This window comes from Daucus carota, chromosome 3 (assembly GCF_001625215.2).
Source record: "Daucus carota subsp. sativus chromosome 3, DH1 v3.0, whole genome shotgun sequence".
Lineage (NCBI taxonomy): Eukaryota > Viridiplantae > Streptophyta > Magnoliopsida > Apiales > Apiaceae > Daucus > Daucus carota.
Window position 1 is genome coordinate 43,938,571 of NC_030383.2, and position 60,948 is coordinate 43,999,518.

The 60,948-nt window shown below is 34.2% G+C and overlaps 3 protein-coding genes across 23 annotated transcripts; 1 reads left to right on the top strand and 2 right to left on the bottom strand.

Annotated features, from left to right (window-relative positions):
• Nucleotides 1-3,311: 3,311 nt before the first annotated feature.
• On the bottom strand, nt 3,312-10,837 carry LOC108212524 (uncharacterized). Its single transcript, XM_017384249.2, has 15 exons — nt 10,786-10,837; nt 10,588-10,701; nt 10,426-10,503; nt 9,965-10,027; nt 9,788-9,877; nt 9,526-9,615; nt 9,339-9,443; nt 9,150-9,176; nt 8,902-9,063; nt 8,601-8,720; nt 7,543-8,517; nt 6,964-7,413; nt 6,601-6,853; nt 5,483-6,513; nt 3,312-4,951 (listed from the first exon to the last, which is right to left on the bottom strand). The coding sequence occupies exons 1-15, from the start codon at nt 10,835-10,837 to the stop codon at nt 3,312-3,314; spliced, it is 5,250 nt and encodes a 1,749-aa protein (XP_017239738.2).
• Nucleotides 10,838-13,778: 2,941 nt separating this feature from the next.
• On the bottom strand, nt 13,779-17,726 carry LOC108214966 (putative glycosyltransferase 7). Of its 2 annotated transcripts, none has more exons than XM_017387244.2 (3): nt 16,365-17,726; nt 15,827-16,243; nt 13,779-14,050 (listed from the first exon to the last, which is right to left on the bottom strand). In XM_017387244.2, exons 1-2 carry the CDS (start codon nt 17,332-17,334, stop codon nt 15,837-15,839), a joined length of 1,377 nt encoding a protein of 458 aa, XP_017242733.1. In that variant the 5' UTR covers nt 17,335-17,726; the 3' UTR covers nt 13,779-14,050; nt 15,827-15,836. The 2 variants fall into 2 exon arrangements, with proteins under 2 accessions (XP_017242733.1, XP_017242734.1); XM_017387245.2 differs by having other exon boundaries at nt 13,779-14,032; nt 16,365-17,681.
• A 22,588-nt stretch (nt 17,727-40,314) lies between these two features.
• On the top strand, nt 40,315-57,529 carry LOC108214072 (hypothetical protein). 20 transcript variants are annotated; one of them, XM_064088959.1, is made up of 11 exons: nt 40,316-40,497; nt 41,604-41,964; nt 42,601-42,795; nt 42,912-43,067; nt 44,028-44,131; nt 47,241-47,453; nt 48,237-48,374; nt 51,988-52,129; nt 54,853-55,099; nt 55,712-55,882; nt 57,225-57,529. In XM_064088959.1, exons 9-11 carry the CDS (start codon nt 54,880-54,882, stop codon nt 57,278-57,280), a joined length of 447 nt encoding a protein of 148 aa, XP_063945029.1. In that variant the 5' UTR covers nt 40,316-40,497; nt 41,604-41,964; nt 42,601-42,795; nt 42,912-43,067; nt 44,028-44,131; nt 47,241-47,453; nt 48,237-48,374; nt 51,988-52,129; nt 54,853-54,879; the 3' UTR covers nt 57,281-57,529. The 20 variants fall into 20 exon arrangements, with proteins under 20 accessions (XP_063945036.1, XP_063945038.1, XP_063945039.1 ...); XM_064088962.1 differs by having other exon boundaries at nt 40,319-40,497; nt 44,025-44,131; nt 46,175-47,453; nt 54,875-55,099; XM_064088953.1 differs by having other exon boundaries at nt 40,319-40,497; nt 44,025-44,131; nt 54,875-55,099.
• Nucleotides 57,530-60,948: the final 3,419 nt, after the last annotated feature.

Below are 60,948 nucleotides of genomic sequence, written 5' to 3' on the forward strand. Positions count from 1 at the left end.
AAGGAAGAAATAAGAATTGGAAATTCCTTCCTCGTTCCAGTTAAATCAATTTAACAGAATTGTTTAATAAACTGGCGCAAGCAAACCAATATCTTCCTTGTTCCAATTGGCGCAAGGAAGACAATTCCTTCCTTGTTCCAATTGGCGCAAGGAAGAAGGTGGCTGAGTTAAGAATTGGCGCAAGGAGAAATTAAACAGCAAGCTTCTTTCTTGTTCCAATTTTGGCGCAAGGAAGAATTAAATAATAATTCTTTCCTTGTTCCATTCTTGGCGCAAGGAAGCAGAATTGTTTCCTTGTTCCATTTTGGCGCAAGGAGAAATGGCTGGCTGATGAATTTGGAGCAAGGAAGAATTATAATAAATAATTCTTTCCTTGTTCCACTCTTGGCGCAAGGAAGAATTAATATTAATTCCTTCCTTGTTCCAATCTTGGCGCAAGGAAGAATTAATATTAATTCCTTCCTTGTTCCAATCTTGGCGCAAGGAAGAATTAATAATTAATTCCTTCCTTGTTCCAATCTTGGCGCAAGGAGAAATTAAAATTATTAATTCCTTCCTTGTTCCATTCCTTCCTTGTTCTTTTCTAGCTTGCTCCATTTCTTCCTTGTTCCAACTTAGAACAATCTAGCACACTTATATATATACATATATGTTACACATATATACATATAAGTGTTTACTAGTTAATTTGGAGGTCGCTTTGCCTTGACTTGATTAAGTTATTCTTGATTGAATCCTTCGAATCCAATTCACACGTACTGACGTCCTGTGCACTGGTCTGGTTCACGAACGACTAATACAGAATTGATTCTCCGTCTTCTTTTCTTGACAACGTACTTAATCAGTCACACCAGACTTGAGTATTGCTTCAATTTGTTGATTATAAATAACCAACCAAGATATCCTGAAATATCTTGCTTCAGGGGTTGCACTAAAATCTTTCGAGTACTTGGACAACATCTTCATTGCTTCCACAATCTTGAATACTTCAATCTTTATTCTTCACTGAGGCATGAACATATTAATGAACTTCTTCCAGTGAACTTATTCCTTCAAGACTGTAGATGGCTTCTTCAACCTTTGTCTTCGTATCTTCCGATTTCGGTGCAGGCGTAGTGTTATTTACTTGTCCTGTTCTATTGTTGAGTTATCATCCCTATGTAACAGATAGGGTTGTCTTTACATTTAGACTTACACCAACAGCTCCAAAAACCCAACTCCAACCATGCTCAGCTGTTGTCTATAAATTTAGCCAACCTCCTATGGATGGCTAAATTTGTCGAACCTCTACAGGTCTGTAAGAAAATCTATAAGAAGATTGTACATCATTTATTAACATATTGAACTGATATATTCTATTTTAACAATTTAAAATATTAATAACATACTATTTTTAAATTATAGCCAACCAATATAGCCAGTACCATTGAAGCAAAATGTCTTACAGATTCAGCAAATTTTACATAATGTCTTACAGGTCCAATTTAGCCAACAATTATAGCCAACGCCGTTGGAGATGCTCTTACCATGAAACCATTCTCTCGTGTCGCAAAAATTTTAAAATTATTTACACCTCAAGTTGGATTTTAATCCATCCATGTGAATAAATTTTTAGTAGTATGACATTTTTATTATAAAATTTGCACATATCAGTTAAAATTGAAATTATTGTTACTTCCAGAATATAAAATATTTAAGTGTGAGAGTTTATTTTAATTTATACCTCCATGTTTGTTATGTATTGAAAGAGCTGGTCATATTATGAACGTTAGTTATGTTAAAAAAGGTAATGCAACTTACCATTTCATGTAATTTATTTGCGTGCTCTAATTTCACTCAACTTGTTTAATTATGCTTAGTATATCAATATATAACCTGCGTATAACTCTATAATTTCTAATAAAATTGTCCAAATTTTCACGTACATTTACCACGTACAGATTAACTAAATCAATGCAGTTACTGGCCCATTATTACCACGTTGTGGACGATCGTGTGTATCCCCATCACGGTAGTGAGCCTCTATATGTGTGGATAAGCAAAATAATTTAGTAATTCACCCTACAAACACATAAACATTGGCAAAACCTGATACAATGGATCCCAGGGGAACGAAGAGGAAGCATTCCGAGAGTGTGCAGGACGGCCTAGTCGTAGAGCTAACAAAACTAAACAATGATTCTGCCAATCTAAACAGCGACATGAAAGCAGCCAATGAAGACTTTGCAATGATGTGCAAAAGCATGACAGATAGACAGGCAGAGATTCTAACACGCGGATTGTTCCTGGAAGAACAGCATAGGTAGATCAATACTTCTATACTTATCATTAATACAGGTAGTACATGATTCTTTGTTTTTTTTTATGTAGGAGAGTAATTGAGTTACTCAATGGTGGAGAAGACGTTGTGGGAGTTACTTCTACTGGGGATGAGGAAAGAGCACGGACGTCAGGCAACACAGATATAAGAAAGCTAGCCAGGGAATCCGACGAATCTTTGAGGGATCACAGGGTATATAGAGAGATTGAATTACAGGAGCAGGAGAAATTATTCAAGCAGTACAAAAGGATGCTAGAACAAAACATGATTGAGATGAGAGAAAGGGCAGAAATTATTGAAAAACAAAGGCGCTTGCTCTCACCAAAACTAATACAACTCTCAAGGTCTGAGGCCGAGGGATCTCTTCAAAAGTGATCGATTGAAGATAGTGTGCTGATGCAGAGGAGTCACATGTTGTCTCTCTAGTGTGTCTAGTTTTATATTTCATCTGTCATGTCTTTAATATGTCCTGGTATTTTATCTAATTAGAAGATCAAGACCTGCTCTGTTATCTCTACGTAATTCATTGTTAGTAATATGAATTATAAATTATATGCTTTGGTGTTGAAATTATTGACGTTGTGCTAATTAGAATGATAAGTTTTAAAGGTATTCCTGCTTTATTTACATATACAAACTTTGAAATTTTTTATATATAATACTATACAATGTCACAAATGTTTTTTTTTTCTCTTTATATCTTTATTGTTTTTTAATTTTTAGGCATAATCCATCTGCATTGCCTCTCAGAAGTTTATAACCTGGAAAAATACAAAGAAAAAAGCAATTTTAGAATATACCAAAGTGTAGTACTTGTATTAGCAAACAGAGTTTTGGACTATCTGTGTTATTAAGCAGATGGACCGTAGATAGTGGTATAATTTATTACAGAATGATCTGAGTAATATCATGCGTCGGAAATAGCAATTAAAAAGTTGAATGCGACTCAAAACCACGATATTTCAAACATGAGTATCTAAGTTCAAAACTCTCAACCAACAGATGGTATGTTGTAAAAAACTTCGTGAAAAACAACATTAGAGGTCACATCCGACGTCTTCCCCTCATCGTTTATGACCAATATGTGAAGTCCTGCTGAGGAAGTAACCCTGGATATTGCAACGTAAAGCTGTCCATGGCAGAAGACAGGTCTGGGCAAGAATAATCCAACTATATCCATTGATTGACCCTGACTCTTATTTATGGTCATTGCGAAACAAATCTGAATTGGAAATTGCGTTCTCTTGAAATCAAAAGGCCAGGGTGTCTCGGTGGGGATCATTTCAATGCGCGGTATCAGATGCTTTTTACCAGCATGGGAACCGGACATTATTTCACATTCAATAGTGTTCTTCTTGCATCCAGTCACTATCATCCGAGTTCCGTTGCAAAGACCGTTTATCTGGTTTAAGTTCCTCATCAGCATAACCGGAGTACCAACTTTTACCCTCAATTCATGTTTAGGAATGCAAGGCAGGTTCAATGAATTTAGATATTCGATTGGGAACGACTCGTCGAAATCATTCTCTTCCACACCCTGGTCTTCTAATGAGTCCTGACTCAGGTATGTATACGTCTCTCCAGGAAGTTTGTCAAGAATAGCGTAATTTATGTCATCAACAACTGCATTTGTTGGCGTGAGAATGGCACGGGAACTAAAATACTCAGAAGATGAACATCGGTTTGCAAAATCTGGATAGACAACATCAATCAGATCCTGTATTGGTTTGTCCTCGGAGTGAATAACATGCTGCTGTGGTAACCTAAATAATACCTCGGAAACATGCTCCTTGAAGCTAATTGGATCGACCTTCCCATCTCCAACTTTTAACTGCCAGTCACTAAACTCCTTTATAAGTCTGTTTTGCTCTTCTGTGTTGCCAGCATGCAAACGCATATTCCGAAAAAGGAGGAAGACCTTGCAGTGTTCCCACAGGCGAGAATTATTCAGAGAAGCACCAACAATATCGGGTCTCCCTGCCTTGGGGATAACAGGTAAGATTTGACGAAAATCGCCGCCAAACACAACGGTTATGCCTCCAAAAGGTTTTTGAGCTTTTTCCGGGTTAACGGCAGACATTATATCCCGTATGCTGCGGTCCACACACTCAAACGCGTAACGATGCTGCATCGGAGCCTCGTCCCAAATTATTAAATCAGTGCTTTGAAGAAGTTCTGCAATTTCGGTGCCGTGCTTTATTCCAGCTGAAGAGTACTGATCAAGCTTGAGAGGTATGTGGAAGCGAGAGTGAGCGGTCCTCCCACCAGGGAGAAGCGTGGCAGCAATCCCAGAAGATGCCACAGGGAGAACTATCTGGCGGTTGGCACGAAGTGCAGCAATTATCGTCTGCCATAGGAAAGTCTTACCACAACCGCCAGAACCGTGTACAAAGAAAAGACCACCTTCCTTCGTATTAACAGACTTTATGACTGAGTCGTGAACAATCTTCTGCTCTGCATTAAGTTTTTTATGATTAGTCTCGTGTTTTTCCTTCATTTCTTGAACATCATAGGAAGTTTCTTCAGCGATGAGTCGGTTGGAATCAGATGAAATGTAAATTTCTGGTGGGAATGGCATATCAGGGAAGTCTCTCAAACTTTTTCCGATATCGCTAAAGAGCTTCTCGATTTCTGTATGAACAGGAAGAATCGTGAGTAAATATAATCAAAGTGTACTGAGTCACCAACAACTCAATTTATTAAAAAATCCACAAATTACTTAATCTACGCTCATCCTATCTTATAAACCTTCATAACTACCAGTACTTATCCTCTATACATTATTCATTGTAGTTTACAACATGAATCCTCAGACAACAACGCTCCGAGAACATGTGGATGTTGTGTCGTCTGGTTAATCTACAAAAGAGACTGACTACAATTAATTAATATCTCAAATATAAATAATGATGATAACTGGGAGGTCTCAGCGAGACTAAAGTTGTTGGTTTGTACTCTAATTTGCTGATCCTCCAACAGATTCATGTTTAAAACTGCCACTCATTAACTGTATATTTAAACTAACCAATAGAGGTCATATATTGTTAAATAAATAAGGAACAGCTAAGAGGCATAATGAACGACGACACAAATGAACCAAAATAGCTATTTAAAACTAAGTGCGTTTCAGATTATATACATGCTATTAAAAAAGAATATTACCTGAAAGTGCATAATTCTGTAAGTCGGTATCTGTAAGTTCTAGTTCAAAATTACCAGTCACATTACGGCGCTTGACTAAAATGTCTTCGGACATGCACCTCCAGTGACACTTCCATAGGAGATGAGGATCGGCAACAGAACTGTAAGACAGGATGTTCACAAACATCTCCCTAAGCTGATGAGGAAATGATGATTGTGCATTCTCAGACAAAGCATCATGCCACTGTTTATCATTCTGCAACAATCCCAAGGCACCACATGCCTCTTTATATGTATCGTGCAACACTCCATCGATAGTGCGAAGATCCTCAAATTTAGTACATCCCTTTTTCCGTAACAACAACATTCGAAGATAGAGCAGGTCACCAGCAGTCGGATGAACTTCCGATAGCCTGCCAACAACCTCACCTCTCTGCCTATATTTCCACTTGCATTCTTTGGGGAGCCATGTAAAATATGTAGGGAACTCAGCATATGTGTAATTCCTAGCCTCTGGAAGCTTTTGATTTGCTACGAACCAAGCCTCAAGTTTGCTCATTTTTGCATCTGCACGTTTGCAAACATTTTGAAGGGAATCTCCTGTCTTGAAGCTCACATATTTGCTCTCTGGTAGATGAATTGGTAGACGATCAACAGATGGCCATCTTGAATGAATATCAAAACCCAATATCCTCCACGCAGCTTCAGATGCACACACGTATCGACCATCCAAGTAATGTTTAACTTCATCAAATATCTTGGACTTGGAGGCTGCTGATGCAATGTTCGCAGAATTATCATTCTTCCGCTTTAGAAGCATTGTAGCAGTGTCATGGCCTTTTAGGCAATACTTAAATAAGTACTTCAAAGATCGTGAGTTATTGCATATCTCTAGGTTGATGTGACACTGAAAACGAAGCAACAATTCCCTGTTGTAAGGAACAACAAATTTATTATCAAGGATCACACCTTTTCTCAACACAGTCCTTCCAGTGTTGCGACGCCGGTATATGGGAAACCCAGATTCATCAAAACATGTAACTCCATTATACCTGGACCATGACGTAACAAACATTTATATAATACAATGTGATGGTGCACTGGCAATTTATCCATATATGAAAACGTAAAATATATACCTCTTGGGAAAATGACGTCCACATCTGCCATTGACCATGCAAGCGGAATAAGTTGCATCTTTACCGCATGGACCATGGATCATATAATTTTTCACCGCATTGTATCCAATGCTATCCTCGTGCTCATCTGGTATTTCTGCACTCACTAACTTGTCAATTTGCTCCGCAGTCTTAGGCTTATCCCTGTCGTCGAGCCAGATCAACATATGAGCGTGTGGCAGGCCACGTTTTTGAAATTCAATGACGTGCATCACTGCAAATATGAAGAAAACTAAGGTCAGTAAGCAATCATTAGCACAAAGACAAACAGCTATGCATTTCATGTATAGTGGAAAAGGGTATGAATTACTTAACACCCAATACAGCGTCCGAAGAAATGTTTTTTTTTAATGAGATCTATTAGCTGGTCAAGCTTCAATTTAAACACACGTGCAACCACATCTGGAGCATCGGCCACATTCACACCAGGCAGATGTTTCATCATTTCTTGTATCTCAGGCCATTTTGAATTCGTAGTCATTGTTAAGAATAAAGATGGATGGCCAATACTGCGACACAAAGCCAGTGAATCCTTGAAGTACTGCGACATGTATCGTTTGGAACCTGTGAAGGAAGCAGGAAGTATAACACATTTACCAACGTGTGATGGATCATTGTCTCCACGACGTACAGCATCGCGGACAGATGTATAAAGATCAGAACGGATGGTAGTCTGATTTCTCGAAATCCAATCAAGTCTGTACTGTTCCATTGCCGTGAAAGCATCAATAACATATTGCTGCCACAACCTCCCACCAAGGTGCGGCGTCAAACCTGAAATGGAAAACAAACATGTCAACTTAAAATATAAATGAAAGTCACAATCATGGGATGTGTAGAACTCAGTCACACTAAATATGAACATTACATTAGTTGACATTATTCTTTCAGATGTATAACAACCTTCATTAAGACGTATCATGAGCTTAGATGAATAATATTCTTTCATGGAGACATGATCCCTGATTTTTCTTTCACCTTCATGGTCATCAGGATCCTCTATTTGTAATCTCCTCTTCTTAACATTTCTCAGGGGAATTTTAGTGTGGTATCCATCCTCACCAAGTGGAAACAACAGTGGAAATTGGAGCTGCATAAAAAAGGGATCCGTCTCAAACACTCTTTTGAGATGACCTTGTTTGGTATGACAGACAGTATCTCTACAACCAGCCGTGTCTGCACTGGCATTGACTATCAGTCCAGCAACCTCGTTAGACGGGCCAATTATATTTGGACGACCATTCTGGGCCTGTGAAGAGATAAGGATCAACTTGAACTCCGTCTGATCACCATTCCTGTGTTTCTCACGTGCAGATCGGAAGTATCGGACCAGCTTATTCTTTTCATCAAGCATCCTGGTTAAACCTTCAACTATCTCCATGTCCACGTCGTCTGGCTTTGAACCGACTGCTCCAATTCGATTACTATTTTCATTATCGGTGTCATATATATATAGCTGACAGAATTTTGGTTTGGAGCCTTCTTCAGGGATAAGGCTACCAATAAAATGCATATTTTGACCCCTTATTTTAAAGCAAAATGGTGCTCCGCCCCTGTTTATCTTATGATCAACTTTGCCGCCGCTCGAACACATTGCAAACATGCAGTTATAAACCCTTATATTCTGTCGGAAATGAGGTGTTTTCGGACCACCATTAAGCAGAGATGCTAAAGGTTCTGGAGGGTGATCCTCTAGAGGGAGTATAACCTGGCCACTTTTGCAGCACAATGAGAAGGACGGGGGAGCATTCCGATTAGATTTGTTGTTGCGTTCCATATCCCACATTACAGCACGGCATATGGCACATGTAGCATTAGGAGGTCCAATGCTGCAGTAACCCTTCCACATGTCAGGATCATTGGCAGTGTCATCTTGACCTGAATAGTTTGCATTGGTTAGACATTGAAGCTCAATAGTGAAAGCTGCACTCAAACGCTTATACATGGCTGCACAACAGTACCTTGCATATATACATCTTCAATGAAATCAGATTGCTCAAGCGCATCGTCAAATTCTCCCAGGAGATCTTTCGCACCAGAAGTAGACGCACCAGAATGTGGACGGAAAACTCTGCGACAATCTGCTTTAATTTAAGTGATATATTGTTAACAGGGTGTCCATGAATTAAAAACTAACATAAGCTTCCTATAAAAAATGTTTACAGTGATCTAAATATAAGGTTAATCGTGAACGCATAGTTCTTTCTGATTCCTGGTTTAATATAGCTCAAGACCAACATGATTTTGCACCTATAAACATACCATCTCTGCCGATCTTTTCGACGACACACGAAGATATGGTACTTGTCTGAGCATGTCCAACTGTATTCTGGGATGTGTGTGACCTATAAAGCTCGGGTGTTGACTTTGGACCATCACTTGCACCTCCTTGGAATGTGAGCGCACTTTTCGGAGTTGCTGATCCTATATTGTTAGTGCAAACATGCAGATTAACCACCAGAAATACTATACATGCAATGGATTTAAATGGGAAACAGAATTACACAAACCGGGCACATCAGCAGACACTTCATGACCTGCAAACAGCATATTAATAAATGCGGTGAGCCAACTAAAAATCCAAAACCTCACATGCAAATTACACATGAGTGCAAAGGTGAAGAATGATTAATTATTAATTATTTTTTGAGTGCAGAATGATTAACACTGTTAAATGGAAGGTTGTATGTGTTAGTTACAATGTTTAATTGGGGCTGACTCCATGGTGGCATTCTGAGCATCTTGAGCAAGCTTCCGCCTTGCGAGTGTTTTGGCTCCGAGTCCCCTGACTCTCTTCTTTGTTTCTGCAAAGACAAATCGGGAGTCGTTACATCAAGATGAGGAAAAACGTTCATAAACACATGTTACGGCATGCCCGACACATACCCTGATTAATCACTCCAGAAGATCCAATAACCTCATGCAGACTATTAAACAGTTTGTTGACTCCCGGTTCACGACCTCGTTTCTTGACATCTACATGGTATCATATAAACAGTACTCTTTGAATTATACAAAATAGCAAGTTAGATATAAAAGAAAAGTGCATATAAGGCAGCATGGCATGTTACGTCAAAAATGTAAATGCACACTTGACATCATAGCAAGTTATAAATAAAATAAAAAATATACATTACTTTGCACATACCACTTTGGTTTTTGGTCGATGCCGAGAGACCACAACTTTTCCCATCAAGTATCGTTTGGATGCTTGGTCCTCTACATTTACGACTGGAACCTGGCAACACAGGTAAAATCATAGCAAACACAAATCGACGAAAGCACATTCGAGCAAACAATGAGTGCTAATGAGTGGATTTATGACCTGGTTTTTGCTGTGCCGTAGAAACCGGAGTATTCTCTTTATCATTAAGATCTTGGAAATCAACTGTTTACAGATCAAGTGCAGAAATTGTGACAACAAAAAAACATCTGCTGGATAGAATATGACATGCATCTTATTGATGACTTTACCATCGGCAGTTGATTCAACGTGATTCTGACTTGGTACGGCGTTATGATGAATTGGTCTTTTGAAGGTTTGGTTCGTGTCTACAAAAACACATGATTTTAACTACAAAAACAAAAACACATACACCAAAACTCACTTAATCGATATTGAGGCATACCATTATAATCACTTGCTTTGTTGAAGAGACTGTTCGAACCTAAGCTGGATAGTGGAGGCCTTGTTGTTTTTTGCAAATCTAACATCAAACACATGATTGTAATTCCAAAGACAAAAACAACAGACACAGTTTAATCTTTAATAAGACAAACAGGTACCATTACGATCACTTGGTGTGTTGATGAAACTGTTATTGTGAAGGCTTAATAGTGGAGTCCCTGGATTTTCTTGCAAATCTAACATCAAACACATGAATGCAGATACAGAAACAACAACTATTGAAACAAACAAATACCACTCGATCAAGATTGAAACCATACCATGTCCGGCTTTCTGATTCACACCTGAATTAGTATCGCCGCGCTGCTGCATTTTTGCCATTCTATCATGCAAAAAATCATCAAGTGCTGAACCACTTCCACGGCGTTTCCTACCTGAAAATTTAGAATAGTGAATACGCGGACACTTACAATATTGAAAACGTGACATGTATTCTATGAAAGGCATACGGGATGAACCTGCGACATATGAGTTTGGAGGGATACCACCCCCTGATCCATCACTCTTCATCACCAGCCTTCTTGGAGATTGATTGAACACTGCTCCGGCAACTCACGGCTAACTGGAATGAGTTGCTAGCATATCTCGGATTCAAATTTTTGAAAGCAAAGATGTAGGATAAGGCAAGAGAATATGTCAAATAAATCACTGAGTAATTATCCCTAACAATAAGCATAATTACGGAATTCTAATTTGAACTGTGGAAAGTTGGGTAAATGGGTTAACGGGTAAACGGGCATGGGTCTGGCCAAAAGCATGGGTATTTTTAGGACTTTTTTGGAGTGTTCACTAGCATGTATTAAGTATATATGGATTATAGGTTGGGCGAGCGGTTTGTATATTTAAATGGGCTCGTATTGCCAAATACGCACTGTCTAACCCCAGTACAAGAAACTGAGTGAGACTTGAGAGGAGGATATTCATTATTTTCGCAGGTTTTTAATAAATCGTTTCTTTTATGTTTGTTCGTGAGCACACACCAAATACTAAATTATATAAATTTAATATTATTTAATTGATTTTTTATTTTTAATTCGCATGGAAACACTAGACGAACCGTTTAAAAAAGTATAACACTATTTTATATTTTCTTAATTGAATAAAGTTCCATGTAGTCCACATATTTACTGTAGTACCGTAGACCATGTATGTTCTGCAACTATAGAATGACATAAAAACATTGCAAAATGTGTTATTTTGCAGATCATGTTCTATAAACATCATTATTTTGTTAAAAATTTTGACAATCCTAAACATTCTACAAGTTAAATAGAACATATTATTCTGCAAAACATGTCAAGTTTGCAGAACATATTTACATATTACAGAACATATGTGTTCTACTTGTCGAACATAAATGATTTTCAATATTTTTCATGAAATAGTGATATTTATAGAATGTATTTCACAAAATAACAAGTTTCATACATTTTGCAATGTTTTTTATGTCATTCTAAAGTTGCAGAACATACGTGGTCTACGGTACTACAGTAAATATGTGGACTACATGTAACTTAACTCTTTCTTAATTACTCCATCTGTCCCATTTAATTGTATACGTTTCTTTTCAACTGCTCGACACGCATTTCAATGCTCTTATAAAATATAGTTCCGTAACTTATTTTTGAGATTTTCTTTTTCTGAATAAAAATATAACATCCAAACTTTAATTCAGAAAAAGAAAATTTTAAAAATAAATTACACAACTACACTTTACAGGAGCATTAAAGTCCGTGCCGCGTCCCCACCCCCCAATGTAGGGATGGCAAAATAATCCGATCCGACGGATACCCGATCCGAAACCCGAATTTTTGGATATACCGAACCCGAATTTTTGGATTTGGATTTGGATATGGATTTGATTTTTGTACCCGAAATTTTTTGGATTTGGATATGGATATGACCTCTACCGATCCGAAACCCGATCCGAAACCCGAAATCCTATCCGAACCCGATCCGAACCCGAAACCCGAAAAAAACCCGAATATTATATATATATATATTATAAATAATTTAATATGAATGTGTGTGTGTGTCTATATATATAACATATTTATATTTAATTATTTGGATGAATGTAATATAATACTCTCAATATCAATAGACTAGGTTAAAGGAATAAGGGTTTCTATTTCAGACAAATACTTTATTAATAATATATTGTATAAAATATATTGTATATTGGTAATAATGAAAATTAATATGGTTTAAGTTTATATTATTCTAATTTAAACCAATAGAAACCAATCCAATAATCTTAATTTTGAAAAAAAATACTTAATTATCATAGTTCAGACAGGTTTATAATTTTTAATTTTTTTTAAGATATCCGGTTGAAACCCGAATCCGATCCGAAACCCAAAAAAACCCGACGGATTGGATTTGGATTTTACATTTTAATATCCAAACCCGAACCCGATCCGATCCGAAATATAACGGATTGGATATGGATTTCATGAAACCCGACCCGATCCGACCCGATTGCCATCCTTACGGCCCAATGTATACAACTCAGGGGGACGGAGGGAGTAACATCTACTATGTACAATCCCAATATTATAAATTCGTTAAAACTGTTGACATCGATTACTTCCCAGCTCTGAATGACTATCTGAAGTTCTGAACTATGAAGTATTGCAGAAAGAAGGTTCAATCAGGTTCCTTTTAACACTCCTGAGTCCTGTCAAAGAAAAAAAAGATTTTCTTGTTAACACCATCACTTTTGTCCTTTGTCTTTTTTTAAACTCTCACCAAATTCAACAATGTCCTATCAATTGTCAAATAAATATAATAAAAATTAATCTCCTACTGATTTAGGATATCATTTTAATATACCAACTCCAACAATATGTTTTATTATTGTGCTTTATTATTAAAATAGTAATATATTTGAATTATCGTTGGAGGGATCTGAAAAGGAAAGAGGAGAGAGATGTGTTGAAATGAGAGAAAGCTAGTAATATTTTATTGGTAGGAATGATTTAGGGCATGCATACTTGTGCCACAAAAATAAAGCATTTGAGAGATGTGCTATTGTCAAGGCACCACTAGGACATTGTTAGAGCACTAATTTACTTCCAATATCTCAAATTTTGATTTAAGACATCAATTTGAGGCACTCTTGGACTTCTCCTTTATGTCAATCTCCGAAAATGAAAACAAGGGATGCAAATCATACAAAGATACTGTTTGAGCAGTTGCTAATCACAACAATGACACTTGATGGTTTGCCTTAAATATCGGGAACAGCAATTTCACAATAATTTGAGGCCTAGTGTTTAGTTAACCCATTCCCGCAAGAAACTCCCTGTCCATCTGATTAGCATTCAAGTTATCAGTTGACAAGAAACTAGGAGTACTTTTTGTTTGTGTGTCTTCAGTTGTTCCTACCTAACATGTTTAAATCACAATGCTGATGATATATTGATTCCATGAGAGCTTCCCCAGGAGGTTAATTAAACAAAATCTACTTTTATAAATCAGCATAATTCTCTTATACACATAAAACACAGGTAGGACATCAAAACATAGTCATATTATGCTAGGGATGCAAGCCTCTTTTTCGCCCCTTTCAGCAAGTTTCTGATATAGATAGATACATCATTTATGTATATGGAACTTCAAGCCATAGCTTCGGATACACCAGGGATCGCTACTATCTGATAAGTTCCCATATTGCAGTAATATACTTGGGAGTGGATGAACCTGACCAAACAAGGGCACCTGTTACACAAGTAAACGATAAAATATCACGTGATTGATATTGTACATTCTCATGTTATCATGTAGATATACTGAAAAAATGAAGTCCATTGATTGTGTTTAATATCTGCATCTTTAGCAGGAGTGCACATGAAGACAGCAGACAAGGATGATATGTTTGTTGTTGTCAAGGCCTCACTAATTGCAGAGTATCGGTAAAGTGTGCTTACATTTCAGCCTCATTAGAAAGCTACCGACGGGAACGTATTACTACGCATGTTTAGTTTGGCTTATGCAAGATTAATGACAACAAATCAGTCTGAAACAAATTAAAAAAATAGAGTGCATTGATCAAATTCTGTGATACCTAATGCTGCATCAATGAATTAAGATGATGTTTTTTTTAATCAGATATTGAAACATATCATTGCTGTAGTTATGACCCATAACTAAGGAATGTAGATTAAAAGCAGCAGATTAACTGAAAAGGCAATGGAGACCATACTATAGTTATGACAAGTTAGGTAGATATTGAACACTACTACTAAGGAGGGTGTAAATGAGGCATGGTATCAACCACACAAATGAATCTCATGGCCATTACTTTACCAAAGGCAATAACCTGGTGGCCATTCTTGTGTGTAATTATGATTCCATGAAGTCATATTCATGTGCTTGTGTCTGTACAACTTATCACAGGTGTCTAAATTATAAAGGCAAAACAAGACTGTAGTTCTTGAGTGCAAAGAAATTAGAAATGTAGTGGAATCTATGGATGAAAGCTTTTTCTGTAACAAATTAAGTGAAAATTCTCATTATTTATGTGTTACATTTTGATCTTCCCACAAGAAGAATATCTTTTTACAGAAAAGCAGCAAAGTGGAATCCCTCTTTTGCATCAAAAAAACAGAACATAATGAGTGATTCAAGGGCTAGCAATACCAACTATCTAGGGCTTTTACCAAGCTTATTGTAACATTAATTCAAATAGATAAATCTTAATGCAAGTGAAAAGCACCCACTCAACCACATTATGCATCCATAACACAAGAAACATCATCCGTTAATCATGCTAAACAAGAAGAAAGAAAAGCACAAGATACAAAAGTTATATACCCCCGACAAAGTGCAAATACTAAAGCAGGAAAATAAACACAACAAATTGAACAAGCAAAGAATCCGAAGAACAACATATCGCTAATTTTCATCACAGTATCTTAATAATATATATTTAGGCAGAGCACAAAGACAATGCTTCAAGCCATCAATGGTTTAAGAATAAGTAACTCTTTATCGTTAATATTAGACATTAATTCGTGAGACATTATCATTTTGTCCATCATTTGTTAAATATTTTGGCACCCCATTCGGCTTCCATGTTAATCTAACAGCATATACATCACAAATCATCCAAAAACCACCGACATACTTGCTAGATCTAACACAGTCGATATGGAGAACAGGACAATGCCGATTCCATTTCATTAAAAGGTGTTTCTTGTTAGGTCTACTGGAGCCCTGTACTGAAGTGGTCCAAATTTCAGGATATCTTGTAAACAGTTACAACTATTATAACACACTCTTTTACTTTACCAAATGTACACGAACATCCATAAGTTGGAGTAACACTCTAGCTACATTACCAATACCCTCCCTCACTCTTCGATCAATTTTAATATGTAAAATCGACCCGTTTATGGAGGTCCACACTATAGTAATAAATATTTTCGAATTTTCGATATTAAAAACGATTGCCACAGACCATTGCAATTAACTAAAAATTGATAACATATATACCTCTGGATCATCACATGATTTCTGAGGCAGGGTAATCGAACGGCAGCGGAGAAACTTTGGACGAATCCGATAAGCTGTTGTGCACAAACCCGAAATTACGAAGCACTTGATTATCAGCAAAGTTTAGAGCCATTTCCATAGCACCCCAACATGTTTGCCGTGAATACATCATATTGTGGTCCCCGCTGCACGGTTGACACCCCGTGAAATGCGTGATAAACGGCCGTCTCCATCCCTCTCTCCCGTTACCGGCATCTTTCAGATGATCTTCCCACATCTCACCGTAACGCTCACTCACTTTCTCAGCATGTCTACGCCTTAGGCTCCGCGCCCCCTTCTCGATATCATTATACTTCCTTGTCACATTTTCCAGATTCTCAACGATTTCTAGCCAATAGCCCTCAAAATAATATTCACCTGTCAAGATAAAAAAAAAAATTTAGCACCAAAATATATGATAAAAATCCGCATGTGTAAGTATTTAAATTTATGTAACCAAAATCGACAGGAAAAAAGGGGAAAGCTTGGTAATGTTTACCTTCCACATAGATTTTTTTGCCCCAAGTATCTTTCTCATGGAGAAGTAAATAAACCAGACCCGATTGATCATCCGACTCGGGGAAAATCTTGTCTTTGAACGTTGTCCTCAAAGTGGCACCCCATTTTTCATAATTCGGGTTTTGTGGGCCCATACTTGCCCAAACCTCCATGAAATCCAGCGACCACTGACAATTCCTAATGAGGAAAACGCCGGCGTTTAAGCTAGTCCAGCTTTTTTTCTCGTAGATCAACTTAGGCCAGCCATGGACTACAAGGTTATGGTCTTTGTAACGGTTCAGCGGCAGTTTAAAATCCATGTCAGTGATGGCGGCATCTGAGTCGACCCACCAGATCCACTCGGCTTCCGGATGGGCCACCATGGCGGCCCTGACCGCCGGAATCTTGGCCCAAAATGTGAACATTTTAGGCTGGAGTAGAATATTGTTGTAGAAAATGTCGTATCCGTGGATACGACAATAATCTACCTTATTTTTGAAAAACCTTAGAAGTAAATGATCACCCATGGGATTTTTGCACGGGGTGGATTGTGAGCCCGAAATTAACATAATTCTTTCCTTCGCCCCCGCGGCAAAGGAAGGGTGGTGGCTCAGCCATATACTTCTTTTCTCATCCCAGTTTTTAAGCGGTGACCCGACTGTGTACATCAGAGTTGGGTCATCGTAAAAACTTGGGATAAACGAGTCGTGATTTAAGTCGATCCCCTGTGACTTAACCGGCTCGTTTTCTACAGGTTTGATGAAAGTTGGGGGGAAGGTGTTGGGATCAGGGGTGGGGGTAGAGAATGACCAGAGAGCCCAAACGAGCAACAGAGCTACAAGAGAGCAGCCGACATAGACAAAGAAGTCCGAGAAAGATTTAGTGGTCATACGAGAAAAATGTCTGTTGGCCATGAGAGAGGGGGAGGATTGGAACTGAGGAGTGTTGTAGTCAGAAGAAGAAGACACCATTTTATTATTGTTGTTTTTGTTGACTATGTTTGAGTTGGCAGCTTGGTTTGCTTCCGTGTGGAAGAGGAAACGGATACAACAATTGTATGATGCTTGATGAGGGGAGGAGTTTTGGAGGTGTGTTGCTAAAAATAGTGGGAGGCGTTGTAAAGGTTTTTGATGGGAATGGAGAGTTGGAAACTGTTGAAATGAGAAATGATGATACAAATATACATTGAGAGAGATAGAAGAATAGATACAGATACAATGTAAGTAACACAGGAGCTAGGTAGCTCTGTTGTTTCAGCTGAATTTATGGATGGATATAAACAGTGACGTTGGGAAACGTTTACCGTGTGCTCCTGCTTGGACTTTTGTCTATTTGGGGCCTGGGGGAGATAATATATTTTTAAGTTCTGCGGTTTTAAAGTGACAACCGTAAATAGTATAACAAGCTGAGAGAAGGCAAAAGGGGCCGAATGAGTGAGTTTAAAATAAATATTTTTTGCTTAAAATAAAAAAATAAGTAGATGTTAAAAACAAGTTAAGACTTATAAGTGATTAAAGTGTTTGGAAAAATAGTATAAATCATGAAACAAAAGCTAGTATTCTTAGTTTTTTATGAGTAATTCTTGATCTTTTATACAAACAATATCAAATAAATATTTATAACTTATAACTCTAGAAGTCGAGCTTAAAAACCCGGCTAAACACCCACTTGATTGTAATCCTCTATATATTTGTTATGGCATTTGGGTTTTTTTTAGTTTTTATAAAATTATGATTTTAAATATCGTGATAAATTTTAGAGGTGTTGCGCACTCCCTAACTTTCGTTTAAAAATGATATTATACCAATAGTTTGAAAAACTTATATCGCACGCGGCGGCCGTTAATTGGGTGTATAATACCGTTAAAACTTTAACTCTTTTACCCGTTCATTCTTTTTTCACATTATTTAGTTTTTCTCACATGTAGTGCTGTTAATCGATATGGATTATCCGGTGTCTCGGCTTATATCCGACTCGAAAATATGATACATGTCTTAAATCTGTTTTGAAAACGATCCTAATCTGACGAAAAAATTAAGCTCAGATAATATATGATCCCAGATATGAGAATTCCTATACTCACTCAGATCAGGTCTCATATGGTTCATATTCGATTCGAACTCATATACATATTATAGTTTTAATCAATTGCATTATAAGTAAATAGTCATCATTTTATAGAATTTTAATATCTTATTTAAGTTTAAATCTTCATAAATATGATTTATTCAATGTGATAATGCTTATTATCTTCATATATATTTAATAAATTATATACACCTCTACATATAATTGTAACTTTTAATTTAGACTTATTATATTTTATAATATTATGTTTATTTAGACTAAATGATAATTATTGAAATAATTGAAATAATAGTGATATTTAGTGTTAGTGGATCCTATCCGGCTCATATTCAGTGGATTATAAACTACCCGGTTAAAAATAGAAAATATGATACCGGATCATATTAAGTTCAGATCCGGATCTCAGATACCCGAGATCGGTTTATATCCGAATATAATGATCCCGGACCCAAATAAGTTAACGGCGGTTAACGGAGGGGGTGCATATCGTTCTTGGGATGTAAAGTTATGGAGTTTGATTTGTGTTTTCAAAAGTACGGGTACAAAATCGTTTTTGAATGAAAGATAAGGAGTCCGAATTGCAATTACATCTAAAATTTTTTTTTTTGACAAACAAAAGATTTTATTAATACGAAGCACAAAACTAGTGGGGACAAACCTCCGAACTGTCAACTACAATCTGATTGTGAAATAAAGAACGAACTAAACGCATAGTCGTTTTGTTTTCAGATCGCTTAACAAATAGAATATTCATATTCTTTGGTCTAAAAAATATTACAATGATATCTCAAGCAATCCAACCTACATTAGTAATGAAAGTAGTAGTATCGCAATTGACATTCACATAAGCATCATCTGTAGCCTAATGTTCAAAATTATCAGTCAAATCAACTGATCCTGGAGCACCAAACGACCCCAAAACATGAACAATTATTTGTTGTGAAAGGTGAGTTCTTGCGGTATCCACCATCGTTCTGAAATCGATGCGAGTCTTGCCGATCTCCCAAAATACCGTATAATTCCTTTCCAGATTAATAATCGAACGACACATCAAGACACATAAAAATACGAAAACATAACAAACTGACATCTCAAAAAGATGGGCACACACTAACATCCCAAAAAAATGGGCACACAACCTTGATAACAAGGTACTCAAACAAGATTAGATCTTGATTTTATTGAAAAACTAGTAAAATAATAGAGGGGATGAGAGAGCGAAGGAGTTAATTGATGAGAAGATGAAGATATGAAAGACGGAGAAGTTACGGCTGAAATCCTAATACGGGAGTCGACTCTCGAAACGAGAGAAAAAAGAAAACCACATTACATCTAAATTTTACATTAACTTTTGGAGAAACATCGCTTCCAATGTATTTAAAAAAAAATAATAGTGTCTCTATCCCCCTCCAGTGTTACAACGGGATAATGGCTCAACACCGGTTCCTGTAAAGTATTTCACAAGTTATTTTTTTTTCCTAGACTAAATTTTGGTGCTTAATTTTTTAAAAAAATTAAATTTTATTAGTAAATCATAAAATCACATTTTATATATAATCTTAAAAAATGTGATAAATAGTAAAACAATACCGTAAAGAATGAGATGGACGAAGAGATTTTGACCGTTTGAAAGTGACCATCGTAAATAGTATAAGTGCATGTCTATGCTGGTGATAAAATACCTGTACTTAAAAAGTGACTTCCGATATTAAATAAAAATTTCTATTCCAATGAATAGATTAAATAGCACCATAATGTATATTTAACTAAATTTCCAAACATCTTTATTAATGTAATGAGACAAAATTATCAAACCTGTCATTTCTCCCCATTTCCACACTTGCATATTTATGGGGTAATTATAACATCTCCATTTCGTTCTATGTTAAACACCATTTGTTTTTTTCAAATCAAGTTTAGAATCATATTACAGTGTATATTTTTTGATGGTTCCTATATTATAAAATTTGATTTCCTCTAAAATTATGATTTTAGATATCATGATAATTTTACATTAAATATTTGGAGAAACATGACCTCCAATATATTTACAAAAAATAATACTCTGTTTTTTTATATTGTAGATAGGGGGCTCCCCAATCATTTTAAAATTCCTATAAAATTTTATCTTATAAATTGTTTTAAAAAATTTCTTTTGAATGAAATTTTTTTATTTAAATTTAATAAAAAGATAATTTCAAAAAGAGGTTACGAAATTATATTTTATATATATCTAAAAATGTATATGCCTTAAAATATGTGTCAAGTAGTAAAAAAAGGGTAAAAAATAAAAGAAGCAGAGAGATAAATTTTGCAAGATGTTTATGGAAGATATATTTTTATTTTATTTATTCTGTATTCTGGTTTTATATTTTATATTATTTCGAGTCGGTAAAATCACCCGCAGCAACTGCCAACGAGTAGCCACCCAAGTGAGCATAATTGCATAAATCCTCAACTGAGTACAAGTCGGATAAGGTATTATTTTGGCGTTGCTGTTACAACATCAACAGTTTTTTGCACAAAAAACATGTGAAAGTGCGGCATCAACAGTTTTTTACTGAAAAAACATGTGAAAAATTGTTTGATAAACAGAAAAGCAGTATTTCACAACACCAGTTTTTAGCTTAATAGTTGATTTTAAAAAAAGCATGTCCTGTGCTTTTGAAAAAAAGCTGATTTTCAACTTTTGCGGGAAGTTATCATAGATTTTATTATCCAAACTCACTTAAAATATTATTTATTTATATTATAACTCAAAATAAACAAATATAAAAAAATCAAACAATTATATTTCTACAAAACTAAATTTTTTACCAGCATTTTTCTTGACAGCGGAACAATTATTAACTACACTCTTGAACAGACCCTAAATCATGTGATTGTGAAATTTTTGAAGCCACTTTAATCATTAGGTAACTAAAAATTGACCCATACATATATTCTTCATCTTATTTTAGATTTTTGAAACAAATTTGTAGACATTAGAATTTTTTATATGAGCTTGTTATAAATACATTAATTTATATTTCATTATAATCGAGCTAGATAAAGAATTAAATCTATTATTGTTATTATATTATTATGTAAAGATTTTTATGTTGTCCAGAATTTTATAATGTAACGACTATCACATCAAGAGATTTATATCACTAACAATTTTTTTTAATTTTTAAACTCAAACAATGTAATCTATGAAATAATTAACTCTAAAAATTACTATCATATTTTATTTACCAAATAAAAAAGTAGTACACGTTGATATAACATGAAGTACCAAAATTTGAGTAATAATCATCTAATTTTTTTATTTAATAATAATTATTATTATACTATTATGAACGACTTCCTTGTGTAAGGGTAAGTGTAACGTAACTTGTAATAGCGACAACTCAACACTATAATCAAGACATGTAAAATTTATAAGTATAATACATGAATCGACAGATTGAGGAATCAGAATATCCTGATAATCGAGCAAACTGGAGCATTCACAAGATCACCGGAAGAAATTCATTAATATAGTCAGGCTTCAATGAAGAATAAAGTTCATGATATTTCAGGGATCAAGAGTTGTCTACCGATTCAGAATCAAGTGCCAATGACTTTTAGTATCGTCATACTGATTATTTGTAATCAGTATCTGAAGCATTTTTAACTTGGAATGAAATCATCAAGAATATTTATCAAAGATAGTTCAAATTCAGTGTTAGTCATTTGTGAAATCTCCAAATGCACTAAACATCAATACGCATGAATATGTTCATTGTATTTATTGAACGAAGAATTGATTAGGTCAATTGGTACAAGTCAAGTCAAGCGTACAAAATGTTCCAATAATTGACAGCGGCTATTTGAAAAACAAATCAGAAAACGGTGTCAATAATAAATTTATATGTATGTATACATACATACATATATATACACTTTATATATATGGAACCGAGTGTTTGTTTCTTATAATATTTCCAAGTACAAACACCTAATGCCTATATAGCGAATATATGTATGTAGTAGCACCTGGTTAAGGAGATCAGAAAAGTTTTTAAGTGTTAAAATGTCTGGCGTCTCTACACTACACATTCTTTATATATATAGGCCCGAGATGGATTAAGAAACTAAATAGTAACCAAGTCAAAGACACGGCGCCCATATAAAACACATTTCTATATATATATATATAGCTTCATGTATATGTTTATATTGTTTATATCTAAACAATGATAATGTAAAGAAGTATACTAATAAGATGATAATGTAATCAAATAAAAAACCATATAGTTAAAATAAATAATAAATTTAAAAAGTTATTTAAACCTCATACTTGGCAAATGTCAGTGTTTAAAGTCTTTCTCCAGACATCATTTTAGTTTGAAAAAAGTAACACGGAGCAAGTCCTCAAATCAGCGCGGTGATATATTTGTAAGTTGTTACATTTTAAAATCTTTGTCAACATAAAAGTTTTTCATATTAGTACAATGATGATCATTATTAAATAAAAAAAAATTATATGATATGATCCAATTTTGATACTTTTGTATTTGGTAGTTGTGAAGTTAAACTGAAAGAGACTTTTAAGTTTTGATTATTAATAAAGAATATAAATTCAAATATCTTTTTTTCTCTGATTGATTATAGTATAATTTACCCTTTTTTTTAATTATTGCTCAATTGAATCATATATTTGATTCATCCACAAATCTAAACTAGTTTTACCTAAATTAATTTATAAATAATAGAAGCAAACTCAAGCATTCAATCTTGCAATCTGTGCAAGTAATGATTCTTGATTTCTCCATTCGTTTTCTACACCAGACTTCACAATGTCAACAACCAGTCACAACCGGAGACTATTTAGGTTTTATGCATCAATTTGATTTGCGCCAATCTCTCTTTTCCCATTGCCTTCAAACTTGCACTTTGTGAAAATGATGATTCTTGATTTCTCGATTCGTTTTCTCCACCGAACTTCACAATGTCAACTATCATCGGCAATCAGGAACAGTTTAGGTAAGTCCTATGTGAAAAAGGTCATGAGCTAAAGTATTATATTAATATTATATCAAACTATTTTATTTATTGTGCACTAAGTCGAGAGTCTTCGTGGAAACATTGTCTCAACTTTAAGAGTAGAGGCGGGATGTACGTACATTTTACCATCTTTGGACCCTACTCTAAGCGGGATATACCGAGTATGTTTGATTTGGTTCAGCTTAAAGAAAAACCCGAATCATTTTCCGCTCAATCCAATTTTCACAACATTGATTATTTAGGAATGTGCTTAACTTGAAAACTTACTTAAACATGCACCGTGCGTGTTGGTTGAACGTCCGAGACCGAGGGATGCTCAATTTAACCTTTGTGTAGAGAGTTGTGTTTGCTCAGCTGTAAGTCAAACTTTAATTGACCGATCCAAAGTAAACTTATTACTTTGCAGACTTGCAGTTATATATTGGGGCTGTTTGCGTGAGCTTAAAATAAGTGCTTCTTGCTTAGAATAAAAAAGTGGTGTAGAAGTTAGAAGCAAGTTAAGACTTATAAGTGATTAAAGTGTTTGGGAAATAAGCAGAAGCCCTGAAACAAAAACTAGCATTCCTAGCTTTTTATAAGTGCTTCCTGACTTTTTACACAAACGGTACGAAATAAGTGCTTCTAACTTATAAACCAGAAGCCCGGCTTAAAAGCGGGAAACAAACACCCACATTAATTCAATAATTCAATAAACAATGGTACTGTTGTATATCATATTTATCAGGCATTAAAGTCTAATCTGGTTCCCCTTCTATAATATACCCGCGTAACTTATAACTATTGCAAGTGTCTCTGTAAAGACCTCTATACAACTAAAATATATTGTGTCTCTCTAAACACCTCTATATAACTAAAATATATTGTGTTCGGTTGTGTAGAATGAAAAGAGTAAAAATTAAATAAATTTAATGTATAAAATTTTCATTCTTTTGATCATTTCTTTTAATTATTTGAACTTAAAATATAATATTTGAAAGGAATATTTGTTGCACTTATTTATCATAATCTTCATCATAAATCGAGACTACTCATATTTAATCAGTATCGTTTCATAACTCTTTATTCCTCTATATAATTTTTATATAATTTTTCATCAATGTCCTCCTCATTCTATTCCATGTCATTAACAAAACCTAAACTTAAAATGAAATCCTACGAAGGGAGTGAACAAAAAACATGGAGTATCTTGACTCGACCAGAGAAGAGAGAGCTGTGGACTACACAGTGGACCACCCAACCGACATATCTACCCACTGCAGAACTCAAGTATTACAATACATTAAGCTTAGTTATACTTCGATTTTACTCTAATAAAATACTACCAGTACTAATCTGGCCTGTAACAAAGAGCAACGAGGAATCGCATACAGTATCTGTGTTGGTGCAGTCTTTTAATATACTCTACTTACTCCTGGCCCCTACTGCGTAAACAATTATTCTCCAAAAAACAGTACAGAAAACTAGACTATTATAATACAACCAAACCCCATTTCTTCGTTCGCTTTCTTTCAAAACTTGATCACATATAAATATAATACGTTGGTTAGCAAAGTACGTGCTAATTATATGCAAGTATGGATCACAAGTTCGGACAATTCAAATTTTTACATGAATTTAATTAATGTTCATAAAAAGTAATCTTTCCGAAAGGTATCATGTGGCGTGACCACGTACATGAAAGTAGGTAATGCATCACATCATCCTAATGAATAATCATCATGTACTTAGTACTAAAAGTGTGATAAATGAGTTGTCATTAGATTTGGAACAAAAACATGATTATCTATTTGGAACACTAGCTTCTCTCTAATAATGTTAGACATTATTTATGCTCTTAAAGTACATATTTTCATATATTTTGTTTTATATACATTCTTTGTCATAATCCTGCATCATATTCCTGGCTTTATTTAAGCTCATTGAAAGAGGTCTCAAGTGAAAGAATGATAATCTTGTACTAGTACGAACTGTCTGTATAAATGTATTCATTAGAATCAAATATATTTTCCAGAAATACTAGGACACATATTTTAGAAAAGGTAATCTTATATTAGTACAAACTGTCGGTAAAAATATATTCATTAAAATCGAATATTTTTCCGAGACTTACCAGGCTCGTATTTTGAACTAAGACAGTTCTCCAGCGGGTTCGCATTGTTCTATCATATGCTAATAACAGATTCTGTGATGTAAACGAAAGTGGTTGCTCTGAAGCATATATGATGATCTGTTGATCATGCTTGCTGAAAGAGGGGCTCGAGTATAAGAAATATTTTTGTGGGGGCGTTTAGGTGATATTTACTCGTTGGATCCCGTTAGGTCCGACCAAATAAAATACGGGGATTTCCTTATTATTAGTCACATTTAATGTTATGAAAATGCAATCCATATGTTATATCGACTTTATACTGTAAAGTCTGTAATGGTGGATGACACGAAACTCTTTTCGGTTGTTAATTTCATTAACTGGGCATTTTAGGGAGATAAGGGAACGAAGGTTACGTGGGTTGAATCTTGAATGTGAAAACCAGTTTGAAGGAATTAGAAACTGAGAAATGTAATTCAAGTATATTAATGGAAAATTTTATTCCCTCGATACACGTTCGTGGGTTGAATCTTGAATGTGAAAACCAGTTTGAAGGAATTAGAAACTGAGAAATGTAATTCAAGTATATTAATGGAAAATTTTATTCCCTCGATACACGTTCGTGTCAAGCCTCCCTCCTGAGCAAATAAATTACCTACCTCCGAATTCGAGCCTAACTCCGAACCTAACTCCTCCTCATACGAACCTAACTCCTCCTCATACATATAAAAAAAATGTTATTCATAAGATTCGAACCCAAGCCCTCTTCATTACAATTACACCACTCAAACCACTTGAGCTACACAGGCAATTAATCTTTTTATTCAAAAGCATTAAACTCATACATTAAAACTGTTGTATTTATTTTCTTTTCAATATTTATTTATTTGAGTTAAGTTATTATTTCAGGTAAGTCTCATATGTTTTTTACATGATAGATTAATATCCATAAATTAATTACTTATGTAATAAATTTAAATTTGAAAAAGAATTTGAACAATTGGGCTCGAGCCATGTTTCAGACTTCAAAAAATGGATATAATTCATATTTGAATAAAATTGGACGAATTCAAATCTAACTTAATACTTTAAACGATTACCGATACAATATAAAGAAATTTAATTCATGAATGTGAGAAATAAGCACAAAAACTAAGATTTCGGTGAGCATCTTTGGAAGGAAAAATTGATGGAGTTTCAACATGGACTATGTCATATTTTTTTTAATTATAAAAGGTGATTTATAAAGAGATTACAATATTTTGAAGAACATGAAATAAGATAACTGAAAGGATATTTTTATTTAGATTACATTTTATTTTAAACTTATGAATTCAGAATTCGACGTGTAACCAAATCTTTTCGAATTTTTTTTTATAGATATAAGGATAGTGACAAAGACATCAAATTTGGTGTTAGAAAATATGTCTAAATGATGTGATTTTAGTGATATGTGAATTTGAAATATTATAACTTGTGATACAAAGGTGAATTTAGGAAAATTCTATGTTGTTAATCAAAAGTCAACCAAATAATAATAAAACGCGTTCACGAGACCTACAAAAAAGAACTGAGTTATAAATTTTACTTGCTTAAAATAAAATAACACAGAGAAATAAGTTATAGTATATATATATATTAAAGTCTTAAAACTATAATTTTAATATGCCATCCATCAATGTTTAACATACGAGTTAAATAAAATGATTCAAACTATAATTAAATTAATTAATCATTTACAAATTAAACTAATAAAATATAATTAATTCTAAAATGGATAATCCGACGCGATAAGGTGAAAACTAATATCTGATTAAACGGGAATAGAACAAGAATAGTTTTTCATAATCCAGAATATCGAACACCTGATTTGATCTTTAACAACTGAACATGATATACTACATTACTCACCCCTAAGAAATAAGAGTATCAAAATATTTAAAAATGTGAGTTTGCACAAAACAAAAAAAGTAACTATACGAATAATTAAACTAAAAATTTCTTATTTTTATGAACTTCATGGTGCCTAACTAACATCTACTCTATTTTTGCTATTTGAGATCTGGTTTATAACAATTACATGAAAAATCATTAAAAGTCTTAATCAACAAGCTCAGAAAACTAATGATAAAAAATTAAAATTTTATAACAAGACAATATTATAACACGCGGTATCAAAGTAATAATCATCTAATATTTTAAATTAACAAAAAAAAATATATAAGACATTGAAGTACTATATGATTCATATGAAAATTAAAAGGGTAAGCTACATTAAACATGCCGAAATTTTTCGGGTACAATTATAAGGTTAGTAGTTCAATTGATGCTTTTATAATAAAGTAAGATATGGTCTTTTACATACAATATATGTTTCAATTATTATTTATACAAGGTGTGTGCAACATATAATATAAAAGAATGTGTTGATGGTCACTTAACTGTTACACAAACGTACGCTCAAAAAAAGAGAAATAAATATAAAACAACGCGGACGACACATCTTCATCTAATCATGATTTAGGATATCGTAATTCATATATCAAGAACAAGTTTTCATATTGGATAAAATAATTTAATAATTTTCAACAATAAATTACAAATCTTTTTAATGAGGTATAATATATTTAAATTCTAAAAGTTTCAGGATTAATTTCGAATATAATTTTGAACATGCAGATAATATGGTAGTGGCCTCTATATCCTCAAGAATTAGAATATAGAAAAATCAGTTCAAATGTTGTTTTTGATCCATAATTTTTTTTTAAATACAATACATATTATTACTATATATCAATGCTATTAGATTGCAAATGTTACATTTCATATTTACATATTCTGGTTAAAAAAAAAAAGACGTAATAGTTATGCTCGAAATAATATGATGACACACAAATATTATTTAAAACACAACAAAAACTAGAGTCTCGTGCCTCGCACGGGCTTTTATGCTAGTTTAAATGTTATTTTGAAACCTTTTTACATAAAATTTTACACGCAAATAGTTTCGCATAATATTTTAAATATTTGTACTATACTATTAAAGCCGAAACATTGAAAGTTTGTTCGGTCAGTACCTGAGCCGAAATATGGGCCTATCCATATAATTAATTATTCTTTTTAACTTTGGGTCCAAATCTATACCATATTATCAAAACCGAAACATAAAAAATTTGGTACGTCAATATCTGGGCCGAAATACGGATTTATCTATATAACTAATTATTCTTTGTAACTTTGGGCCGAAATACAGGGCTATCTATATAACTAATTATTCTTTTTAACTAAAATGTGTTATCTTTTTTATATATTCTAACTTAAAAAACTCAATTTTCTAAAATAACATTGAGCAAGTTATTACCTTTTTAACTAAAACATGTTATCTTTTTTAAGATTTACTACCCTATTAAAGCCGAAACATTGAAAATTTGGTCGGTGGTACTTGCGCCGAATACAGGCATATCTATATAACTATTTTTTTTTTTTTAACTTTGGGCAGAAATACAAGCCTATCTATATAACTAATCTTTTTAACTAAAATATGTATCTTTTTTATATTTTTTAATTAAAAAAACTCAATCTTCTAAATTAACATCGAGCAATATAGTAAGGGTGATCAGAAAACCGCCCGCACCGCATCAAACCGCACCACAAAACGCGGTTTTTAATTTTCGTGGTGCGGTTGCGGTTTGAATTTTTCACAGACCGCGCGGTACGATGCGGGTTGCGGTTTGACATATTAGTAGTGCGGTGCAAACCGCACCGCACCGCGATATTATAATATATATATATATATATATATATATATATTAGTGATTGTCAAATAAAATTATATTATATACATATATATTTTTTATAATTATGTTATATATATTTATTAAATCTCTTCAAATAATAGTTAACTATTATTTTATCAATCTCGCATTACTATTATACCAAATTTGATGAAATGATTATATTATTATAATATGTCTCTTTGTAGTTAGTACTCATATTTATAATTATATTTACACTTTTGTTTGTGTTTTTTAGTAGTTGTTGTAGTTTTGAAATGATAAATATCATATAAATTCATTACAAGAAAAGATTTTAATTATTATATATTTAAATTTTATTTCGAACTTCAACTAAATATATTTATTCTTAAGCATACAAACCACACAAACCGCACCGCACCACACCGCATTTTTGTGGTGCGGTTTACGTGGTTTTTATGCTAGCGTGGTGCGGTTGCGGTTTGGTTCGCGGTTTTAGCGAAAAACCGCACCGCCCGCACCGCGATCACCCCTACAATATAGTAATAACTTTTTTAACTAAAACATGTTACCTTTTTAAGATTTACTAACTAAAAAAACCGATATTCTACAATTAACACGGGCGACATATATATAAAAATATATTATTATTAATAAATAAATAAATGGTGATATTTGTCGACCAAAATATATTATTTCTAAATACTTAATTGATCTAACTTTAAAAGTAATATTACACATCTATAATATACTATATATTATTGTACTACTAAAACAGAGACATGAAAAGTTCAGTTTGTTGGTCAAGTTTGATAAACAGGTTCATATTCGATCTATGAACCTCCTTAACTTATAACATATTATAATATATATTTTTATTGTCTATTAAACCAAAAACTAAAAATTAGGTTAGTGTTATGGATCAATATTTGAGTTTACGATTCTCTTTAACTTATAATATGTTTTATACTGTACGGGTTATGTTTTATTGTTCTATTTTAAGTATTGTTTCTCTCTTCAGCGCGACTCTATACTATATTATTAATTATTAATAACTAAATATTAAAAGTTTGGTTGGGTTGTTTATATTTGGGTTTATGGGTCTCTTTAAATTATAACATATAAATAAATATAATATATTTTAACATTTTTATTAAAATATATATTTGACTTAGTTCTAAAATAGCTATTTGATGGATTTAATTATTAAGAATTTATTCAACTGTAAAATAAAAGTTTTATTTAATCACATTATTCTATCATAATTTTACTTTCAATAAAATTAGTTAAATCTAAAATATATACGATAAAATAAAAATATTATAACCGCTCGTGCATTGCACGGGTTTTAAGCTAGTATTAAATAAAAGTACTTTTCTAGAAAAACTCGGTTACAAGTTTTATGCGCGTGGCGTGACATTTTTGCACCGGTTAATTATTTATTTTTGTTCGATTCATAACAAATACTACTAGTATATCAAGTGTAACCGTGTAAGTATACGATAAAAATATAGGACAAATTCGATTCAATTTTTCGGGTGCTCGGTTTGGTCACTCTAGAATGCAAGTATACAACAAAAATATGGACTTCTTTGGGTCCAATTTTTACTAGTTTCATGTCACCCAGTCCAATCAGCATATCAGCACCAGTCCACTAGTCCTTATATTTCCACCGACGGCTTACATTAATAATCACACTGACTTCTGACACTGACCTTACTCATGTTCATGGTTGACGCTCCATGATGACTTGCATATCTCAAAATGAGTAAGTGTTGTACCCAGATTTTACGAATGACGATACATGACGAGAAGCATGCAGACATGACAAGAAGGGTTGCAGTTGGCATAAAGCAAGCTGACGTGAACATGTGGTATCGCTGCTTGACATCATCTTGTGATAGCAGGACGGGATGCGAGCACATGAAGGTTGAAGAGCTATTTGAACTCCTGAAGAATAGGTCAAGCTGGATGGATAACTATTGACTTAGTCACCTGCGAGTTTGTTGCACAGGATAGGTCACAACTGCACGTGGAGTAAAAATAGGACATACGGTTGGAGTAGTATCGGTATAAATAGGGCCTCAGATTAGATTAACAGGGCAGAACATTGGTGCTAGCTTTCCTCCACAAGTTGCATCCTGATTCACCACTACTTCCCATTACACTACTTATCTTCAACATACAAACTTCTAACAACACACTTCTACATGCCCACTTCATCTTCAACCCTATATCACTCATATAGCCTCAACCAAGCTTAAGATCATACAAATTAATACACGTACATATACATACATTAACATACGAGTTTTGAGCTTCTTCATCTTCTACCAACTGAGCTTTACATCTTCATCTCCCCAAAATCATTCTGCCGACGGGTGCAACCTGCTGCCGACGGGTGTATATTGCTGACGGACGTGAACTCCTTCTGGAGCCGACGACTGCATTTTCTTTTACTTGTATCTCGTATATTTCATGATTGTAAGCTCATACTTCATCATTATAGTGGAAACTTTGGCTGGGACATTCCCACCCGCGGTTTTTAACCTTTTACAAGGGGTTTTCCGCGTCACCAAAATTGCTTGTGTTCTTGTCTCTTATTTTCTTTTCGATATTTTTTCATTCGATCTTTTAATTATTCATACATTAAAACAATTCTCCATTGTTATAGAAATTAAATAGGCTTGGCTTTTAACCCCGCAAATTTTGGTAAAAACAATTGGCGCCGTCTGTGGGAAACTAGCGAAGCAACGACACGATTTCTATGACAATGGAGGAAGATCTACGCCACGATGATGGCTCCTGACAAGGGGCTGATTCAACGAACACGTCTCTCAACAAAAACAATGTCCATATATCGCCGACGCGTTCAACCTACAACACGTGATAGTTTGAGAAGACGACGGCATGCATGTGTCACATCTGTGAAGAGGTACACAAAGACTCCGAGAGGGTACTAGTCAAGGTTAAACATACCTGAAGTAATCGCAAACGACAATGACATGTACGACGGGAACAAGTTACATTCATCTCATCACGTCTGACGGTAACTAGTAAACAACACGTAATGCGACACGAACAACAAGATATGGATGACGACTATGCAACGAAAAACACCACCACAAGGAGGACATTCATATTATCAACCTTGAGAATTTTAAGTTACAAAAAAAATTGTGAATACAAAAGGCAAACGCCAACAATGAATGACGTGTGAACCAAGGACATGAAATTGAAGAAGATGGACATGAAAATTTTGAATATTACTCTACGGATGAATGAAAGAGAAACATGTCAAAGACATACACATTTCGACGACACGGTTGGTGACAATTCTGGAAATATCCAACTCCAACCTGAGTTGACTACAACCGTTAAAGAGACCAACAACATGACGACAAGAGTCAAAACACATGGGGCTGATATCATATCCAAAATCTTCACCAGTCTAGACATGACGTGATGAACGCGTTCGACATGATGTAAAGGAAGAAGACATGACATGACCAGGAAGGATAAACATAGAAGAAATAGTCAGAAAGAGACTACTTGTTGCGACAAGTCCAAAAAAGTTGATTAAGGTCAGCTTGATGACATGGGACATGACGGTCAACACCATGACGAGAATCATTGACACCTCTAGAAGTGTCCGACGTCTCTAATCTAATTCAACAATATATTACAAATTACAAGTCCTCAGGGGCTCGAACGCGCTACATTTGAAGTTTTATTACATGTAAGTGAACTCATCCTCTTTATTCTCTTAGTCTTAACAATATGATAATAAGTTGATTACGATCTTTACTTGGGCTTATGCTATTTAAATGATATTTCATGCTTCCAATGAATGTTTGCTTGAATGATTCATGATCTAATCATAATGACACATGTGCTTGTTTCTTACATGACTTGCTACTCTACTTGATAGATATGTGTGTTGAAATATGTTATGCAAGTTATTCCAAATTGTCTTCATGTTTAACTGCTTAAAGTTGACGTCTTCATCATGATATTTATTGTGACATGATATTGCATGAGTATATTTTAGATACATATTAATAGACAAGGAGGGCTGATCACCCATCCTACTATGGTTGATCATTATCGAATGATGGTGACGACAACACTACACATTACACAAATAACTTACGACGCCACGAATAATGATGCATTTCAATATTATGTATTTAAACATTACATAATCACAATTACAATTACGAGCTAAGTTTCAAGAGGGAAAGGCCTTTTAACTAGCCTACGAATGCATGCATCGACGTTTGAAAATAAACAAATTTGTCGAATACATCAACGTTTGAAAATTATATATTTGTCGAATACATATACTACATGCATCAACGTCTGAAAATTATATATTCATCGAATATATATATTTGTCGAATACATATACTACGTGCATCAACGTTATAAAAAATAAATTTAACGACTACAATTACGGATATTACAAGTTAAAATACATTGACGTATTTAACATACATGTCGATAAAAACTCCACAAAATCACGCAAGTCACGACCCTTGGTCGGACACATAAATCACAATACACATTTCTACATGTCATCACTTACACGAGTCATGACAGATTGCATTGACGTCTGACGTGGCACGATTTCTACATATCACGTCATGATGACGAGATACACATCATGTCAACAAGTTATATATTACGACGGAAGACATGCTACAAAACACTTTACGTGTTGGTATTCCTATTCATTACATCATGATCACTCCGCATCCAATTTCAAGTCATAGACACATAGGAATATGCAGCTGACAATGACAAGATTATATACAACATCTTACACATGTCAAAAGACATCTACAAGGGGCTTTACACATATAATGCAAAACAACGTCATACAACTTGACATGTTAATATTACGGGGTTGATTTCAACTACATACAAGCCTATAAACAACTAGAGCGAATACAAATGTTCTTATCTTAGAACGCGAAACTGACGACAACAAAGCAGCTACTTGTCGATGTTTTCATCATTAGAAGATCTAGACAACGATGACAACTCGAGATAACATCATATCGACACAAGACAATAGCGAACAAGACAAATCGACATGACATGATCACATGTTGAAAGCGTCAGTATTTTAACATAGCATCGATGTTCCTATCTGCCATGATCTGAGAAAAACGGAGTGTTCTAGAAGTAATTTCATTGGTTGCATGCCTCCACCCAATAAAATTAGGGGCTATTGTTGTACCCAGATTTTACGAATGACGATACATGACGAGAAGCATGCAGACATGACAAGAAGGGTTGCAGTTGGCATAAAGCAAGCTGACGTGAACATGTGGTATCGCTGCTTGACATCATCTTGTGATAGCAGGACGGGATGCGAGCACATGAAGGTTGAAGAGCTATTTGAACTCCTGAAGAATAGGTCAAGCTGGATGGATAACTATTGACTTAGTCACCTGCGAGTTTGTTGCACAGGATAGGCCACAACTGCACGTGGAGTAAAAATAGGACATACGGTTGGAGTAGTATCGGTATAAATAGGGCCTCAGATTAGATTAACAGGGCAGAACATTGGTGCTAGCTTTCCTCCACAAGTTGCATCCTGATTCACCACTACTTCCCATTACACTACTTATCTTCAACATACAAACTTCTAACAACACACTTCTACATGCCCACTTCATCTTCAACCCTATATCACTCATATAGCCTCAACCAAGCTTAAGATCATACAAATTAATACACGTACATATACATACATTAACATACGAGTTTTGAGCTTCTTCATCTTCTACCAACTGAGCTTTACATCTTCATCTCCCCAAAATCATTCTGCCGACGGGTGCAACCTGCTGCCGACGGGTGTATATTGCTGACGGACGTGAACTCCTTCTGGAGCCGACGACTGCATTTTCTTTTACTTGTATCTCGTATATTTCATGATTGTAAGCTCATACTTCATCATTATAGTGGAAACTTTGGCTGGGACATTCCCACCCGCGGTTTTTAACCTTTTACAAGGGGTTTTCCGCGTCACCAAAATTGCTTGTGTTCTTGTCTCTTATTTTCTTTTCGATATTTTTTCATTCGATCTTTTAATTATTCATACATTAAAACAATTCTCCATTGTTATAGAAATTAAATAGGCTTGGCTTTTAACCCCGCAAATTTTGGTAAAAACAGTAAGTAATGGGTCCATCAACTAGCTCAACTGTATAATGTATACTATCATATATATGCATGTTTCTAGTACTATAAGCTTCCACTAATGCAAATATGTAAAAGCTATAATCAGAATGGCTTCTACCGCCATTTGTTTCCTCTGTTTAGTTTGCGGTCAGCCCTTTTGTGGTTTAAGCTTCAATTATGATCCAATCTCCAACTAATAATACTACACAAATATGTCAGAAACAGCAAACTGAATGTCGTTTTGTCTTTTCTCATTTAGTTCTTTTACGAAGACAGAAGCAGCCAAGACAATGCCGGTTCAATTATCCCATGATCAGGGACTACCGAGAGCTTTCGGGCCTCGTGCACAAGTGCTGTTGGATCTGCAATGAGAAACATTCGCTGAAATCATCCCCGCAAACGATTGATGCATGTATAACTTGTAGCGGAAGAGTTGTTACCAAAACTGTGATGCATTATGCTTAGTGCTTACTATACCATCAATGGAAAATTTGAGGATATAGGATATGATGCCCCGTGATTTTACAACTGGCAAGTCTAGTAACAAGCTTAACTTCCGAACTGAGAACTTTATCTGGCTCAGTTCCGATAGTTAAAATTTAGAGTTTGGTGCTTTTCATTGTTGTCCTGAGGAATATATGAAAGAGACAGTGTCACAGCTTACAACTTTGATGGTCAAGTAAATTAATCCAATGAACAAAGTTGGCATGGGTTGTGAATGAATTTATGACATATGAATGAATATGAGAACCACAAACTGATTCTGTAAATGAACAATGCAGCAAAATACAGGGGAACTATGAGGATGTTGGACTAAAGACACGCGAGCCGTATCCATTAGAATATTTTGGATGAATAACGTGCACTAGATATTCAGACACACTGGATTGAGGCCTATTCCTCAAAACAACTTACAACTCCAGTCTACCACTTTCTAAGCAATATTATTACTAATTCTATAAAACCTTGTGACCTTTGTAAAGACACCGATACTCCAAAATTTCCATCATTATCTAATGCTACTATTTTTACGCATAATATACTGATATACATGTCATTTTAATTTTGTTCCTTTGTGGTATATCTGATTGGAAAGTTTCTGATACAACAGGTTTTAAACTCACAGGAATTATCATGTATTTATCTTTTCCTAAAATTTGGCAATCCCCAGACTGTCTGTAAAACTTTTTATCTCTGCAAAGGAGAACAGCAGATGATAGTACTATGTCTGTATGTCATGCATCCTGCTTTCTAATTCAGTGCTGATACATTTGTCATTTCTTTTAAAGTTTTCCCTGAACTTTCTTGTAAGCATAATTTCTTTAATATTGATATTAAACTTTTACTGTCATCTTTTAGACCAATTCATAATCTGCACAGAAAAACCTCTTTATTACTATATAACCCACCTCATAACCACAAAGATCAGCTATTCAGGGAATAAATTGATAGTCCGATCAACCACCAATGTTAGTACTAACTAGATAACTTACTTAACTCCTAAACAAACTTAGCTACTAAGCTTGCAACCAGGATCCAATAATCAACCATCAACCACCTCACCTTGGCCGAAGACAGTACCAGTTACAAGGAGATCTTCAGGAAGATCCCGACCCATATCCCTGTTTAGATGAGTTTGTAAATCACCAAAAGATTTTATAGTTTCTTCAAAACTTATCATACTACGCATTCCGTAGTTGGCCATATATTCAGCAGTTTCGTCTTTCCTTCCTCATATTGATATGCATGTCTTCTGCTGAATTGTGTGATTACATGTGAGAGCGCCTCTTGTACAATAGTGAAGTCTTGGAAATCTATAACATCATAAACCTCACAACTTACGGTTTCCACTTCAACAATCCCATGTTGTATGCATGAATGATACACACTTGAATCCCCCATAGCATACCTTGTTGTTCAGTGAGATTGTGCATTAGGTTTGCAGCACCCCAGAGCATTCTACCATGATGGTCGCGCAGAACCACACCAACCCCATTGTTATGTTCACGTAGAGCCGGTTCATCCTGGTGCACATAATAAACATTTACCTTTATTGTTCCTCTTCTTGGAGCTCTCCATGCAACCTTCATATCCTTGAGACAGTCTAGGGAAAGGAGATTTGAAAATGATATTAAAAGAGTGATTTAGATGGGAGAAATATAAAGATAACATGGTGTTGACAGCGTTAGTAGCTTGTGTAGGCAAGAGTAGCCGTAAGACCATCTCTAAATGGCCGTAAGAGCTTTGACATAAGTTTGTTACTTTGATGAGAATTTGCAACCACCAACTTCTGTAAAGAAGTAAGAGCTTAGGACTATCACTGCAGGTTATATGAATAAGCAATATTTAGGCACAATAGTCTGCAAACTACCCTTTTCTTGACCTGACTTAGCCAAACCATCAGCAGATGCATTTAGCTCAGGGGGAACAAAGTTGATAAAAAAACCGAGCCCACCATTTCTTTTAAGGGTTAATAATCAAGTGAGTCACCAGAGTGGGCTCGATATATCAAGTTGGTCACTGAGCTCAAAACCGTCTCAAATTGGTCACTTAAGTCGGTTATACGTATCTTTAAATATGAGTTTAAGGAGTAAAAATATTATTTATAGAGGTTTACGCATTATTCTTGAATGTTATCACAACTAGGTACAATGTTATGACTTATACTATTTATAATAATATATTTTGATTTTTTCAAGTGTATTTATTATTTATTTTTAATTAAAACAAAGGAATTAAGTATATAATAAAAAATAAATAACAAATAAACTTGATAAGATCTAAATATATTATCATAAATACTAGAAGTCATAACCTTGTATTTAGTTATGGTAACATTCAAAAATAATGTGTAAATCTATATAAATAATACTTTTACTCCTTGAATTCATATTTAAAGATACATGTAACTGACTTAAGTGACCAATTTGAGACGGTTTTGAGTTCAGTGACCAACTTGATATATCGAGTCCACTTTGATGACTCACTTGATTATTAACCCTTTCTTTTAAACCCTTGATCTAGTCTTTAACAGGTAAATAAGAGACTAGTATTCACTCTTATCATGATTAAAGCCTTCATAATTTTTTGAGCTTGTTTCTGTTTTAAGAATACCACCTGGTTCCGTGCCAACCAAATGCTCCAGAGGGAGGCTGCTACCACTAACATCCAAACCTTTTTTGATATAGTACCAGCCATCAGATTTAGTAATCTATTAAGGGAAAAGATCGGATCATCGTTTAAAATTCGTTTTTTTAGCCCACGATGCGCTAACGAACATCCACACCTTATCGCTAAGCTGCATGCCAAGAATAACTGATTTATAGATTCAATATCATCTGCAAACTACAGACATGTAATTTCTGTTTTACTGTTTTCTAGAATTACATCACTAAACAATCTCTCTTTGTTTTCTTTTGTCAGTATTATAGACAGTACTTCCCCCATGATATTAAAAAATTAAGGAGACAACGAATCACTCTGTCGTAATCCTCTAGGGCGAGAGAATTCTGAAGAGGGATAAAACGGATTGCGATGCAGTGTTGCACCTTCAACGAGCGAGAACATGATAGAAATTAGAAACTATCACCGACAGAAAAACCAAACTCTCATGACAAAAGACTAAATAAAACCCAAATAAATTGAAAAAAATAGAATATGTTATGTATATAATACAAGAGAAGTGCATATGATATAAGAGAAGTAATGTTATGTATATGATACAAGAGAATTGCATATAATATAAGAGAATTTTGTAAAGCTAAAGAGGAGTGAATGTGATAATATCAATATATTTCTTGCACCTTCTCAATACATACAAGTGCCTTTATATAGGTCTTAGAATACAAATGAAAGGTTAAGAGTTTCAAATATTAATGGGAGAAAACTAAAAGCCAAACTGCCAAAGGTCTTGGGGAGAAAGCAAAGAGCCAAAAGTCATCCCTAATTTCATTTCATAACAAAATATGAATTAAAAGTAACAAAAATAAGAAAAGATTGGAGATTTCCATCCACGGAAGGTGCTGAAAACCCCTTGGATAATAACACATAACAGGAACTACTACTTCAAGACAAAATTTTAAAATATTTCAGACAAAGACAACTATCCAATATTCTCTTGTTCATAATTTATTTTATTCTATAAATAGATTATGTTTATTTTGATATAAATAATTAACTACAAAATTCATGTTACATTTTTAGAAAGCAAACAAAGAAATCAACATAATATTTTTTATAGTGATAATTGCATATCGCAACCCATTATTTTTGTTCAAAAAATAATTTTATATCCTAATTATAAATTACTCAAATCGGAATCCATTATTTCAACCCGCTAAATCAGCTTCATCCCTAGAGTGATATGTGCATAAAGGCGTGTCGTTAACATTAAAAATCAAGAACCGACTCAACAATAAAGCACAATAAGCGACCACTTAACATACCACAAATATAAGAAGCCCAGAATTTTTAACACACACATTAATATTAATATTTTTTTCATGAAAATAAATAAATAAATGGGTTTAAAATTATTTGAGCTCTTGTATGTAGAGAGTCCTAAGCAACCGCTTATTTTGTTTAATTATTGAGCCGATTTTCGATTTTTAATGTTAACGATATGTATTTATGCATATTTAATAGAAGATGTGCAAATTGATCTCGCAGATTGAAGTAAAGAAATACAATTTAAATTATTCATGATCATAATATAAAATTGTTTTTTTAACAAAAAGGATATAAAATTGTTTCTGATAAAAATAGTAGGGTGTGAATCACACCTGTTTTGGTAATTAGCACTTCCAAAATCCTATGCATTTGTTTATATACTTTATTATAAGTTGATGCATCAAAACAAAATTTGGTCATATTATTGAAACGACAATTGGGCTTCACTTGATCGCGAAAAGATAGGATGTTCTTCCGCAGTTGTTTTTTTTCGCAGGAACAGTTATACTCATGTCTACCTAGATCGCTCAGTGGTATGTCCAATTATTATCTCTGCTTTGTCTGTATCTATATATTTTCTTAATTCATCATTGTAATAACATGTTTGTATCCATCTATTTTGATTCCACGCCAAATCCACGTCTTATACTTGCCAATTTTCGTACCTGTCTTTATTTGCTCCAGTAGATTTAATTTTATAATATATGCATGTATAGTGTTTGTGTATATGTATGTGAAGGCATATTCATTGTGTTTGTGGTTCTATGGTTTGTTTTTGTTGGGGGATGTCCCAGAGTTGATTTAATTGTACTACTTGTTCGGTCCCATCCATTTGTTTGAGCACGTAGGTTAAGAAAAGTTGCGAGGAAGTACAAGAAAAATGGGTCTGTAAAGATGATCAGGCATGCAGAGATAACCAACATAGTTTTATGCCGTTTACTTTTGATACATTTGGGTTCCTAGCTTCTGACACTGTTGAGTTTCTTAGGAGAGTTGTGAACAGGAACGTGATGGCTGCAGGTTCGGCTGAATATGTTTTTCGAAGAATTAGATTTTCTATTCAACGAGGACTTGCAGCGCAAGTTGTTACCCGTATACCTTGTACACTTGTATTGTTGTATACATATTTTACTGCTTATGATAAAACATATAATAAATGGGGGGGCAAAAACCCTTTTCTTATGTTCTACTATAATCTATAATATTTGTCATAAACTAATGTATAATTCAACTTTATAGTGAATTCCATTTATATCTATTCCTAAATAATAACATTAAAAAAACATCAAGCAGGAATAGATAGTATCTGTGTATGCGATTTTTTTTATTGTGGCAGTGGACCATAGTAGAAGTTTGCACCGGGTAACCACTGACCGGTAGGGGTGAACATGGGTCGGGTTGGGCGGGTTTTTAGAAAAAAACAACCCAACCCAATTAGTTCGGGTTAATAAAAACTTAACCCATTCACTAAAAAAACAAGTGTATCTTCTAGTTTAGAATATTACTTTTGGTTGCTAACTGAAGAACATGGTCTAAATAAAGTGAGATTTTAGTAGAATCCTGGAAGGGAATGTGAAGAACCATACTGAATGTCTAATTTTAGTCTTTAGACCTTGGGTCACAGTTTCCATTTTGACAGGTAAAGGCTTGCTAGAAATTTAGGAAGTTTTCAATCACTTGACGTGTACAATGATTTTTTCCGTGTTTACTGGAAGTAAAGATGGATCCTTCTGAGAAGTGATGAGTCAAAACTGAAGTTCCTTTACTGGATGAGATGAAGGATTCTTGAAGAACAAGTAAGAGTGATAATGAAGCCCTTGATGCTGATGATTACATTGAAGCAGAGCTATAAAAAATAAACAATATGACCCTGAAGGAAGCTGATGCAGCTAAAGATGAAGCGCATGAAAATTCTCATGTGGCAGTGCGCAAGGCACAAGAAAAAGCAGCAAGTCACAGTCGAGCCATAGAAGAAGCCCACAACAAGTATCCCAAGACTGGTAAATCATCATTTTGTTATAGGATTTAATAAAATTTTACCATATTTCCTATATTTTCTGAAAATGGCTTAAAACATTACATGGACTGCAGTTTATTATATTCTTGGAACCAATAATGGAATAAAACTTGTTAAGATAGGGAGTTCTTTGTGGATGTTATATAATGTGTATATAGGTTTACCTGTAGAATTCAAACTGAAAAAGAATGTTATTACCTGTAAGTTACTCCCTCTGTCCTGGTGAAAAGTATACACTTGGAAGTTGGAACGGAGGGCTAGGCACGCATTTTAAGGCTCTTGTTAAAAACAATCCAATAAATTATTTTAATTTTTTTCTTCAGAATAAAACTTTAATGCCTAAACTTTTATTCAGAAACAAAAAATTTAAAAATGAGTTATAAAATTATATTTTATAAAAGCCTTAAAATGTGTGCCAAATAGTGCAAAAAAAAAACTGTATAGAAATGAGTGGGACGGAGGGAGTAATAGTTTTATATTAAAGGTAAACATTTTTTTTTGAATATATATGTATACAACATACTATCAAGTGAAATTATCAGTGTTTTCACAAATTGATCTAGAAAATAACTTTTTGGATGATATTTAGAGACGAATATAAGATAATTACTGGGTACAGATGTGCAGATACAAATTTTGCTAGGATGAACCGTTTGATGAAAGGCAACTTCACCTAGCCTCACATGGCCATTTTCTGGGTAATGGTTAGTAGGTTGTTTAGAAGGATAGTTGCTAGCAGGCTTGTCTCTTCGCTAACCTTCTAAACAACCCTTTCGCAAAGATGGAAATTGAAATACTGGCATATGAATAATGGGTATATATATATATGTGATTCTCCTTTGTTTCTGTGTTAAAAGTTGCTTCCTGCGCTTGCTCTTACTCTTACTCTCTGCACTGCAACCCTTGATGCTGATGATTACATTGAAGCAGAGCCATAAAAAATAAACAATATGACCCTAAAGGAAGCTGATGCAGCTGAAGATGAAGCAGATGAAAATTCTCATGTGGCAGTGCGCAAGGCACAAGGAAAAGCAGCAAGTCACAGTCGAGCCATAGAAGAAGCCCACAACAAGTATCCCAAGACTGGTAAATCTTCATTTTCTTATAGGATTTAATATTTTTTTTTTACCATATTTCCTATACTTTCTGAAAATGGCTGAAAACAAATATTACATGGAATGCATTTTATTATATTCTTGGAACCAACAATGGAATAAAACTTGTTAAGACTTAAGATAGGGAGTTCTCAGTGGATGTTATATAATGCGTATATAGGTTTTCCTGTAGAATTCAAACTGAAAAAGAATGTTATTACCTGTAAGTTACTCCCTCTGTCCCGGTGAAAAGTATACACTTGGAAGTTGGAACAGAGGGCTAGGCACGCATTTTAAGGCTCTTGTAAAATACAACCCGATAAATTATTATTATTTTTCCTTCAGAATAAAACTTTAATGTCTAAACTTTTATCCTAAAACAAAAATTTTTAAAAATGAGTTATAAAACTATATTTTATAAAAGCTTTAAAATGCGCGCCAAATAGTGCCAAAAAAATCTGTATAGAAATGAGTGGGACGGAGGGAGTAATATTTTCATATTAAAGGTAAACATTTTTTTTTGAATATATATGTATACAACATACTATCAAGTGAAATTATCAGTGTTTCCACAACTTGATTTAGAAAATAAATTTTTGGATGATATTTAGAGCATCAGTACTGAAGAATATAAGATAATACTGGTTACAGATGTGCAGATGCAAATTTTGCTAGGATGAACCGTTTGATGAAAGGCAACTTTACCTAGCTGCACATGGCCATTTTATGGGTTATGGTTAGTAGGTTGTTTAGAAGGATAGTTGCTAGCAGGCTTGTCTCTTTGCTAAACTTCTAAACAACCCTTTAGCAAAGATAGAAATTGAATTACTGGCATATGAATAGTGTGTATATATATGTGATTCTCCTTTGTTTCTGTGTTAAAAGTTGCTTCCTGCGCTTGCTCTTATTCTCTGCACTGCAACCTCTCATTTTACATGAAAAATTGAAGCAGAAACAAAGATATGTAGTCACCAAACTCCAGAGGAAGCTGCTAAGGATGCATTTTAAGGCTTATTGGAGCTATATCCAAGACTTATAAAAATTGTCCCATGACCGGTAAAACGTTATTTATTTGTTGTACTTGAGCTTGTTTCTCATGTTTTCTATTTCCTCTGCAAATATTTGACAACTGATGTGATGTGGACTGCAGTTTATTAATGTGGATATATTTTAAATAACTCTAACCCTTAGCGCAAAGGCATATAGATCGTACTACTTTGGTCTTAATATAGACAGAAGTGCAAATAGTCTGCTAGGATAAAATATTATAAATAAGCCAACTTTAGTGCAGAATTAAAACTAAATGATCTCCGTGTGTTGTGCTGTTGTAAGTTCTTGTTCAACTTGTCCTTATTATCACTACAACAACCTTCTAGTTGCATAACAGATTACATACTTTATAAGATATTGGTTTGGTCGAATAATAAGCCGAAATGAAGTAATATAAAAGAGCATATGCCGAAGTAATTAAAGTTTGGATACCTATAAGACGTATTTTAAGCTAGGAAGCACGGACTCGGATACAAGGACATAAGACACGGGGGTTCGCCAACTATCAAAGACACCCGGATACGGGACTCAGCACAAAAAATTAATAATAGTAATAAAATAGGATTCATATATGTCAAATTTCATTCATAATATAATATAATGTCTTTACAATAAGTGGTAATCTAATATAAGATTCATTTGATGCATTTTCATTCCTAGAAGAATCTATCTCAGATAATATTCAAGACTTTGTCGTTCCAAGTTTGTTTAATTGGTATCAAACATTTCTAAATATGAACCCTCTCTTTTTGTATAAGTGTAGTCCTAAAGCATTATTTGCGGATAAAAGAAAAGAAAAAAATGTGGAGATGAGAGAAAAGAGAGGCTGTAAAAGAGATATAGAGAACAGAGATGAGAGAGGTGTAATTTTAGGTTAAAAGAAGGTTATTAGGCTTTAGCAAGTTATTGGGCCATTTTTAAGGTGGGCCGTGTCCATGGCTACGTCACTCCCGTGTCAAAGGGGCGTCCCCCGTATGCGTGTTGACACGCCACATGGGTAGTCGGACCGACCTCAGCCGATTCGCTGAGTAGGTTACGCATACAACACCAATTTTGATTATTCTTGGATCTTAAGTATGCTACACATACACATGACATTAATGCTTTGGTACTTATGTCAAATATAATGAATGTATATCATTTGTTGTGATGTCATGTTAAGGATAAAAATACGAGATTCAACTTCTAATGCAAAGCACACACACAAAAATATATGATGCTGAAAATCCACGTCCCAACTTGTATTATTAATTAAAACTATTGTCAATAATACAATCCACCAAACTTGGATACTCAAGGCTCACAGCACTCAAGTATCCGCCCTCGAGCGATACCTAAATCTACACCTTGAGCACGCCTATCAAACACAATATGACTATGTATATATAGCCATCTCAAACTTATACAAATCATAATCTAATTCAGAAATACCTAACTCGAGTTAGAATCCAATTCTGAAATCTAACTCAAATTTTCTATGGATCAAAGCATTTTGTTGATTGAGAAGATAAAACATCATGGTAGAAGCCCTCTAAATAAATACTCTTCAAAGTGTTATTAAAATTTAATAACCCTTCTATCGTGATAATTAATATATTTTGAACTAGAACGGAGGGAAAATAAAGGGAATTTCGAAGTTTGTCTGTAGAAAAATTTCTTAGGTTGCACGATATATTCACATCAAATCGTGTTTATAGTAGATACCCTGTAAAGTGATCACCTCCAGGTCATAACTTCCTTATGTTAAATTAGGATAAACCCCTTATGCTATCTGTCTTCGAAAAAATCGCAGTGCTACTGGTGGTCCCATTTTATTGATGTTTAATAACTTTTAAGTTATCAATTATCTTCTGACCTAGTTGTAGTTGTGAATTTTGTAGGTTGCAAATTCCCTTTGTATTTATAAGAGGTGTTTATAAACTTTGAAGATGTACAATTCATGATAATTTTATTGGATGGAAGTGTTACATGAGTAAATCTTTTGGAAATCCCACAAACTATGGATATTGTATGTATTCATTGGCTAAAACACATATTAAATTATTTCAGAGCAAAATAAATGTGAATCCGTCTGTAATGATACTTTCGCTCAGTTTCCCGGACTCTTCGATTTGGCTTGACTGGACAAGACATGGGTGTGGGTACCGGAGACGACTTAAGTGCAAAATGATGATATAAAATGCCTTATAACAACTTGTTCGTAAAGAGCAAGGTCCAATATATGACTCTTTTTTTTATGTTATCCTTGACTTTATGACACAAATATGACGCATGTAATCACATGCATAACTTTAATTGGTAGAAGACATTAGTCATACATACCTTCTAAGATGTAAAATGGATTAAATGAACTAGTTAACTTTTGGGCACACATGTTAAAGTGCTTTGACCAAGAAAATTAAATAAATAATTTACGGAGCTACATGGTCAATGCTCTTTAGATTGTGTGCTGAAATTCAACTGCCTCATATAATTAGATCTAATTTGGGATGGAGCTGTGGAGGGAGTATTTTTGTAGGCCCTAATAATATCATTTTAGAGGGGCTTTATTGTATCCATAAATTTAAGGTCTTGTGACATATGAGTGTACATCTTGATGTTTGGATTGAAGTGGAATAATAACATGACATGTTCTATAAAGTTTTACTGAGCATGTTTTATATTTGCGTGGGTGGGATTCAAGGAAGTTAAGATGTAAATAGGAGTTCGTCAAGCTAAAATATTCTGTTTAAGATTTTCAACGTGAGACTACTTCGAGTTACAACTTACAATCTTTCCCTTTGTAAAGTTTATGATTTTTACTTTGAACTAAAGCAATTGGTAATGGGACTTCCAAAACTTTAGTGGACAATGGGAGAGAATATGCCTATATATATAGATGCACAGTAACGAGAGACCCAGAAACTTTTCTTTTAAATTTGAGATAAACGTGAACCTCCTTATATGGGATCACGACATAGTATTGTGTAAGCATTTATTTTTGTGGTTTACAAAGCACAACATTGTGCTAAAGTATAAAATATTCCAAAAAAAATTATCTAGCTGACTCGTCTCTTATGGTTGTGTCATGCAAAAAATTTGTCACTACTTTTGTCATGTAACCTTTACCACGCAGGTTGATTAAAAACCTTGAAGAGTGTTCTATCCACCTATCCAAGATGTTGGATCTGCTGATTTTTGGCAACTTTTACAAAATTAATGCAGTATTGTTAAAATTGTGGTGCCAAGCCTCGAACAGTTCTTGGCAGTGTTTTTGACTGGGATGTTGAATTTGTGGCGCCAAGTTTCAAACAAGTCCCACCAACGGTTCAGAAATACAAGTGTCAAGGTTAGATATGCTTATAATTTTCTTAGCTTTGATTTATTTACTTATGATGGGGTTTGTCTGAAATGGAATTAGACATTTTAGTGGTGATTAATTGGGTCAGCTTAGTCCCTCCTGCGTTGTAATAAGCTAAAGTGTAAACAAGGCCTAAGTCATAAATCTCGTTGTCGTATCTAGGTGCTTAACAAAATGACTTTAGGTTGTGTATTATTGAAGGCTATAGACAAGATAAAGACGTCTCGTGGTACTACTTTGAAGTGTTCTTGCGAATTTCTATCTGAAACACGTTTTTTAGACTACCTTATCTTTTTTCTTAGCAGCCTTTTCTGATTGACATTCTTAGCTTCTGTTTCGAATTGGAGGTCCTCGAAGGATTTGGTTTTATTTATTCTGCCCCCCTTGATACAATGTTAAATCTTCAAATTTCCATTAGTGTTCTGAATCCGAGAAACAATGGTAGTAACTTATGTTTTATTGTGATGATCATGATTAATGACCAAGTTAAAATTTTTAGGAGAGAACAAACTAGTATTCTGTTTATCCATTTCGTAAAAATAGTACTAAATCTGATTGTGTCAATTGAACTTGTTTTGCCTTCTTGACGATTAAGTAAAAGTTTCAAAACTAAAGCCACATCAATATAGTATCAAAATTCAAAAGTATATTGGATATTGGCGGTTTATTTTATCTTTGCTATACAGGTTTTGATATAAGGCTTGAATATTTTAATTAAGGATTGGCAATTCCCTTTAATATTAATACCTATATAATTTTATACAATATCAGGGATACATTCTGTAAAGCATATTGAAAAAGGAACTGTGCAAGGCCACTGAACAAAAGTAATGTTTTCAGGGACTTCACTTGGATACATTGTAATTTTATGTTATTCACTCTCAGGCGACAGAGTCAATTCCGAATAAGGTACTCTTTAGCGATATGTTTACGTTATATAGCTCATATTACATTACTTCTAATCTTTTGTGAAAGGATATCTGGTAATTCTATATTTGAGAAGTTGATTAGACTAAAGCTATATCGTCAATTAATATAGTCTGCCACCTACATGTCAGTCAAATTATGTAATTGTTGGTATGCCCAAGGCAATGTGTTCTCTTAATTAATATTACTAATATAATGTTAGAGAAGAAGTCAATTTAACTACATTTTTCTTAATATTACTAAGAAAATGTATGGGACTAACCTGTTGTGAGCTATAATATATAACTTTACATTGTGTCATGAGAAATTTTCGTGAGAATGGCGTAATGACTCTCTGACATTAAAATCATTATCTCTCTAGAAGATATGGATGTTGTTATTTGATTTTATCAATTTAACTTTAATCGAGTTGATGACAAAGTTGGTTGAGGGAAATTTTATAATTTGGAAAAGGAGAAGTAAGGTTGCCGAAGAAGGAGAAGCAAGCTGGGAAAGAGGAAGATCGGGATTGGGCAGCGGCGGGGGTTGGGGGCGATGGTAGGGTGGGTGCGAGGGCGGGCGGGCTGGTACGTGGTGTACACGAAACGTGAAAGTACACGACACAACACGATTGACAGGTCTAATTTATACTCCCTTGGTGGCACTAATCTTGTTCATCAATCAAATTCCATGTTTTATTCAATCATCTTAAATACACTAATAGTTACCAAAGATTATATTGTTTGTAATTAACTTGACATAATTAGCCCTCAACCTTCTTGTATAAACCGAATTTGGGGAACAATTTTCGGACATACAAAATTGGAATTGTGGCCAATATAAATGGGAGGCAATAAAATATCCTAACGAGTCATTTTTTGTTATAATTAAAACACATTAATACATTCTCATTAGAACGAACATGTCTAGGTTATTCAGTTATTAGTCTTTTGATAGGCTTAACTTTCAGGAACTTATTTAACACGTTTAATAAAAATACTTATTTAACCTACCCGATAAAATACTTATTTAATCTTAACGAACATTTATTAATTATTTAAAAGTCTATTTTAAGTAAAAACACATACTTTCTGACATAAATGTATCTTCAAAATAAAATTGGATATTAAAACATATTATATCCTTAAATATGTAATAAGCGTGAGGAGGATAATTTGGTTGTTTAGTGAGTACCATGAGAAGGATAATTTGGTTGTTTAATGAGGAGGATGGACCTAGATGGGTTGGGTTGAGAGTTTGGCCTAGTAGGGGTGGAACTGGGGAGGGCCTAGTTTTGGCTCTTTAAGATTGTCTGGAGCCTGTCCAGGACTTGTAAGGAGCCTTGGAGAGGCCCTAGAGGGCCCGGGGTGGATTGAGTGGGGGTGAGGGTCGGCCCTAGGTGGGTGATGACATATAGGGGGTGGGTGATGACATATAAGGGGTGGGTGAGTTCATTTAGGTATAGTTTCTCTTGATTTCCATTTTAGTTTTTATTTTAGTGGTTTCTATTTGAGCAATTGCCTATATATATATATAATATAAATAATTCAACACTTAAAATATGAACAAAAAAGTTAATTTCCAAAACAAGTTCTAAAATAAAATACTTTCTGGATGATTATTATTCTGCTGTAGAATCATGCTGGAATATTGCATAATTTTCAACGAGTTCTAGAATAAAAAAATTAAATAATTTTGTTTTCAATCTACTAATTAAGATTTGTAATTATATTTCACAAAAATATAACAAATATATGCATATATATGTATGTATACATACACACACAATTGCTCAAATACAAACCATTAAAAAATAAAGGGAAATTCTCTATGGTACATTTGTGTAATTGGCTTTTCCCGTTGGTACAACTACATTTTTGACTTCTACGCATGATACCCTCATGGTATAAAAACTTTCTCAACGATACCCTTCCATTAGGCTAAACATTAGTCGGTCGTTAATTTTGACGGAATTCCAATTATCAGATAATTTTTATAATGCAATAAATTGATACCCACTCCACCGGAAAATCCCGCCTCAAAACAGTCAATCTCTTTCTCTAAGCTTCCTTTCTACTTATACTGGGCAACAACCATTATTGTGATTTCGATCAGCCATCTCATAACGGCGGTGTTGTGGTTAAGCCGTCGGCCGCCCTTTCTCTCTCAACTCGTCGTACCATCTTCCATCGCTATTCCCTCTTTCACGAATCCCCCAATACCACCTGTAACCCAACCCCTACTTCCCTCCTGTAATACTAACGCTGTCGCCTCCGATCTCCAGTTTCGGCGACACGACCCATCACACGTTATACTCTCACTCCCTCTTCTCTTGTGGCTTCGATCCCGACCAGACAACGCTACATCGCCGCCAATCATCGTTGTGACTCCATCAGAACACACACGCACCACACAAACACAACCCCAACACACACATACAAACATCAATTTGAGGAATCAATTAAACAAAATTCAAACAATCAATTAAGAAACCGCAAGAGTACCATTTCGTTAAAAGAACAAGCTTGCATAAGGATACATAAATGTATAATTTAATATAATTTAAATATTCATTAAATATTTAGTTTTATACTTGTAATCAGCCTGTTTACTTAAACTTAACGTTTTGTTAACGTTTTATTAACAGAAGTGTATAGGTGGGAGTGAAACATTATTATGAAGGTATCATGCGTAGAAGTCAGAAATGTAGTTGTACCAACGGGAAAAGCCAATTACACGAGTGTACCATAGAGAATTTCCCAAAAATAAACTAAGAGAAACCACCCCTAAACACACCCACCCACTATATGTTATCACCAACCTAGGACTTGCCCCACTCACTCTATCCGGGCTCACTAGAGCCTTGCCAAGACTCCGGACAGGCTCTACACAGCCCTAAGAGCCAAAACTAGGCCCTCCCCAGTTCCACCCCTACTAGGCCAAACTCTCAACCCAACCCATCTAGGCCCATCCTCCTCATTTTATATGTATTCTATAATAGAATATATAATAAAATTAATGATTTATAATGACATATATAATAAGATTGGGGTTTCGGAGCCTCCATCTTGCCATTGTATGCACTATACTAGTTGCTTACAAAAGTGAGGCGAAGGAAAGAGAGAAAGCAACGACCAAGCATTTGGGATTCATAGGAACTTTTTTTTATGTTCTTCATCGCCGATCGTCACTTGTATCAGCCGGTAAGACTCTGAGCATTTAATCAATTGTTTTCAGATAGATCTTCGGTTAGGGTTTCAAAATTTCGGGTTTAACATATGTTTCCTCTTTATGTGACCGAAAGCCAACACTAATTTCCGAGATTTAGGGTATTACAGAGCCATCAAATCTTTGCTTTCATGATAATCTTATATAAATTGTTTTTTATATTTTAATTCCCTGATTGGTTTGTTTCCCCTTTTGGTTGAGAATCACTCACTTCCTTGTCTATAGTAATAAATGTTTTTCTTGTTTAAAGAGCTTCCCTATCTTGTTAATTAGCATTTAATATATAGTTGTTAATCAACATATAATATATAGTTCAAGATCCCTGCCCCTTTATAGCAGAGGTGGAGTTTCACGAGAATTTGACGCTCAATTTTTATCTTTGTAATAGTTGGATAAGTGACCAGAGAAAGATCACCAAAGTGAGACCGGAGAGAGAGAGAGAAAAAGACGAACAAGCGTTCTTGAGCTGGATACGTTGGGATTCGAGCTTTTTTCTGTTTCTGCGTCACTTTTCTTCACTTCATTAGCTGGTAAGACTCCGAGCATTTAATTAATAGTATTTACATAAATCTTTGGTTAAGGTTTCAGAAATTTGGTTTTAACATATGTTTTTTTATATGTGATCAAAAGCCAACACTAATTGGGGAGCTTTAGGCATTCTAGAGCCATCAAATTAAATCTTTTCATGATTATCCTTTATAATTTGTTTTTTTTATATTTTTATTCGTTGGTTTCTTTCTCCCCTTGGTTGAGAATCACTAAGTTCCGTATTTTTATTAATAAATTAGTTTTTGTCTTTAAGAGATTTCATATCTACTTAATCAACATCTAGTATGTGGTTCAACATCCCTCCCGCTTGTAGCAAAAATGGAGTTTGATGTGAATTTTAAATTCTAGTTTTTTTGTCTTTTTAATAGTTGTATGATCGTTCATATTCTCAATCATGTAAACATGTAATTGTTCATGTTTTTTTTTAATATTTGTGCATAAAGTACATTTCATTATTCTTCTCTTGGTTAAACATCATAGGGCCGCAATTGGGAGAAACCCACAACCCATATAAAAGAGACAAACCTAGCTAACTGAGCTACTCCGTGGAAACATCTTTGAGTGCATCTTTTGACAAATGTATTCGCATGTCCGTGATTTATCTGAGTAGGAACTTGTCTATGTGAGTTGGACCAGGTCACTTAATTTATTTTTCTTTTTTCGAATTCTAGTAGTTAATAAGTATTTAATCAATAATTAAAAAGTACTAGGTAGTATTTGCTTGGTACTCTTAAAATCCAACAAATTTTAAAGAATTGTGCGATATGATAGATTGTTGAGGAATTTAATTGGTTTTTGTGTATATAACATATCCATGTTGAAATCCTGAAATCCCACTAGGGCTTCCATGGATTTAGGTAATGGTTTTAACATTTTTATGTATGTACATATTTATATCATGTTACTTATTTACATTGTTACATTATTTTTGTATATAGTATATATTTATTTATTTTGTGCCCGGGATAGCTTGAGCATGCTTCTTGACTGATCTCAAAGGATGACTAGCATAGCGTTTGGGTAACTCCATCCAAATTTATGCACCTACCAGTACCTACACAATCTCACGTTCGCATTTATCACTTTAGCCCAAGGTGGGTTATATATATCACTTGTGTCATATATGTTATCTTTTCATGCTCAACATGTGCAATTATACATCTTTTTTAACTTCATATTTTTTTAGAATTTTATATCTTTTTCTTGTCGAGTAAAATTTCATATCTTTATTTATGTATACATATATAAACATATTGTGGTGTAGTAATATAATATGAAGAATAACATTACAAAATCATATTAAAATCGTTACTTATCTTCATGTGGTTGATTTTAAGTAGTGAAAATAGTTTGGTTTTTATTTTTATTGTGATATCTTGTTCTAAACATATATATGGGTCACGAATTTTAATTAGAATAATTAAATGTGTTTTAATTGGATATTTAAAAATAGTCAGGCCCGTTGACGTTTTTGAATTTAACACCTCTTCATGTGTTTTAATCGGATATTTAAAAATAGTCAGGCCCGTTAAAGTTTTTGAATTTAATAAGCTTGGACCGGCCCAAATACCGATCGACTGTCCTACCATGACTTTTGATGTTTCTATTTTAATAGTATTGTATTGTGTTGATATTACTTTTATTGTATAATATATCATTTGGTTTTGCATAATGATAAAAGGTATCATATCAAATCTAATTTTAAAATTAATACATGGAAGCCTATTAGTTATATTTGATTAGGGTCTGAAATTCATTTGAGACGCCCTGATACCAAGTTAGGGCTGAGCTTGGTTTGGCCCGTTTTGAAGGGCCGAACCAAAACAAAGTTTTCCGTTTCTATTGTAACAGCTTAAGGGCCAAATCTTGTTTAAGTTAAATGGTCATAGAAATTAGATATACAAATATTATATAACTTAAGTAATAAGTAATTCCCTCTTCTAAAGCTCTTAGATTTTTTTATTTTTGATAATTAGATAGTAGTTGCAGAAGTTGCCAAACCATCTGTGACCTGTGCATGTCTCTAGCAGCGCACGTAATCTTCAACACAAGTAATCAAAGCAGCCACTGTTTGTGTTTGGATATCAGATGTCTTTATTGTGGTGGTGAATCACGATAGATGTTTACCATCTGGTAAAGCGATGTAAGAGCAAAGTTTTGAAACAACTGAACCATCCTTCTACTAAAAAGATCACTTATCTTTAAGACTTTAACTAGCCCTCCTAAAGCCCAGATAGATCTTTGTTGATTATTTTGATTATTGTTTAGCAGTTGCAGAGCATTGGGTGCCCCACTTATATATGCACTATGCACACATAATCTTAATATAGATATTCATTAGTTAATAGTATCTGAATATGTGATGTTCGTTGTGGTAATGGATTACATTAGATGTTTTGCATAGGGTAAATGGTGTAAGAGAAATGTTGCAAAGCAACTAAACGAACGTGTATTCGAATTTTGAATTGGCTTTAAACCATATTTCACCCTATATGTGGTTTATTGAGAAGGTAACTTTTTGTTCCTTACTGAATAATATGGTCAAGTGAAGTGGGATATGGGTAAAACATTAGGTGAAGAGATGTAACATACAGTATTGAATAATTAATTTAAGTATTAGGCCTTAGGTGACCAGATAAATCTTTTTAGAGGAAAGGGATTGCTACTGGATTGCAGCAAGTTCACAGTTACTTGATTTTAACAGATTATTTTTCCATCATCACCAGAAATTATGAATCAAAATGAAGCTCTCGCTGCTGAGGACAACATCGAAGCAGTTTTGGAGAATGTGAGGAATATGACCTCACAGGAGGCTGATGCAGCTGTGCACAAAGCACTTGAAAAGTGCTGTGTGGCAGTGCGGGCGGCAGAGAACGCAAGTAACATGGCAAAAATGGCTGTAAGTCATTACCAAGCCTTGATGGAGTCTCTCAGAAACAATACAATGACTGGTAAAATGTCATTTAATTATACTTCTTATGCTAATTTATCATGTTTTCTCTTGGTCCTGAAAATGGCTTGACAAATGTTACATGACTGCAGTTTATTAACTTTATGGAACCAATAACAGAATAAACCTTGTTAAGGAAGAGACCTCAAACTGGATGTTATGTAGTGTATCACTTTCTTGATGTTTATGTAGGTTTCCAAGTTTTTGAACAGAAAATTAAAATGCAATAAATATGAATTCTTAATTGTTTAAATATTTGTATATAAGGTAATCATTTTTGATTTTATACGTGTGCAAAATGTTAACTTTTGATAAATAAATATCAAGTTAAAGATGCAGATTGCTAGAAAGAACCTTTTCACGAAAGGCAACTCTAGTACAGAGTCAGACATGGCCTTTTTTCTGGGATATAGTTAATTTTTGTTTAGAGCATAGTTGCTAGCAGGGTCCTGGAATGAGAACAACCCTTTAGCCACGAGATAATATTATTATTGAAATATTTCTACCGCGGTATATGAATGATTTTCCTTTATTATCTTGTTGAAAGTTGCTTCCTGCACTTGTTCTAGCTTTGAACATTATAAGCTTCCTCATTTTACATGAAAAATTGAAGCAGAGTCAGAGAACATGTACAGTCATCAAACTTTGTTGGAAGCTGCTGACGAAGCAACTGCAAAGTGTGATGCTGCAGCGCAGGTGCTACAAGCTTCATTACCTGTGGCAGTCGATGCAAAAAGGCTTGTTGAAGCCATAGATAAGGCTCGTGGAAAACGTCCGATGACTGGTAAATCATCATTCCATTGTTATACTTAGGCTTGTTTCCTCATTTTTCTGTTACCTATGAAAGTTATTGGCAATAAAAAGTTATCTTTTAAAAGGTTTTTTATATGATTTTGAAAATAATACTATAGAAATTTCATTGCTTAATATTCAAATACTAAGTTAAAATATCCACAACTTCTTTACAAATCAACTTTGTTGATATATTCTATTTAAATAGTACCTCTTATTTATGTGGATAAAAGTGCAAATACACAGTCTGCTATGAAGAACCTGTTTTAATTAGGCAACCTTAGTGGTTACTGAAAGCTTAGCAATTTCACTGTGTTGTGCTTTGGAAAATTGCTCCCTCCACTCGCCCTTACTTTCTCCTCAATAACCTCCCTCATTTTACATGATAAATTGCAAATTTTATGTACGTTACATCAAGTTTCGGCCGATTATAAGCTGACATGCAGCAAGATAAAAGAGCTTGTCCCTTACTGGATAAGGTAGGACGCACAAAAGATGTCTCGAGTATGCAACCGATACAGTTGACATCAATGCATTGGTAAAGTCAAACTACAATGTGTATATATCCCGTGTCATGATGCCATGTGTCAATTGGAACATCTTCTGTGAGTCCCCTATCACGAGATTCTATGTGTAGCATACAAGTTTTATATATCTTAGCAGAGGAATTTCCCCTGATGTACCATTGGAAACTTTAACAAAATCCATATGTAAAGGTAATCTTACTGCCCAACGATGCCAACCTCAAATGATAACTCGATTTGTATAGAGGCTAGTTAACTATTAGAAGCCCTATCATTTTCTTCAGATCTCTAATTTGAAGTACATTAGTTATAATGCTCTAGCTCAACATTTTATTCTTATGTAGTATCTCTCCTAAAACTTGCATATCTAGCTTGCATATTCTAAAATCATAATTTTTTTTGGACCGTGGCTGCAGACTTGCTGTCATATACTCCCTCCGTGCCTCTAAGTAGTTTATGTTCACTATTTGCACGTATTTTGAGGCTCCTATAAAGTATAGCACCATAACATTTTTTTTAAATTTTCTTTTTTTGAATAAAAGTTTAAACATCAAACTTTTATTCAGGGAAAAATAATTAAAAAATATATTATGGAATTATATTTTAAATGAGTCTTAAAAAACATGCTAAAAAGTAATGTAAAGAATTGAGAGAGGCAGAGGGAGTATATATATATATATATATAGATGCCCTAGAAGTTCCTGAAAATCTAGTTTAATGCAAGCATTTCTTGCATGAAAACTAATTAAATTTTGTACTTGTCGTTAATTCTTATTGCCATTCTCACTAATTGGATTCTAAACCATGCAGACTGTGAGAGCGGAGGTGCTTCATCATCATATGGAGGTGCTTCATCATCATATTGACGGCATGGACTTTACAAAGCATCTGCTTTTGTTCTCATCATCATAAGCGTGCCTGTGGCTGTGCCATGTTCTTAAGATATATGAATCAGTGACCTGACATTTGAAGAATATATTTCAGTTTTCTGACCTTTGAGCGTGAAAGAACTGTTATGCACATTTTGTCTGGATGAATGGGTCAGGTCTATGTTTATTTGCGTGTTCAACATGCAATTCCTCAGTGTGAGTTTTAGTAAATTTTTTTAAAATTAATGTTTGCTTCTCCTATATTTGAGCTGCATGCTAGTCTGTTCGACATTATTTCTTCTCGTCTTGCAAGTCCTGAAAATAGCAAAAATAAGTTCAAACAAATTTCTAATTTATTTGTTTAGTAACAACGGACATGACCATAACTAGTCACGAACATAATAGTATCATCTAGGCGAACTATGCCCTCATATATGCTATTATTTAGGTAGAGAACACCGTAGATGAACATTGTCAGCTTTTCATCTCAAATGGAAATGTGATCTTATTCTGTCATATTGGGTCTGACCTCAAATAATTTATAATAAGTGATAATCTTGTACACTTTCATAATGTCAAAAGCATGACACGCAATTTTTGCTCTGAGAAGAGTAGCGGCCAAATATTCAATTATTCATGTTCATATCAAGTCATATTGAGGATAACATGATTTATCGTTAATATCATCATATGGAGGATAACTTATCGGTTTCGGATATATAGATGAGATCAGAGTGACACTCCAAAACCCTTATCAATATATTGAATCGGTGTTAACCTACTAATAAAACTTCATCTTATTTATTTAATAATATAAAATACTAATGATATATTATTATCCTCAAATTTTAACTAATATTATTAGAACATTTGGTGTTGGTTAAGAGATTTTGTAAATTTATTTTCGTCCATAAGAGATTGTGATCCACTAACACTCATTATAATGATTGACTATATTTTAAAATTAGTATATTATTATTATTAATATTTAAGTTGAGTTTAATAAAATATATTATTTAAATACAATCGGGGATAATATGACATTTCACAACAGATATGGCTATACCATTTTATTATATTTCATATTAACTTCTATTTATAAATAAGCGATAATGAAAATTTGATACTGACAAATTATGACTTCCATTACTATCCTACTGAAGAATGTTAAGAAAATCTTTATTGCTAAATTAATGAACGAAGAGTATTTTCAATCCCATGAAATTATGTCTTTTCTGTATAAAGGCTCCCTGAAATTCTGATATGAGATGGTCCATGTGGATTTCAAGTCTTTTGGCCAGGACTTTGGTTAGAAACTTCATCTAAGCATTCATTAGACTTATTGGTCTAAAATGAGCCTGTGTCTTCGGATACTAACATTTTGAAATAAGACCTGTAAAAGACGAGTTTGTACCATATGACAAGTACCCCGAGTCATGGAAGGCTTTGAAAAAAGATAAGCAGACCACTTTTGCTGAATTCCATAGACATTTGAGTACACTAACATTCATGCTGTTAGGTCTCGGCACCTTGTTGCCATCCATATTGTCCAATGCTTCTTTTATCTCTTTTAGCATAATTTCATCTACTATGGATTTGTTATTAGATTCATCTAATGTGTTGTGTTGAGAAGATCCTTTCCAACATGAAATATTTTCCTCCTCTTGCTATCTGTTAAGAGACCTTTAAGATGAACTAGAAGAGTTTCCTCTCTAGGTCATGTACCCATCTACCTTGAATCTGTAGGCCTAGTGTTGCATTGAAATTTCTCCTTTTTGCTATTGCCATGTGGAAGTATCAAGTGTTGCGCTCTCCTTTCAAAGACCACGAGTTTCTTGATGCTTGACAAAGCATAATTGAACGTATTTTATACATTTGATCCAACCGCTCCTTAATCTCATGATTAACATCCAAAGGTTGGTTTGTTTCATCCACCCAATCTTGCTCCCTTTTAAGGTCCATGATCTTGGGGACAATATTACCATGTATCTCCAAGTTTCATGTTTTTCTGCGTTCTTTTATGAACTCACATATGAAGGCTCCCTTACCAAACTAACCAGTTTGAACGTGTTATTTTCAAAAACAACCAGTTCCGTTTCGACTTTTCAAAACTTACCAGTCTAATTAATTGGAACTCGGGCGACCCCTATTACGTTTTGGCCACCACATGGGTCGCCCCAGCCATGGGCGACCCCTGTTACTTCTTTTTGCTTCATAGGTCGCCCTATACACGGGCGACCCCTGCTGATTTTGTTTTCTTATTTTTTATTTTTATTTTTTTTTGTCATAAGATTTTCACGTCATTGAATTGTATGGAAATACAATACTGAAGGAATCGGAGAGCTTTTTCATACATGAAAAACTTTCATCTAACCAATAGACATGTCGAAAAGCGCCACAAAATTAGATAAAAATTTTGATGTCTGAAAAAAAAACACTCTAAGGAGAAGCAAAATCCGCACAACTAAGAAGAAAGGAAAACTTTCATTCAAAAAAGTCTACCGACTAACCAAATGTCATGCAGAGATGGCCCCGAAAATTTAGCCAATAAAACTTTAATGACTGAAAAGAAAACCCGGATGAAAAACAAAAGTCCGCGGAAAGGAAGAAACTAAATAGGGAGAGAAAAAAAGGAGGAAAGAAAGAAAGAATCAAGCACGAAAGGCTATGCTAGGCACCGAAACAAAATCATCAAAAATAACACAATCGTTAAAAAACGACAAACAAAATCAAAATACACAATCAAAAAGCCATCAACTATGGCACTCCCTCGAAAGGGCACAATAATAAAATCAAAGAAACAACAAGTCTTATAAATCTAGTTATAAAACGAATCATAAAAATCAAAAACTATATATATAACCAATTACAAAGGACATATAAGACCAATATATTTAAAACCACTAAAACAAAAAATTTCGAACTCATACCATTGTCGTGGGGTCAATTCACACAATCCTTACCTTATCGAATATAAATATATGTAATCATTGCTATGACTAAGATTGAATCGCAATCGTTTTACCCGTCATTGACTCATCTCAATTGATTTAACACCAAAACAAAATCTTGAAAATTGAGTAGATCTAAAATCTTGAAACGGATCCGGGAGGGAGTATTATTGAGAAAGCGAGAACAAATCACGAGAAATAAACTAATTCGGAACTTTTCATCGGTGAAAATCGATGAAATCTCCGACGACGGCTGGAAAAAGAAGGGAGAGAGGAGGCTAGGGTTTTTGCAAGAAGGGAGAGATCACATCTTTCTTGCAAAGTCGTAGTGTAAGAAGGGTTTTCTTATTTTATTTAAATGAATATTAACTAATATGGCTTTTTTTTTATAAATTCAATTGTTTTGTTTATGTTAATTATTAAGATTAACTAAAAACAAAGATTAATTAATATAAATAGATATTACTTAGCATTCCGAGTTGCAAAATTTAATAACTGAAAATCAAATTAAATTTGATTAAAATGAGAACATGACATAAGTTCGAAAGCCTTAATGTTCTCAATCCTGAGTGATGTCGACATAATATTCATCATCGTCGTTGTCAACATCATCATCCACCGGGGTATGCTTTTTTGGTTCAAGGCAATGACAATTATAATTGATATTGGGCACATCTTCCCAATTTCCCCAAAATTCAGCTTCCGCATCAAGTT

Excerpts from the sequence above, each read along its gene's own strand:
- LOC108212524 (XM_017384249.2), bottom strand. The coding sequence starts at position 10,837 with ATGAAGAGTGATGGATCAGGGGGTGGTATCCCTCCAAACTCATATGTC. Across the intron at positions 10,702-10,785 it reads TCCAAACTCATATGTCGCAG|GTAGGAAACGCCGTGGAAGT; the intron begins GTTCATCCCGTA and ends CTAAATTTTCAG. Across the intron at positions 10,504-10,587 it reads GAATCAGAAAGCCGGACATG|ATTTGCAAGAAAATCCAGGG; the intron begins GTATGGTTTCAA and ends GTTTGATGTTAG.
- LOC108214966 (XM_017387244.2), bottom strand. The coding sequence starts at position 17,334 with ATGGTGTCTTCTTCTTCTGACTACAACACTCCTCAGTTCCAATCCTCC. Across the intron at positions 16,244-16,364 it reads CAAAAAAATCTATGTGGAAG|GTGAATATTATTTTGAGGGC; the intron begins GTAAACATTACC and ends TTATCTTGACAG.
- LOC108214072 (XM_064088966.1), top strand. The coding sequence starts at position 54,880 with ATGAATCAAAATGAAGCTCTCGCTGCTGAGGACAACATCGAAGCAGTT. Across the intron at positions 55,100-55,711 it reads CAGAAACAATACAATGACTG|CAGAGTCAGAGAACATGTAC; the intron begins GTAAAATGTCAT and ends GAAAAATTGAAG. Across the intron at positions 55,883-57,224 it reads TGGAAAACGTCCGATGACTG|ACTGTGAGAGCGGAGGTGCT; the intron begins GTAAATCATCAT and ends TAAACCATGCAG.